The sequence below is a fragment of the Centrocercus urophasianus genome, unplaced genomic scaffold, assembly GCF_019232065.1.
Source record: "Centrocercus urophasianus isolate 14NV4802_14NV808 unplaced genomic scaffold, USGS_Curo_1.0 seq_15, whole genome shotgun sequence".
NCBI lineage: Eukaryota > Metazoa > Chordata > Aves > Galliformes > Phasianidae > Centrocercus > Centrocercus urophasianus.
In genome coordinates, this window is record NW_024884697.1 from 33542287 (window position 1) to 33613970 (window position 71684).

The 71684-nt window shown below is 40.5% G+C and overlaps 2 protein-coding genes across 5 annotated transcripts in view; both read left to right on the plus strand.

Annotated features, from left to right (window-relative positions):
• The first annotated feature begins 28472 nt into the window (after positions 1 to 28472).
• Positions 28473 to 57619, plus strand: CPSF6 (cleavage and polyadenylation specific factor 6). 4 transcript variants are annotated; one of them, XM_042815655.1, is made up of 11 exons: positions 28473 to 28571; positions 35833 to 36042; positions 37696 to 37799; positions 38725 to 38870; positions 39447 to 39620; positions 40263 to 40767; positions 42006 to 42098; positions 43046 to 43161; positions 43451 to 43604; positions 44618 to 44812; positions 52359 to 57619. In XM_042815655.1, the coding sequence occupies exons 1-10, from the start codon at positions 28512 to 28514 to the stop codon at positions 44805 to 44807; spliced, it is 1752 nt and encodes a 583-aa protein (XP_042671589.1). In that variant the 5' UTR covers positions 28473 to 28511; the 3' UTR covers positions 44808 to 44812; positions 52359 to 57619. The 4 variants fall into 4 exon arrangements, with proteins under 4 accessions (XP_042671589.1, XP_042671591.1, XP_042671592.1 ...); XM_042815657.1 differs by having other exon boundaries at positions 44621 to 44812; XM_042815658.1 differs by lacking the exon at positions 42006 to 42098.
• A 9866-nt stretch (positions 57620 to 67485) lies between these two features.
• LYZ (lysozyme) overlaps positions 67486 to 71684 on the plus strand; it is a 4380-nt gene continuing 181 nt past the window's right edge. Inside the window, exons 1-3 of the mRNA XM_042815863.1 lie at positions 67486 to 68364; positions 69611 to 69772; positions 71637 to 71684. The exon at positions 71637 to 71684 is cut by the window's right edge and continues 31 nt beyond it. Coding sequence (XP_042671797.1) covers positions 68229 to 68364; positions 69611 to 69772; positions 71637 to 71684 — 346 coding nt within the window. The 5' untranslated portion in view covers positions 67486 to 68228. The remainder of the gene's footprint in view (positions 68365 to 69610; positions 69773 to 71636) is intronic.

Genomic DNA, 71684 nt, shown 5'->3' on the forward strand with positions numbered 1-71684 from the left:
CTGACCAACTTAGTAGCTGACTCGTTTAAAACATTATTGTATTTATCCTCTTTCATATTCAGAGTGAACTACAAACACAATTTCCTTTGCATGACACTGATGCATTTCCTTAAATTATTAACTTAATTTCAATAAGCCACTATTTTGACCACCAGAAAAAAAAAAAAAAAAAAAAAAAAAAAAAGATATTCTGAATTCTTGTAGGGAGACCAAATCAGTAGTTTTCTCAGGTTTTTGTTTTATTTATTTATTTGTGCTTTGGGTTTTGTTTTGTTTGCTTGTTTTTGGTGAGGGTTTATTTTGTGGGTTTTTGTTGTTGTCATGTTCATGAAAGTGGAATGTGAATAATACACCAGAATGAATATGGCTAATTTAACCACCTTATATTTGCCTTAAAAATAAGGAACATTCCACATCTGGCAAGTCTTATTTTACTAAGGCATATCACATAGCAGAGGCAGAGACATAATCCCATGAAACTCACCAGCATTAGCAACCTTAAACACATAACTGTGTTTTCTGTCTGCACTCTATGATCTCGTGTAATTCCTTCCAGCTTCAGCAGCAAATGAGAGTAGGACCCTTGGTTCAGCTATGTCTTTTATTTACAGCCTAAAGTCAAGTGTCATTTAACAAGTCCATGTGTGAAGGGACCAGGAAAAGGATTCATGGATGCTATTTTCTAACAATGCTCTTGTAGAAAAGAGGTTTCGTTATGTAACCTCCTGTGCAAAAAATAAAACAAAAAACAAGTGGAGACAACAAGCATTCAGTTCTACACCAAACCCTGTGTAGTTCATGAACAAGGTTGTATTTGTTTACTGCTAATTCAGTTACTGAAAGTTTATTATCCTCTGTGTCCGCAGGTTCATCAGGGACAGTGCCTGTGCCTTTCAAAGCACTTCGATGCCTGGAGAGGTTTGGGAACTTCAGGGATCTGCTCTCAGTATCTGTGCCCAGCTTGTCCTCTTGTCTCCTCTGCTCACCAACCCTCAATTTCCAGGCCGATTCACCATGCTACTTGACTTCTTCCAATTTTATTTTCTTACTTGACAAGACTCCCAAAATGCACCAAGGATATTCCTAGGTCCAGTTTGCTTCCATTTACTTAAAAAAAGTTATTACATTACTTTCTTCTATATTGAGTCAATTACATTACTCACTTCTATACTGAGTCAGTCACTACTACCTACACATTTTCAGCTATTTTCTGCACATAGAGAAAATGTGTACCACTGTGTGAAGCCATCATTAAAAAACTTGGATGCTAGATGTGCACATCTGCCTCAAAGATATCTTTGTGACTTCTGCATTGGCAAAAATATCTTCTCACTTTCAAGATCATCCGGCTTATCAAAGTTCTGCACTTACACTTCTATTCACAGCATTGTGTTCAGCTGAATACTTAAGAGATCCAAATAGGCTGAACTCCTGAACCTATAAAATGACTGTAATTCTTGTCTGTCATGTCAGGTAAATCTGTACAGTGCTAAATGCCTACATGGTGCTTTTTTGATGATCAGGGTGCACTGCATTAGTCAGTTCATTGTTCATTCCCTACCACTTCTGTGTACTTTATTTATATTAGCTCAAGTGAATTATTGCACAAGTATTTGGTAATTTGGTAATACTGACACCTGTCGTATTTGCTAAAAGCTTAAAAATTTGCAAGGATAGAAAACATAAAGAGAGTTGAACCATTTGCTGTAGAATGTTCAAAAGACTTTTTTTCCTTTTCAGCCTGATTATGAAGTATCACATGCATGGTACCCAGCAGGTTGTAAGGCCACTCTTAAGATTTTCTTAAGGGCTACAAACATTTTTTCCTTTCTCTCTGCTTAAACTCAGGAAGATCTGATGACCTTCTCAGAAGTATTTAGAAAGCAGCCAAGCATAGCAAGCCAAGGTCCTCACTGATCAGATTACTTTCTTCTCATATACATGTGCAGCAGTGGCTGCAGTCTCTCAAACATTTGGTGACCTTAGGCTCAGTTATTTCTATTTTTCCTAATATTGCCACACTAATAAATCTCTGGCAGTGCTGAGAGGCATTACAAATGCTTTCTTGGCTTCTTTATTACTCTGTACAACACATAGGAAATAAGGAAAATTGAGAATGTAATTTCCACTATATGTGAGATTTTCTATTTATGGAAATTAAAACTGGCAATGGAAAGTTGGATTTTCTGACCTAATAGATGACACTGATTTTCCATGACAAGTAAGCTACTAATGCTACTAATTTCAACATCTAAGTTGAAAGTAATTGCATGTTCTAATATACTGTAGTGTATGAATTCACACAAGTGTGGTATCTTCTCCTTGTTTATGTAACTCTCCCATTTTACTGAACTTTCTTCCTTTTAGCAAACAGAATATTTGCTCTTAAAATACAAAACTATAGCAGAATTGCACAGATTATGAAATAAGTGGATATGAGTGAATAGCTTGGGAAAGCATAAGAAATACCTGAATGAATTGGGGAGAATGGATAGTTTCATTTTAAAATGATACATTTTCAGCAAGAATGAGAGAAGAGGTACTGATAATAAAACAGCATTTTTAAGTATACTGTATGTATCTCTCAACAATTAAAAATCCAAATATTATCAGCTTTTTCATACTTCCACAATACAAAATTGTTACTAATGAGAGAACTATAAAGTCAGAGACAGCAATCAGGCTGGTAATTTGAGGTTTTCAGGTTCTGATTCGGTACCATCCATCCAGCAAACAAATCTGAGCACAGAGGAGTCTTATCAAGGAAACTCAAGAAGCTTGAGTTGCTGAGCAGTTAATTGACGTGAAGGCTTTGAAGTATCTATGTAATATAAGCAAAGGAATAGTTGCAATGAATTTGTACAATTAATGACTTGGTTCTTAACTAATGACCTAAGCTCCTTGTTCCTTATTCCTTATTTACAAAGAAAACTGCAGGTCAAAATTTGGTTTTCTGTAAATAAACACAAGTGCCTTCAAATGTGTGGGAGGTATGTCAAGTTCCTTAAGGGCTAAATTAATGTCTAAATATACACATAGTTAGATAACATAATTCTCATAAGGAACAAAATATTGAGAGTAGAAAGAAAGTCTTCATATTAAATACTACAATCTAAAGAATGACAAGACATATGCAGCGAAATGACACCAAAAGGACGGTAAAATAAATATACCCAAATATTAATGAAACAGAAATATTAGAATATTAAAACCCAAGGTGAAAACACTGAATTTTTGTCCAGACCTTAAGGCTAAACCCAGCCTTGGATAAATCCAGAATTGACTATTCCAACTCATTCTTTTTTTCTGTAAACAGACAAACCCATCACTTCATACTTTGAAAAGACACAAAGCTCAGGACCTTGGCTTCATCACCAGTTACAACTCTCAGTCAAACCATTAAAAGAAATGGACAGATACATGCATTCAATATGACAATACTTTAAGAATAGTACAGGCAGAACAAAAGAGCCCTTCACTAAAATTTCCTGTAACAAACTCTCATGTTGTTGAAAATACTGTCACTCATCACAATCAGGAAAGACTTTAAATTGAAAGGTCAAATAAAATCCTTATCATTCTAGTGTAAGATTCCTCCAAGGCACAGAAGGGAGTTTGCAGCAGCCCTGTTACACCTTTAACTCTTTCAGTTTGTGTATGTAAGCAAAGACTGAACTTCAGCTTGGTGCCCTGTTTGCTTAAGAGAGATGTTTTACAGAAATTTCACAAGGGTCTGCCCAATACTTTGGGAAAAAAAAAAAAAAAAAAAAAAAAAAGCCATAACAATTATATAGTGAATCTGTTGTTTATAGGCAAACCAAAATAGGACCTGTATAGCCCTTTCCAGAGTGCTGGATATAATACTATTTTGCCTAAAGCATAGTATAATCAGTTTGGTCTCATCTTGCAGGAGCTCTCTGCACTTTATCATATGTTAAGTGCTCTACCTCTACAAATGGTAAATGAAAGAAAAGTACATGCTGGTAGGAGATTTAACACGTCTGGAGATCTTTATTTGGGAGAGTTTATCTGTTTATGCTTTGTTACAACTTTGTGAGAAGACTATTTGCACTGCAGTGCAGGATCAGGCCCTGACATGGAGGTTGGGGTGGCCTTTTGCTGCTACTGGAAGGCGGACTGTTGGATCCTCTGTTACATGACTCTAAGAATGCTGAGGCTAATTTAAGGATACCAGGCTCTTGCAATCTATAGTGTGAAAAATTCCATGTAATAAATGCGTTGAGTGAAGAGCTGCACAACAGTTGTCCTGTGTCAATGAATGTCATCTCTCTCTGTGGTGGCTTATGGGGCTGCCACAAACCAGTGTTAGGTATTGCATATTTTTGTAATGATGAGGACTCTGTAGATAGTTTTTTGAACAGGTTTCCTGTGAAGGATCACAAGCCAGTCTTCCTTATCATAAAATTATCCTCTACTAGCAGTCTGTGTAAAGCCTGCTTTGCAGGGAGATTTTCGTATGTTTTGGAAGATTTAATATTGTCCTTAAGCCACTAACACAGCATGTTGCCTTCTGGTACGGACTGTTACTGTGTTAGTTCTCTGTATTCGTACAAATAAGCTACAGTGGGGCTGTTGTCCTGCCTTTCTGGGATGCATATCACTGCGCCAATCTTGTCCTTTCGCTGACGGTATCTGGCCTGTTCTGACATCTAGGACACTGCAGTTTTGTTTCCATTTCTCTGACTATATGCTTTGTAATGCCATTTCCTACCAGCATGCCCTTCCCATTCTAGCAGACAGGAATTTGGCTTCAGAATCTCTTTGTTGTGTTGAAAGCAAATTTTTACAGAATATGTCCTCATGTATCAAAAGAGATGCAGATCTTCTGACCTGTAAATGCAGGTCTTCACAGCTGTTTTGCACAGGCTGATCTGCAATTTGAGCTAGCAATATCTGGCCAATAAAACTCTCCAGAAAGCTTACTCCTGCTCTCATCCATCTTCACAGACAGATAGCAGGGTTAAAAAAGTACACGTTTTGGATTATAATACCTGAGCAAGCAGGTGAACATGAGATTTTATGACAGCAGTAGCAATATGTTAAGTGTAAAACACCATTGTACATTTCTCAAATTACCTGGTTGGCTCTTTTAATTAAAAAAAGGAAAAAAGGAAAAAAAATCCAAATGCCTCTTTTTATTAAATTGGAGTGTACAAATAACGTAAATTTTTGAATATTACTGTCCGCAAGTGACAAACCTCTGGTTTTAGCCATGTGATATTTCCTTTTGATCAATTACTACTCATCAACATTAAAAAATATACTCAATGTAACTCTGTACAGTGTTGCTTTTTCCTAATCCCACTGCTGTAGAATGATGTAAGATATTCCAAAATTTTAAGGAACTTTGTAATGTAATAATCATTTCTATTCTTAACTGATGTGCCTCCTCTTTTTTAAAGTGCTCAATGTTTTACTCCTCTGCCTGTATGTACTTTGCTACATATACAGACATTTCACCTATATATTAGTGAGCTGCTAGCCATGATTCTTATTAATAACAGACATCCATTTATCCCTACTGAGAGAAATGCTTTAATGTGTTTGGAGATGGCATGGTTAATATGGGATCTATTTGTAAACCTCATTCTGTTTGTATTTTTTTTTAGGTTCAGTTAGAGAAATCAATCTGATCATATCACATCTTTTCTCTTCTGTTTGCACATATGTGATGATGAAAATAGAACAAAAAACATTTAAACAAATCTAAGCTACTGTTGGAGTTTCTTCTGATCTGTGTATCAGTCCTCATGTTATGTACATTACCCACTATTTCCATTTCTTTTCTATAACAAGACAGAAACAGCTTAACTTAAATCAACAGTCCCTCCTTAAATAAACAGCGAAATTGACTGTAACATCGGTGGTCAGAAACACACAACTACAGCTGAGCTCCATCTTCCAAAGCCAAATGTATCCCTGCTCAATGAGAAGATAATTCATTCTCTCCATCTCAAATCTTCAAATGCATATCCTTAACCCACATTTCTTTCAACTCTTACCCAATTTGGTACTCACAGAACATATTCATTTCAATCTTCTTTTTTTTCCCTATCAACTGTGCAGCTGATGTACGGACTGCTGCAGGATCTTATTTAAGCACGTAATCACACAAATGGTTTGCAACTGAAAACACACTGATTTTCATAACGCTGCCATCATTAAACGTGATCTATTAATTTTTATGCTGCTACCTCTTAGATTTGCTTATCTTGAATCTCCCATTTCAGATGCTTTAGATTTGTTAACAAGTGGGAACATTCTTGCATACTGCACTCTCTCTTCCAGAAGATTTTAGAAGCCATGTTACAGATTCCACAAATGCAAAAAAATAGAAATAAAATTTAATAAAAAACATCAAATGAAAAGATAACAACAAAAGCGGGAAGAAAAGCAAATGGTTCTCTTTTTCATTCTGCCTCTTTTTTTTTTTTTTCAACACAGCAAGTATATTTTCCCCAGGTTTCTTCATTTCTTTTACTCAGTCACCTTTCTCCAAATTCATAATGCCTTTCTTATTCTTATTGCTAGTTTCTCACGTGATTTATCTCTTGTGATTTTTAGTCTGGGAATAGGGAATAGAAGATTTATTTCCATCTTTTGGAAGTGCTGTCTGTTTAGTAGGAACAGAAACATGGTCAGCACAGAAACAAACCTGATCTTTCATATGAGATAATTAGCAATTTACTGATCACTAGCTGAAGGCCACTTAGCTGTTACCTTCAAAGTTAGTTTGTTGTTTATTCCAATGTCATCATCTAGGGGACCAAACAGGCAAAACAACTTTCTAAAGCTCACAGCCTCCAGAAATTATACCAAACATCTATTTTAATAGATAATTGGAACATCTAAGGGTTTCTGTTTTGTTTTGTTTTTATATTGGGATGTACTTTTATTTGAATATCTGCAAAAACAACAACAACAAAACAAAACAAAATTAACAAACCTTTTGAAGCTTTAAAAGCTAACACTATTCCTATTCAGCTAGGAGACTTTATTATTCACTGTCTCCCTCTCAAACTTTTAAATACTCATACACATTTATTACAATGCCAGAAGTTTATTGGCTTGGTATGGAATAAGCTTTTAGCCTCAGAGCTACAGACCGCCTCTGTTCTCCGCACAGCATCTGGCAACATTCTCCTGATAAATCTTCCTCTTCCATCTTGTTGTCAGAAGGCACGCAATTTGCAGCGACGAAGAACATATGGCATGATTTGTGTTGATAATTCTGTGTTTGAAAAGTTCTGACAGCAGGCTTAGACGGCACTGTTCCTTGTGTCTCACTGGAAATAAAGTACAATTGATAAATAAAGATTTCTAGTTTTACTGGAAAGCTGAGTAGGATTTCCATGAAATAAGGACGTGGAATTTGGAATCAGTTTTAAAAAGCAAAAAACAAAAGGACTATTTCTGTTTAGGTAACAGTTCCAGGTCCGGATTAAGGCAATTCCACATGTTGATATTGAGGTTATGGGAAGACCTGCCCATGCAACATTATCCAGGTTATTTATTCTTTCAAATTAGTTACAGATAAAATGCAACCTCAGACAAACTAAGCTGATGAAGAAGACATAAATAATTGAAAAAATTCTAACCTGATGATTCTAGTTTTATTTGGAAATATGCCATGACCTTCGTTTCTATGATTACATACCTTTTTGGTTTCCAGCATCACAGAGGTAAATCTAACACCTAAAGACTGGAAACGTGGAGATGTGGCACTGAGAAATGTGGTTAGTAGACATGGTGGTGATGGATTGATGGTGGGACTAGATTACCTTAATGGTCTTTTCCGATCTTGATGGTTCTATGTTTCTGTAAAACAAAACTCCCTCTAACTAACCACTTTTTCAAAATTTTATACTCATAATAAAATTCGACCTTAAGCTACCACTACATTAAGCAGAAGAAGAAAAACAGAGTCAAATTCTGCCGGTTTTGTAGTACACTTGGGGAGTGCAGCTAGGGTAAGAGCCCCATGGCACAGAGGGACATGCTGTGCCAAGACCACATGTATCTGGATATCCATTTACCTCCAGAGCTTCCAACCCAATCCTCCAGAACAAAACAGCAGATGCATTCAAACTGTTCTAAATACCATCAAGAAAGTATTTGGCAAAAGAAGATTAATGACAGTTGAGAAGAACACATTCATCCTCTCCAACATGATGGCTGCCAGCAAGGGCACTGAGGCTCAGCTGAAAAAAATTATTGTAGTCACTTTGGAAATTAAAATCACAGTGTCAACAATACTGTTAGTTGCTACTTCAATCAGTTCTTCTTGGCAGTACTACTGGGACAGATGAATATATCTCAAGGGGGATATTTGTGGTAGAAGATGAAGTACAAGAGATCCCTGTCCAGATCCAGAAAAGTCTTAAAGACAGATACGTCCTATGTGCAACTGGACTAGCCAAATCCTGCAGCCCTTGAGGAAATACAAACCTTTAAAATTTGTCTTCCCATTCCTTATGAAAATGCTTGGATGTCTGGTGGATGGTACATTTAGTTTAGCAAAAAGTCTGGAACTGACTCCAGTTACAAACATAATATACTGATATTTACACATCTCAAATCAATTAGGAGAAGGCAAAAATGCAACTCAGTGAAAAGAATTCTTTTAGGGATGCCACATTAGACATGAATCATTTCCCACGGTTTAGCAAAATATATTACTGGACAGCAACCACCCCCTCAGAAAGTAGGAAACCTGCCAGGTGGCAATGACTTGAACATTTTAATGAAGTTTCCAGCTCAGCTCTATTTTCAGATCTGTGAGGTGCCACATGTCTTCCAAAAGCTACTGTTTTCTAGTCTTTAACTTTCAATAGTTCAGTTCCTGCACACCAGAAACAAGAGATACTTCTATTCTCAGAAGGACATCATGGAAAAATGCCAAGTGGTATCTGCAGTATCAAACAAGTGGAAGAAGAGATTAGCACAGGATGATTCACACCATTCGTATGATCATCCATCAGCCAGTTCCCATTCTTCAGCTGTCTGTACCCTCTCCCATCCCCTCTCCACGCCTCCAGTCTTTCTTGGCCACTTGTTCTTCACTCCCATGGTTTTCTTTTCCCCACCCTCCCTTTGATTTAATCCCTCATTCTCTATGCCTCTGTACTCAGCTTCACACACTGCATGAATCCAGACCTTCCATGCATGAACCTGGAATGAAATGCTTATAACAAAGAGTCAGACTTGCTTGTGCTTTTTGCTGAAAAAGTTTACAGTTTGTCCCTGCAGTGGGTTTTTTCCCACAATAATTGAATGTTTGCTTTGCATGGAGGAAAGAAGGAGGCTGCTTGCTCATGAAGATTGGGAAAGACGAACTCCACTGAACCCTCCCACTCCCCCAGCACATAACAACTCGCTGAGAACACAAGGCTGTTGATTAGGGTTTTCAGTCTGGCAAACAATAAATCACAGAGCCAGCATAATGGGCAGACACATCTCAGTTAAGGAACATGCCTGCAGAGTGTGAATCTGGTGCACAGCGTGCTCACTGTTCAAGCGCTTACCTCCTTAATGCTGCGGGCAAAGTTCACGGAGCAAAAATGCCAGCAAAAGGGTGATGGCTGCCCAGGTGACAAGGCAGTCAGCTCAACTCCAACATCTGCTCTCAGAAGAGAAATTTTTTATTTATTTAGTGTCATGTTGATTGGCTTTCACTGATGCTGTCTCTGATGTCTTTCCACTGGCCATGCTGCTGTCTGCGTCAGGGGAGGCTGCAAGGGGCAGGGAATGGGGAAGAAGATGAGCGTGCTCAGTCCTCCGATATGCCTTCTTTGTCATTATAGCCATTTTAAGTTACTTCCTGTTGCTGTTGGTGGCCCCTCCCCAGCGTTCTCCTTCCCAGCTTCTCCCAGCTTCCTCTATCTGTCCTGCTGCTCCCAGTGGCAAGTCTCAGACACTGTCTGGAGCAACAGCAGCTCGTGGGAATCAGTCTCTGTTCCAGTATCATAGGAACAGCCTCTAGGGCAGGTTCTCTTCCCATGCTGACCTTATTATGGCTTCTGTATTGCTCATCGGTAGCCAAGAGACCAGCAGCATCCTGCCTTACCAGAGTGAGGCTGCAATCAGAGCCAGGCTCTCTCTGGATATTCCCTCTGGCCAAAGAAATTACTAATTCTTTTCTTCATAGGGGCACAGATTCATGTGGAAGGTGGAGTAACTCACAGATCAGTGGTTAAGTTAGCCTTCAAAAAAGACAGGAGATATGGAAAGGGAGCCATTAATGCTCCCAGGCAAAGTAGTGGGCCAAGGATTGCGACTCTGGGGCATTTCTGTTAAAAGAGGGTAATGGTACCACAGCAACTGCAACACGACTCAAGTGGAATTAGCAGCCTCCATGGTTGTCCCATTGGTGTACCAGAGGGATACTTCCTGGAACAGACCACCAAAGACAGTTTGACAGAAAAAATCTGTTTCTGGTGAGGTACAGAGTAGTTTGCATGAAATAGAAAACAATATGGAACCCTCAGAGATATAACAATGCCTTGCCTGTATCCTATCCCAGTCTTATAAAAGAGCACAGACCCTTCTTCCATGCCGTAAGGACCTCCTGCTGTTGTACAGGCCCTACCTGAAGCTCACAGTTGCAGGTACGGCTGTTCAGCTTATGCACTGGGGTTGTGCCCTATCTTGTCATTGTTTTTCTCCCATATGGGATAGCCTCTACAGCATCAACTTTCCTCTCTCTGTATGCTTTCTCCTGCAGCTGCCTCCAGCCTAACAGACTGTTATGTGTCTATGTGACATGGGTCTACCTTGCAACTCTGCTTCTGGAAAGAGTTGCAGAACTGCTTAACACTCTTGGACATTCTTTGAAGTATATGGCATTCAGCAACACACATCAGCTGCAAACATTCTTGGTTTTGTCCCTTAAATCATTAATGAATTAAAAATTAGCAATACCAACAGTGGCAATTGCATGTCTGGGGTGGATGTAGCATTCAGTTATTGGCAGAGGGGGTTGTACATGTCAGTGAGAAATTTAGCACCATGATGTAAATATCTACTTAATATATTAATACACAGTTTATTCTACAAGCCTATAATTAGCTTGGGTTTCATATTTGTAGCTCACCTGGACAAAGATAAGGTTGGTCCTGAATAAATCTGCGTATTTCTCACTGACCTGACATTTTCTGGCTTCACCCAGTTCCAAAATTACATCTATGACTGTCTGGTCATTGTGTGATCCTCGGAAGTTCTGAAATTCATTACAGCTTCTGTCCTTTTGTAGTTTTTATTTTTATAATGAAAGCAATTAATAATTTAGTTTTTTGATATCCTCACATCCATATCCTTTGTGGAATGTTCATGAAATCTGTTGAAAGACACATTCAGCATTCCCAGCATTCATTCAGTTTTGTAAGGATGATCTGCTGCAATCTCTCAATCTGTATGCCTACCAGAGGCCTTCTGAAAGTAAGAAGTTTTTCTTCATTTCTGCATCCACAGCTGCTGCATTTGGACTTGTTCTCATTTGCTGTAGGCTAACATTGTGCCACTCTGCTATTATTGCTGTCCTTTCCATCACCTTATAGCATTACAGCATTACAGAGTCATAGAAAAGTTATCTTAAATATATCTGCTTGACAGTTTGGATTCTATTATACCAGTGTGTTTAGTAATATTTTTAGACACTAGCAAGGCTTAATATTGTCCAGAAGTTTAGTATATTGAGAGGAAGACTTGAGTTAGATTTACCTGGGCTCTATTTTTAGGATTAATGTATTTGCAAGTAAATGGGACTTTCTGACTTCTCTCATAGAATCATTACAAGCACAATTAATAATAGATGCATAAGTAAAAATAATACCAGACATAACCATTTATTTCTAGTACAATTAATTATTAAAAAATTGAGTGTTTGGGTGTATTAATTCTCAGGAATGATTGCTATTTTCCACATCTATGCAGCATAATCGTAAATATTTTTGGAGTTTACAAAATCGAAGACCTATGTTACATTTTTTAAGCCCTGTTTTCTACACAGGCAGACAAAATTGCCACAGATTCCAAGATTTAAATGCAGCATGCATACTCTTAAAACATCTGTAATAGTCTTTGAAAACCAGTTAACCAAATCATTTCATTTGGTTCTGAAAACATGATCAGAAAGTGAAGAGATCTGGAGGTTGATCACTGTATGTCCAGTGAGAGGATGCAGGTTAAGGAGCTTGAAAATGAGAGGCAAATGATCCAAATAATGCAGTGCACTTGGAGTTCAGTAAGATTTTTCCAGTGACTTTCCTTAGCCTTTAGCTTCCTGTAGGAAGTCACACTTTCTAAACTGTTTGGACTGGTGCCAGCAGAGATGTACCTTTAGGCACAAAGTCCTTGATTCTCATTTACTTCTTTTTCATGGGGATTGTATAGCTGAAAAATGCTCTGAACTTCTGCTCTGCTCAGGAAAAAAACAAGGATGGATGGATGGATGGATGGATGGATGGATGGATGGATGGATGGAAGGAAGGAAGGATGGATAGTTGAGCTAAACATTTCACCCTGTACTTGAAAGCTAATGGAAAACACATTCTGTGGTTGTAACAAATTAACAGAATAGAGCAACCTAGTTTTATATATCACAATCTTACTACTTCCTGTTTTTCTGGTGAGTTTTTACTTGGCAAGCAAGCAGACCTGTGCACAGATGAGGAATGTGTTTAGCTTAGATTTGGCCAGAAAAGAAAATCTTGGAAGATCTTTTTGCTTGGATGGAAATTATGCATGCTACTCTGATGTTACTCTTTGGGATTCAGTTCTGTCGTTATTTTTATAGCTGACTGCAATGTGCTAATATGATAGGGCCAAATCTCAGAAGAGTTAGTGAAGTCAGTGGGAGTTTTGATTGAGTAAAATTTAAACAGTATCTGAGTGAGGACATTAAGTTTGGTTTATCATAGAATTGTAAAATCATAGAATGGCTTGGGTTGGAAGGGACCTTTTATCACAAGATTCTCATCAGCACTCTAAAACCTTTATGCTCCGGGGGACGGGGATAGAATAGAAAAAGAAATTGAAATTGTGGAAGAGTCCTAAGCACTCTGTAATTGAGATGGCTTCTGGAGTGCAGGCAGGCATCATGGGAAGCGGCTGTAAGGATGTCTCCTAATAACACCACCAAGTCACAGTGCAAAGGGCAATTCAGGGACAGAGCAGAGGATGGCATGTTAGAAATGCCACTGCAGTACACAGCTCTGCAGTCAGGGAGCAGCAAGGGCTAGCAGGGCAACATGCAGAAGGCAGCCGACATCTGCCCCAGCTGGCCTCTCTCTGTTATTTAGGTAAGAGGGGTGATCTGTAGAACAGGAGTTCAGAATGGTGGCTTAAAATGGCTCCAGCTCAAGCTTTCTTCTATCTTGAGTCAGATTTGTTAATTTAGTATGTTAGCTTTTAATTAACATCCTGCTGTAGAAAGTATTGGTCTGGTTTGACTCTCTTGGACCTGACTCTTGCTTGCACTTTTGCAGCATAACAGCTCCTTTCAGCAGTACAAATTCAGGGTCCTAGTGCCACTGCATTATGCAATGGTCTCAGTTGCTATCTCTGTTACTTTTTAAATAGTTGTACTTTTCAATGGATTTCAGGCCTTTGTAGCCAGCAAGTGTGACCTAAATGGACTGAAAACCAGCATACCAACTAAAGGAACATTTACTATTTTTAAAATCTCTATTTTTAAACTAATCTCATGAAACATTAAGTTCTGTCTCTGGGGTTTTGAAGGGTTGTGATTCACATCGCTTCCCAGCTCCGAAGGTTGAGAACCATTCAGTGTTCCCCTCTCCTTGAAATCTCCATGAACTGCATAGATTAGTGTATATTACTATGACAGCTTTGTAATCCGGACTTCCTTTCCTTAGAAGGTGAAGCCACAGATGTTTCTTGCATGACATTTCATAAAATAGACAGCTAAAAGTATAAATTCTATGCTTTTTTATACCCTAATATTAATCTGGGTTGGCTGTCAGCCAGCCGGGTATTTGTGTGGCTCTCTGTTTAATCAGCTGTCTTCTGAACTCTCTTCAGCCACACACACACACATTTGCACTCCTACATCATGGTTAAAGAAAGTAATTCAGGAATCTGAATGTGAAATTTTGAATATTAAAATGGTGCTTGTTTGTACTTCCGACTGATAAACCTTCCTTAAGAGCAACGTGGATACTGGCTTACACCAATACATATACATATTTTTCACGATGACAACACTCAAACGCTGGAACAGGTTGCCCAAAGATGCCTCCATCTTCAGAGGTCTTCAGGACCCAACTGGATTAAACCCTGAGTTACACAGTCTGATCTTGTGACTGACTCTCTTTTGAGCAGAAGACTGGGCTTTGGGCTTCTTGGCATCCATTCCAACCTTAATTATCATTATCCTGAAAGTCTAGGACTTTACATTGGATATAGGAACCTTTACAGTGGGGTTTCGGGACTTCTGCTGTCAAATAAACAGACTCCATACTGACACATTGTAAGTCCTGCCAATGAAACAAATATAATGCACTGCTTTTCTTTGAAATTAGAGTGTTCAGGATAAGCTTAACTAACAATGCACAGAGTGTAAATACTTTACAACACACATATCAAGATATACATTCAGCTTATTTTGTCCCCCTGAAATTCATGGGGGGCAATATCTTCGTCTTTCTAGTTACTAGAACTGAAAATTCTGCTCTCTGTATGGCTGTGAATTCTTTCTGTGTAGAATGCATCTGTCCACACATAGAAGGATAAAAGCAGAAGACACAGACCTCCAGAAGGGAGAGAGAGAGATCAGAATAGACAAAAGAACGAGGAGTGCAAAAGAAAAGAAACAACATCTGGAGATATTTTTCCTTGATTTAACAGCGTTCATTGCTATCCTGAGAGTCTCCGTGGCCAGCTTTACACACTGATTGCATGCAGCTCCCATTGATTCCCTTACAGAAGGTTCACGCAGCTTGTGACATTTTTGCTACACTCTCTGTTCTCTGGTTCATCTTCCTTCCTTCTTTTGTTTTTTTTTTTTTTTTGCTTTTTGCTTTTCCACAAGGGAACAGCCCCACAAGGACAGGATTTTCTTCTTTTCTCAGTTTACAACCTCTCAGAGTTCACACCCTTTTCATCCTCTCTCAAGAGCTCTAGCAGCGACCTTTCCAGAAAAAATAAACTTTCAGATTGCATAGTGATTAGAAAGATTACCCACGTTAAGCATTCCCCTTGTGAGCATGAATGTAACAAAAGCTCATTTAAGAAACTCGAGCACTTTGCTGTAGCTGGGAGGTATCGGCTACCTCCTGCAAAAGCGGCCCTTTTATTCCTCTGCTGGATTTAATCAGCTGCTGGTGTCTGCCATCTCAACAAGAAGCCCTTTTACTTCCTGATGGTTGTATGGGTTAGAAATACTGCTGCTAAATCACTTGTTCCTTGTTTTTCATGGGACAGTTGAAGGAAGAGCACTGTCTGGGCTTTTGCCTTCCTACCTGCTCCCTCTGTGGTTGGCATATTTTGAGATCTCACTCGTAATTAAGTTCATACTTATAAGAATAGAAATGCATTAACGAAATGTCTGAAAGCAAACAGAACTGCAGAACTGCCCACTATTTCCTCACAATATTTCTTCCCTTCTCCATACACCATAGGCATTGATATGACACGGCATGAGGCAGAACCAGAGGAAAAGTTTGCTTATGGGAATACCACAGTCCAGCACAGAGAACAGCACAAGCCATAAATCTTTTTACATAATCATCCCCTTTTTCTAACCAATTATCCTGTTGTCCTAACAAATTATCTTCAGGCCACCACTTTTCCAATAATTTGTCTCTAAGATAAATATTTTGACATCGTCTCGCTTTGTAGAAAACACAGGCATGAGGTGTTTTCAATTAAAGCTGAAGACTTTGCTCAGGGTTTGGGAAGCTCTTTTGAAGTCAGAAAAAAGATCGGTTGACAGCCCTGATCATTTTGGCATGGCACCAAGAATGACAAATGCAAGAAACCATGTGATTGCCTGTTACTACTGTCTCCAAAGGCAAGTGTCACCCTGGAGATTTTGCTCTGTTCCTGTTTGGTTCTTAAGCTTTTCTTTGCACTGTTAAATGCATGTGCTTTGTTCAGCTTATGTCTGTTAAATTCAACATACCCACAAGAGAACAGGCATCTGAATTAAATGCTGATTTTCTCTTTAAAAGTAAAGAAAAACAAACAAAAAATGCCAGTAATTCTCCTGCCAGTGGCGGTCAGTTTGGTCATACATGAGGTAATACCTGGAATCAAATAATTATTATAAACTTGATGCTTTGGAAAGTGTACTAAATGCAATGAGAAATACTTATATTTACTTTTTTCTTTTAAAAAGCAGTTATTGGCACAGAAACACTTATGCTTGTATGAGACAATATTGGCCTTCCATGATATAAATATAATCATTTTCATTTTGAACTACGAACTACGTCTATAATCATATGGGCAGAAAAGTCTACTTATTTGGATTAAAACTAGATCAGAACTCATGCCAATTCATTACTCCATTTCAGTGTTTTAGCCAAAATTTTAGCTCATAAGGCCTCCGTTCAGTACCGGTTTTGTGTAGGTGTTACACTCCCACCAAATAAGCACAAAATAGTATTTTTTCCAGACACAGATGATGAAAAGGCCGAAGAACTGGAAAAGAAGCTATTTCAAAAACGTCTTTTCAAGATTATTCTTTCACATGTAGATAATTGGTTTAAGCCATAGATTTTCCAGAGACACATTTCTTAAAGCAGTACCCTCAGCCTAAGGATTCTGAGTCTTCTCTTGTATGTGTCGCTTAATGATGTAGCAGTAACATCTAATATCCAAGTTATTTGAATAGTATGTCATTTTCCAACAAAATGCAGTATGAAATAAGAGTACCCTGAGAAGGACAGTCATGCTGTTTGAACTAAGACATTCATTTCTGAAGCCTCTTCTTAATGGAGTGAGTGAGGCTCCTCTCCTGGTTAACTCAGGGAACCTAACTGAGAAATTTATTTCCAGTGCCTGTATAAAGACCTTAAGCACAAGGTATATGAAAACCCTCACTGTGTTTGTTTTTAAGACAGGTTGTATAGAAAGAAGACACCTATGATACTGAAGATGAGCAAACTGTACTGTATTTCGTAGTGGATATAATTTCCTTCAAAATTTGCACTGTAAGATTTTATTCATAAAATAGTTGTTAGCAGCTGATCTTTTTGGAATAAGAAAATGTGCCTGCAGTTTGCATTTATTCACTAAGATTCACTACTTCACTGTTTCAATTATTTGTCTCGCCGACAGCTATTTGCTCACTGATTCAAGTTATGTCCTCAATTACTGTTCATTTGAGAATTCCCACACGATTGCTAATGTAAGAAAAAAAAACAATCTTCAGAAACACGTGCACTTCAAATAACAGTTCTCATTTTACGGAACAGTTTTTTGTTTATATAAAAATGTTCTATCTCCCTTCAGTCTGGCAGTCTAGCGTACTCTAATGTAAACCTGAATCACACAAGATTTAGCTTTTGGAAAGGCTTTGTGACAACCTCTTTACTAAATTAATAATATTCCTAAGGCAGCAGTTCCTTGTTCTCTATGACTTTCCAGATTCAGCTCTTGTTTTTTCTAAGTCGCATTTATTTATACTAGAAAAACATGTCCATGCATTGTAGAAAAAACTAGCTCTGACAAACATAGTAATATATATGCCAAGAAATATAATAAAAAATACCATGTCCTTTCTGCACTGCTTCTCCATTGAAGTCAATGTCGTAATAAAGGAGCAGATACCTCTAGTCTAGGTAGATCAACTGAGAAAATACCAATTTTTTTGGTAGTGTAAAATGAAATTATTTAGGCTGTTTCCTTCATTTTTCTTTTGAATGTGACGTTCTCCAATTAAGATGATGTAAATCATACCAAGCATTCTTCCTGAACACAATCCAAAATCTTTGCACCTCAAAATCTATTTTGGCTGTGTATTACTGAAGAAACAAGAGTCCATACATATCCAAAATTATCCTGAGGAAAGTTATGACCCTGTTGGAATGCAGTAGCTGCCACAGCTGAATTTCAGTACACACTGAACAATAAAACGATGCACATGGGAATTGTTTACATCTCTTATGCTTTCATGAGTAATAATTTCTTTCTCTTCTCCTTCGAGTTATTAGATTTGTGTTTTAAACACATTATGAAGGGAAAGAGTTGTTTAAAGCTCTGTGCTGTCCTCTTTTTTTTTTTTTTTTAATATACTGGAAACATGTACAAATGCTCTTGCCTAACGCAAACATTTTTATTTCAAATCTTTGGTATCCTTATGGCTCTTTCCAAAGTATATAGGACTTACAATTAAGACTCTTTTCAGATCAAGTCTTAGCGCTTCAAAACACAACAAGAGCCTAAACAACACAATAGAAGAATGTGCACTATTTTGCTTAAAAGGGGTGCAAACAAAAATGCGCTCTATGTACATCTGAAATGCAGAAATATTCCATATAAAATTCAAGTACTCATTGTAACACAGTGTCTACAAGAATGAAGTGAAGCTATTTGGCCTTCTTGTTTGTTGGCTTTTTACTTGAAAACACTTCCATCTTACCTCCTGAGATTTTACAACAGAGGAAACAGTAAATCATTTTAGGGTGCTCCAATATTACAGGTCAAAAAGTCAGGTATACATTCTAGCTCAGGTATACAAAGTATAGACTATGTGTGGTATCATTCTAGGATGTGATTTTCACAAATTACAGCAAGGGATGATTGGTTTTGTTATGATAGCAAGATTAGATCATGATGTTATATGCTATCAATAAAAACTGGGTTTTCACAGAATTTAATAAAGAAAACAAGATATATGCTTGTTTGGTTGGTTTTTGTTTTTTTTTCAGGTGAAATATTGTAAGGAACAGAGAAAAAAATCTAAACTGAAGAAATGCAAGCAGATGGAAAGAACTATTAGGCATGATTCAGAGTTTTCCTAAGGAAATAATTTGACCTGAAAACCTAAAATTGGAATTTGGTCCCAGCACAGATGCATGCCAAAGGCCTGATCTTTACTTTGTTTGTTGGAATGTTCTTTAAAATTGCACAAAGAGTCCTATTGTGCAGAGGGATGTAAGATCCCAGCTCAGCTGACTTGCTTGTTTGACTTAAGTTGTAGTGCCACCTACTGTAGTAACAGCCACAGTCTTGAGCATATTTTTCAATCCTTTCCACTGCACTTGAAATCAAATCAAGTTACGAGCTTAGGAGCATACAAAATACTATCAGCTATGAGTGTTAAAAGAAGGGACATCCAGAGATAAAAACATGGTTAGAGTGCGATATTAGGAAACTAGACAAACATCAGGACTACAAAAATGACTTCTTGAGTGGCTATAACTATTACTTTGCGGTTCAGAATGGCTGAAAAAAGTCAGTTTTAAAATACTGAATTAGAAGCTGTTAAATTTTCCTGTACCTGCCATGTTTGGAGCTTTCACAGCTTCTTTTGTAACTTACAAGAGTGCTGCTGTTGAAGAGGCTCCTACTCCAGATGAATGTTCCTCTGAACCACTGCAGCAGCGTTTTTTTCTGTACTACTAAATGCACTATTTGCCAAAATTAACCTCCTACCTCCCCCAGAAGAAGCCACAGAGTTGAAGTTTGTGCCCTACAGCAGGATTGCGAAGTTGTACATTTACAGATACATTCTCCCCCAGTGCCCTAGTGCAATGAATACCAGTAAATACTAGAGGACGCTGACAGAACATAGTGCCTGCAGTGAGACTGCAAAAGCGGAACCGAGGGTGAAACCCTTGTCGTTGTGTAGACACTTGCAGCACATTGGAGAGATGGAAGGTAGTCAGAGACAGTTTCCCCAGTTCAAGCAGATGTGGAGGAACCATCTGAGAGCCTTCTGAATTGTTGTTATCATGACTGGACACAAACAGTTCTCAGGAATGGGGATAGCCAACACAGTTTTGCAGCCTAGATGTTTATCATGATGCTGTAGTCAGGACAGCCCTGGGAGTAGTTAGTGATATCCAAGCATCTCATTTTCTATACATTCATTAGAGCAGAATTATGTTCCAGAGACCCTCCACACTGATGTAAGTCTGTAATTACATCACATACCACTATGAATAAACAGGCATAGCACCATTTCTTGTCCGTATTTGGTTTTCTAAGTGCAAAGAAAGAAATCTTCATACTGGAGAGTGAGACGGCTTTTGCATGCTCTGATTACTGTCCACACTCCAGACAAGATCCACTAATTTACTTAACCTGCAGCCATGTATCACTTCATTTCTTCCTAAAAATGTGTGCATTAGCTTACAGGTTAGGTGGATTCACAGCTGCAGGTCACAACTTGTTGCATCACTGAACATGAAATCTGACATAAGCCCCTACTGCTTTGTGCCTCGGGCTAGTGCATCTGAATCTCTCTGTTCTTTTTGATACCTACTTCTTTAAAGCAGTCTCTTTGCTGCTTTCTCAGGCTGCTTAGCAGCTGACAGTTGCACTGCAAAGACAGGAGATTTACAGCCAGCTAATTACCTCTTTCCAGAGAATTGCACTGTATGTTCTTCTCCTTCTTACTGGTATTGCGAATGATTCTTCTGTTGGAAGTTTTATTCAGCAATGGAAAAAAAAGCCTTAAAGAAACACATTATATTACAGTTCACTGAGAGGTCATCTAACATAAAGCATGCTGCAAGTCAATTGTGACCCAGATCAGACTTTCTAAGAATTTAATTTCACTTCAGCTTGCTGTGTTTGATGCTGATATTTTCACAGAATGACTGAATCACAGACCGCTTAGGTTGGAAGAGACCTTAAATATTGTTTAGTTCTGACAGCCCAGTCATGGACAGGGCTGCTACCCACCAGCTCAGGCTGCCCAGGGCCCCGTTCAACCTGGCCTTGAGTACCTCTAGGAATGGGGCATCCACAGCTTCTCTAGGCAGCCTGTGCCAGCTTCTGCCAGTGCCTCCCCATCCTCTGAGTAAAGAATTAGTTCCTAAATTTCAGTATGCCTATGTGAAAACACATAACCAAAGGCACTCTTCTCTGAAAGCCTTTGTTCAATACATTTATAATATACAGAGCTGAAAAAAAAATGGCCATTTTCCATGAAGTAAGGTGCCAGAACTTCTGGAAAAGACCTTTAACAAACCAAATAACAAACTGAGGTGCTAAGCCGTAGTTTCACAGGTGTTTGAAAGCAGATAAAGCAGAACTGCCAATGAAAGAGGTCATGCTACCCTTCCCAGACCCAGCAGCCCATCCCCAGGTGTGCTCGACCCCTTAACTCCCACCTGCTCACACAAAGGCTCACGTGGCCTCATGCAGTCTTATTCTTTTTGCCAAGGTCATTTAGAGCCGGACCACTGTTCTGACCTGGTTCACCATGGTCTGCCAAGCTATGGCTTTGTTGCTGTTGGGGTGTCAGGTGGTGCAGCAAGGCCTGCAGCCACTCTGTGGCCTGGTCAAAGCTCTGCCAGGGGTCCATCCTCGTCCGTGACAGTTGGTGCTGGTCATTGCTGTAAAACAACCTTCACCTGTACAAGTCTGGAGCCAAGCCTGTCATCTGGACAGTGTGACAACAGACAGCAATGTTAACGTCCTGCTGAGGAAAAAAACTGAATTTATCTTCGGAGCCATTCATTTTTAGTTGCCATAGAAACAGCCATTAGAGCCATTTTATATCTTGCTGACAAACCTCACATTTCCTGATCCTGCTTTTCTGATTTCTCTTGATTTCCTTTCTTTCTTTTCATGTTTGATTTCCATTTCAATGCAAAATGACTCACAGATGCATACTTACCTAAAGCCCAAATATACATTTATTATATCATCTCTGAAACTTCCCATCACTCCTCATATATTTCTGCTCAATCTACAATAATTGTCTATTTCTAGCTACACTGGGCAAACAAAAGGAATAAAGATACACATAAGAAACAAAATTAGTCGTCGGCGCTGTTCCTTTGCTTTTCTGTTTTAATGGAGTATTAGATTAACATTGGGATGATATCATCCTTTATAAGAATCTAATATATATTCTCATCTCTTCTCGCAGTTTTCTCATCTTCAATCATTCAGATGGATTTCAAATACAAAAGTGGAGTTTGTATTCACTTACTTGCATTAAAAATTCATCAAACTATACAATTTTTGTTATTATTTTCATTCTTTGAATTGCTCTTCCAGTATTTCTGAAATTTGATGCTTCTTTTTCTTATATGCTTTGGTTATATGTTACGACCTCACACTTGCAGGAAGGAAAAATCAATGTTTCTTAAAATGTCTACTCATTCTGAGTAGCTCAAATAGGTGAAGGTGATAAATTCTATCAGCATTTATCAATGTTGATTTATCAACATGCCAGCTGTAGTGGCTGGCACTCTGGATAAGAGATCCTCACAAATTCAGTAGGTATATTTGGAAATGTGAACTCAAATATTTCTTCCTTATTAAAATAAATATCATTATATACTTAGCTCACTTACAAGGAAGAGTGTTAACGAATGTACACTAAAATTTGTAAAGCATGTAGTAAACTCAGATGTAAAATGTTGGAAAAATGCAAAATTATGATGAGTATTTGTGTATCTTCTGTAACATGAAATGAAGTTGAGCTATCAGAATCCCTTACAGACCAGGAGTTAATTATTGCATACAAAAATTACTTATTCCTAATATATCTGTTAGACTCCTAAAGAAACAATCCTGGTCAGAATAAGGAATACTTTTCTGCCACTAAGCTGTTAACAGCAGAAGTACATTCTATTTAGAGAACTGAAATCAACATCAAAACACTCCTTGAGAATGGCCTTGAAAAATATGAATTTGTTATATAACAGTATTCTGATAGTAAGTCTAATGGTGCCAGGTCACCGGGGCACATGTATTAATATTTTAAATTCTGCTTAGAGACTTCCTTTTGCTTCCTTTTCAAGACAAACCTTAGTCCTGCAATGGGTGCACGTATCATTATGGAGCTGGCAGGGCTTCTCTAGGGCAAGCCCCCTCCACTCTGACAAGCAGGGTAGCGAGAAGCCGCCAGGAGTGTTACTGCCATGATTCACTTTGCAGCACCCTGACACCAAATCCCCCTGTGAGTCCATCAGCCTTGACCCAGGGAACTCAAGGGAGGCGTAGTGATGGGATGTTTGAAGGAAAACCTCTGAACCACCGTCCTCCCTGCAGGCAGCTGCCAGGGTGCTGCCTGTTCCCCATGGCATTCACATGAAGATGTAGGTTTCTCCCAGCCATGACACCTCCGTGCCCTGCTGTCCACCTCTGTTCACATGGGTGCATCTTCTGCAGCTTTGGCCCCTAGCTTCATATTCTCTCTCCTTCACCATTTTTCTGTGGCTGGAGACGTGTCCCACAGCAAGAGGTGAAAGTTGCTGTGGTGCTGGTGCACTGCTGTGGGGAAGTGGGGTACCTGCTCCCAGCCAGATGGGTAGAGCAGCGTGCCACATGTGCAGAGTGTGCCATAATGGATGGCACGATGTTAACTGGGAATTCATTGTACCACTGCATCTACATAGTCCCCTTCCTCTAGCTCACAATTTCAGGCAAGCCTTAACTACTTCCCCAAAATTTTCTTTCGAGATACACTCCTCCAAACCTTGATGTGGCTTTTACCTGTCCAACCTCTTCTCCTCTCCTCTTTTCCCATTTCTTTTACTATAGTACTGTCGCAGAAAATGGCCCCAGTCACCCACAAGATCTGTATATATATGTATATATTTAATTCAGATGAACTCCTTAAGAAAAATAAATTAGAAAATGAACAAAAAACAATGGAATTAACTTATTCCTGATCTTAAATTTTTTTGAAAAATGACAAACATCTGAAAGTGACTTGTACTGGGATGTTTCATTTGCATATTTGTGTAGCCCATTCAGAGGCAAAGGTGTTTAATGTACTGAACGAGTTTAAAAACTTTCAGTTGATTTAGAAGTGGAAATTTGCTGCAATAAGGTATTGCATAAAATATTCTAGTGGATTCTATGGATCCAAGTTGAAGGAGGGAAGATTTAGGTTGGATGTTAGGGGGAAGTTCTATACAAGGAGAGTGGTTAGGCCCTGGAACGGGCTGCCCAGGGAGGTTGTGGATGCCCCGTCCTTGGATGTGTTCAAGGCCAGGTTGGACAGGGTCCTGGGCAACCTGATCTGAATGTGTGTGTTTGGTGGCCCTGCTAGGCAGGGGGGTTGGAACTACATGATCCTTGAGGTCCCTTCCAACCCGGGTGATTCTGTGATTCTGTGATTCTAGTGCTTTTCTTAAGGATAAAATTATGAGAAATTTTTTTAAACAAAGCTAATTTTAAAAAATAGTGTGTGATTTAAAGCTGAAAATTCTATATCATACTCCTTCTGAAGCTAACTGAGCCTTCTAACTTATTATATCAGGGTAGATTCAAATGGGGTAACAAAATTTATTATCATCACTCATCCTGTAATTGCTGTTCTTAATACGCCTCCCTGCCTTGTGGGTTGGGAAATCCACGCCATTTGTGAATCATCTCCTGATTCCCCATAATTTGCAACCTGGCTCTGAACTACAGGGGATGTAGCTGAACCAAGAGAGCGAGCAGACTGATAGGCAGGTGCAGTGTGAATAAACTATGAAACTCCGAGCACAGAACTGAATACCTATAAAAAGGCAAATCTGGGCAAGACACCATAGAATCTACTGAACTACACAGAACTACTGAATTGCTTGGGTAAGATGGGATCTTAACGATCAGCAAGTTCTAATACCCTGCTGAGGGCAGGGTTGCCACCTGCTTCTTTCTTACAGCAGCTTTGTCAGCAGAGGGTCTTGTGGATGCCCTTTTGCTGTACTTTCATGTTAGACTTACTCCACCTACCTGTGAGGAGGAAATACTCTCTCTTTTCTTGCACAGGCTGTTGCTACCTTTGCTTGGGCATGAGCATGACTGCCCCTTTCCTTGTCAGCCTGTATTATCTTACCATCAAAAAATCCAAAAATTTCAGCCCTTGAAAGCAAGTATACGAACAAGGATTTGTGCCCATTTGCATTTTATTTGTGGTTGTGTTGTTTTTTGTTTGTTTGTTTGTTTGTTTTGTTTTGTTTTCTCCTCAGTTGCTCTCTGTGTGGTTTTATAAACTGAGGAATTTCAGTGGAAAAGACAATTTCTTACCATTGGAGATGTACGGATTTCTACCATTTGGATTATTTTACTGGGAGAAAATAAAACAAAACAAAACACAACACAACAATAAAAGTGCTTGTACAATGGCTCCAGGCAGCTTTGGAAAGATCAAAAGCTTCAGGACTACAGCTGAGCAAACAAAACATATATTCAGTACCATTGGACTAACATAGCTTGGACATAAGTTTATATAACAAAGCATGCATTGTCCATCTCAAGGAGGCTGAGGCCTCTTCTGATTTTGAGCACCACGTTGATTTATGCAGCATTTTACTGAATTGTTTAACTTCTCACTTAGTTGTCCTTAGCACTACTACAGGAGTAGCCTGTTTGAAAATTCATGTGCCATTCTCAGTCTTGATTCCTCGGGGAAATTTCTCACTTCTTTTTTTTTTTAATATAAAAAGACATTTTTCCTGTGTTGATGTTAGCAAAAATAGATCACTTTTAAAATTTCTGTACTACTGAAACTGGTTCTGCTGCTCTTCGCAAAAGTAGTACATATACATGTAGTTTGAAATATTCACATGCAATAAAAATGGGTGGAAAAGCCTTCTTCTCCCTATTGTCTTGCAGCAGTTTACATCCTCATAGAGAAGCCATGAAGGGCTCTGGGAGGAGAGCACAAAGGTCTGTGGGCAGGTGAGGCATGTATAGCGAGACTCTCAACAGCACCAGCTGCTGCTTTTAGGTTTAAAATCAGGATTAGGCTTGAATTTGCATCATTACAGCACCAGAGACTAAGGGAGCAATATACAAGTAAATAGGCTCCTGGGGATCCATGAGAAACACAGACTTAAGGTATGGGCTGCTTTCTTATGCATAGCTGTCAGGGCCCCCTTTCCTTCCTGCTTTTGATAGGAAGAAAGCTCCAGCTGTTTTATCAGTTGGAAATCAGTGTGACAGAAGAACTGAGGGAAGACACCAGCTCATCTGTGTGCTCTCTTGCTCAGAGATGGGTCTGGAAGGCTTGCAGTCACTTGATCACTTGCTGTCTCCAACAAAGTTCAGAAGCACACATCTCCAAGACCAGGCCGTGCCACCAAGATCTCTTTCACAACCACATTTCTGCTTCAGCCCCCACACTAGCTCAGCCTGCTGAATTTCACTGGGAGAAGGCAACATATGGTGTAAATGACTTTCATGTGCACAAAATACGAAGCATTAACATTTTCACTAGAGTGGATCTATCTTAAGTTGTTCCATGGAGAGGGAATTATTCATAAAGAAGATGTTGCTGACTACAAGAAACTTGAAGACGTATTTATTGAGTCTACTCACAAAAAGAATGAAAACATAGCACAGCGTAAATAGAACAGCTTGCATGACATTTAGTCTCCTACATTGTTTACAGAATTTGCTTAATGGTATGTACACAAGAACAAAAATAATCATACTAAATTTTGTACGTGTCTGTGTGCAATAAATTGCTGAATCTATTTACAAAGGCTCCAAAGCTGAGAAGCTTCCTGAGAACAGAAAACAGCATGGGGCCGGGAGTCCAAGCTTATCACTCTCTGCTCTCTCACAGAGCAAAGAAGAGGCAATGCCTTTTCCTGTCTCTTCAAAGACCCCTGGAGGGTCCTTGAAATGCTAGTGGTGATCCCTGAGGTGGTTTCTGAGGTGAGCATAATGATTTATCATTCATTCTTTAATCTCTTTGCCCTTTGAAACATAATTACAATCTACGTGCAATTTTCATAAGGTATCCAGATGCGCATAAAAGATTTAGGTGCACACAACCTAACATAGAATCATATAATTACAGAACCGTAGAATATCCAATGTTGGAAGGGATGCACACAGATCACTGAGTGCATCTCCTGGCTCCACACAGCACCATCCAACATTCAAAGTACACTTCCGAGAGCATTGTCCAAATACCTCTTGAACTCCATCAGCTTGGATGTCAGGGGGAAGTTCTTTACAGAGAGAGTGGTGAGGTGCTGGAGCAGGCTGCCCAGAGAGGTTGTCCCTGAAGGTGTTCAAGGCCAGGTTGGATGGGGCCCTGGGTAGCCTGGTCTGGTGCTAAATGTGGAGGTTGGTGGCCTTGCATGTGGCAGGGGAGTTGGAGATTCATGATCCTTGAGGTTCCTTCCAACCCTGGCCATTCTGTGATTCTGTGATTGAGACTATGGCCTCTTTCTGTGACAGCCTGTCCCAGTGCCCAGATAGCCACCCAGAAGAGAGCTTTCTGCTGTCTCCATGAATTCTTGTCAGGATAGGAAGGGTTAATTTTTCTTCAGTAATTTTGTCCAATTTGGACAGAGGGACAGAAGTATTGCACCAAAGTGCTTCATGTTGTTACAAGTAACAAGATCATCATCAAGCAGTCATGATCGGTTTAAATCTCCATACTAAATGCCTAGATACACCTTAGCAAATGTTTCTTCAGGTGGTATTCTGAACCTTTCCAAAGAGCTCTTTCGAAGGAGGGTTTAGTTCCTCCATCAGGAAAGCCCATACACCCGAGAACAAACCCAGCTGTAGATTTTCTGTCTGTTAACACCTAGAACAACACAAGAGGTCTGCACACGTTACAATTTTTTTTTGTGTGCCACAAATTGGATGAGAACTCCAGGGACAACCTGAGCATCTATGCCCAAGGTACAGCAGGACCATCAGACTGCATACTCCACAGCATATCCATTGCTGTAGCTCTCTGATTTTTCACCTCTTTTCTGTCAGGAAAACACAAATCTTTCCTTTCAAATAAAACTATACTGTGAGAGCACCAAGGCACGCATGCGAGTGCTGCACCCAATATGAAGCAGGGCTGCTCTGGGACATGGATGCTGATCCAGGAGCTGGGACGCACTCCCACTCACGGAAAAAAAGAATTTTGAATCCACCTGTAGTCTTTAAAGCTCTTTCCATTCGGTCTGCGAAAGAGAAACTTTTCGTTGTCAGAAGGCAGCTTTATTTTCGGATGAGCAACACCACATACAACGGACAACACGACGCATCGCGCAGAGCGTTAGGCGCATTGTGCTCCGCGTTCCAGGATCCGAGGGCGGGCCTCGCACCTCGCGCCGCGGCCCGGCAAGGGCGCGCAGGGGGAACGGCGGGGCCCTGGGGCGCAAGCCCAAGCAGCACCCGGGGTAGAGGCGTGCGCGGTCCGCTTTCCCTCTGCCCCAGGGCGGCCCCGAGGGGGCGGGTGGGGCGGGGCGGCCCCCCGAGAAGCGGCGGCCGCCGGAAGTTCCCCCTCCTAGCTCGGAAGTGACGCCGCGTGCACCTTCCCCCCACCCGGCAGCGGCGGCGGAGCCGGGCGCGGCTGGCGGCAGCCCGAGGCGCGGCCGGGCGGGATCATGGCGGACGGCGTGGACCACATCGACATCTACGCCGACGTGGGCGAGGAGTTCAACCAGGTACGGGCCGGCGCGGCCCGGCCCCTCCTCCCCTCGCTTTCCTTTTTCCTTCCTCGCCCGCCTTACGCCGCCGCGCCGCCTGCAGGGCCCTCCGCGCGGGGCCTGGCCGCGCCGCGCCGCCATTGTTCGGCCGCCCCGCCGCAGGGCTTTCCCGCCGCGCCACAGGGCGCTCCGCGGGGCGGGACGGGACGGCGCGAGGCCGCGCCTCAGGCCCGGCCCGCGGGGGCTCGGGGCTGGACCGGGAGGGGAGCGCCGGCGCTCGGGGGCGGAACGAGGGAGTGAGGGAGAGAATGGGCCGCGGGCGGGCGCCTTTCCTCCCGCTCTCCTCTCCCTGCTGCGGCCGTCCCGCCAGGGAGAGCGGTCCGTTCCCGGTGGCGGCGGGGATTGCTGCCATTGTTCGCGGCGCGGGAGGAGCGGCGGTGGCTCCTCGGGGAGGCGGGAGGAGCGCGGCCTTGTACCGCTGGGGGGACCGCAGCCCGCCCGCGCTGCCCGGGCGCTTCGTGAGCGGAGGGGATTGATTTGCGCGAGGAAGTGGCGGTGAAACGCGCAGAACTTCCTGGATTGCTGAGTGACTGACCGACTGATTTCTTCGGTTCCTTTTTCACTTGCCTTTCCCCCGTGAGCCGCGTTCATCCCCTCCCACCAAAGGCGACGTTTCTATCGGCTTTGTGGACCGTCCGTCCCGCGTGCGGGTGCCTCGCTTCTCGGGGCGGCGCTGCCCCAGAACGAAGCTGCCGCGAGAGCCCCGCGCTTACGGGCTGCCTGGAGAACACAGTGGGGTTCGGACCCGCGAACAACTTGTAGCTGCCCCTGCAAACTTTGAGGTCTCTTTCAGCCTAAGCTGTTCTTTGATTCTATCTCAGCAGCTTCTGTACCAGCTTTGGTTTTGTGTTATTCGCTTCCGCATAAAAAACTGAAACGAATCAAGTTCTTCAGAAAAAATAATTTGAATCTAGTAGTGCTAGATTCTCATAGGGGGGAGACCTCCAGGTGCTGCAGTTTGTGGCTGTAACCTCCGTGCAGACAGAGATTGTTTAATTTTTGCAAAATGTTTCTGTTAATTCTTTTCCAAGCTTGAGTTCTGGGACTTTCGTATTGTCTCAACCCCTGAGCTGAACTATATTACATTAAAATAGAAAGTTAGACTGGCAAAGATTGACACCTCTGCACTTTCCATTTCCTTCTGCAGAGCATGAACAAAAGCCAATTGTTACCACCTACAGTGCTGCTACCTCTAATTCTGATGCCATTGTGATGAGTCCTCTTGAAACCTCTATTCAGGGCTTCTGATTTGAAGCTGACAGCTTGAATTAATAAGAGAGGACTTACAGTTCAGCATGTCTGTGCAAGGGTGCACAGATGATGACAATTGTCAAATGCTGTAGGGAGAAAATGATGGCAATTTGATGGTAATTTATGTAACAGACATTTTATGCAATGCTGTATTTCTAACGAAAATTTGTTTTATGTGTAAAACAACATACTTCTCTCGAATTGCATGGTGCTGTGTTCAGTTGCCAATATTAGTTGGACTGCAGGAACCCTTCCCATTAGTTTTGTCAGTAGCAGGGACCGAAAACATACCGTGTAGCTTCTTCATTCTTCCAAGTACAATATAACTGTATTTATAGCAGAGCTGGGACAGAATGTTTTTACTTGCAGGAAATAAATCTTTTAGGTTTCGTGGCTGAGAGAGCCCTTCGTTGCTCTGTCCTGCTCTCGGCCTCAATGTGCTTATCATTGGAGCTCTTTGGGGATTTGTTTTATGCCTGCTTCCATGAGGTGGGAGGATGTTCTGCCTGATTAGCACTAAATGAAGTATGTGTTACAAGGCTGAAGTAGACTCCAGACCCCAGGTATACAGGCTGGCTAAACTGAATGAAAACTGCAGGTTGCAAGGAGCTGGCTCACTGGACTTGAAGTCACATCTTTGCAGTGAAAACACAACTTTCCATCTGGCGCTCATCAAAACTGTATGTGCCTGTGTTGCCTCTTTCATTAATCTATTGACCATCATAATTGTGTCCTTTGTCCTTGTGTTTAATGCTTTACTCAATTTGTCTCCCATCAGTTGTATTTAAATTGGTTTTAATTGCATTTCCATTTCATTTCCTCCCCCCCCTTTTCTTGATAATTTGCTCAATTCATTTTTTTATTCTAAGCTGGCTTCCCCATCCAGAGGTCTTTCATAATTATGTAGTGTCTTGTTCTGAACTGAGAGTCCCATAACCACAGTATTTTTGCATACATCACTTGTAACCTGTATGAAATACGTGTGGCATGGCGTGTTCTGGTTTGACCATTTCCACAGACATTTATGTCTGTGCTGTGCACAAGAGTGCATTATCCGCATACAAATGGCTGAAGCTGGCATCCTGTTGGTGTCAGAAGACCATGGTAAGATTAGAGGTGCTTTTAGAAAGTGTTAGAATTTGTTTTTGTACTCCATAATACTGAGTGTTACTACATGATATCAAGATAGTGAGGAGCCTGAGCGTGAGGCTGGTGTGGTTCTGCCTCAAGGTTTCCTGTACCTTTGGCCAGTGAACTGAGTTACTTTCCTGCACCGAAGATATGACCACCACACTGTAAAGCTCTCTTGTGGTCTGATTGGCTTTCTTTCCCCCAAGTTTTTTCTATGTATGAATGCATGCACATGCTCATAAATAAACTTTTTAAATAAAATTAAAAAACACACTACGCATTATTTACCACCATCTTAAATAGTAACATATTTTTTTTATCTGTGTGTGTGTATATGGTTTTTTTGTTGCTTTACATCCTCTGCTTGATCAGAAATACCTTTTTATTTTAATGCTGTGGGGAAGAAAAAAAATTGCTTGTGCTGTTTATACTCTGATAAGTGTACTTGCGTACTTGCATGCTGGGTTTCTGTAAACATACCTTGAAGAGTTCTTGTTCAATAATTAAATACTAACAAATTAGAAATAAAAGAGCTTTGACTTTGTATTTTGTAGCTTGGTAATGAAAGTGCTTTAGGTGGAGAAAGCAGCTGAGAGACTTATTACGTAGGAACCACTGTGGCTGTGGATTCTGTTACTCTCTCAACTTTTTGTCTAGAACACAAAGAAAAATACTTTTTGTTCAATAAATAATAAATGCTGCCATTTATTGGTTGTGTAAAAACTGACTACTGAACATAACCAGTATGTCAAGAAGGCAATTGCTGTCTTGGAGGGGATGGGTATGTTGTGACATGATACCTTTTTACTCAGAAGAGCAGTACTGTCTTGGTCATGAGTAAGCCAGCAGACCTTGTGTTTGTGTTAAAAAGTGTGTGTGATGCCTTACTTCTCTCTCTGTATGGCTGGTTTTCCTTGATTGTCTTGGTCTACTGGCCAAGAGATCTACTGAAAGGGCACTGGGCAGGAGGTAACCTTTGTTGTTTGCAAATATCACTCTACAAAGAAAACCTGAGATCGTCTCAGCTGGGGCCTGTTAGCTTTGTTGCAATGCAAACAGTGATACTACCTGCACTTCCTTTATGCTTTTGACCGTGTGCGAGTTTGTTCTTCTCACATTGGCCGACAGATTGGATTGCTCAAATGTTGCCCTTGTGCTGCTGGTGGAGCTGCAGTGTCTGGGCCTCTAAAATTAATGGGAGTCTTGTGGCTTAACAAACTTGTCCACCACGGGCTGTGTGCTATTTTGGAAACAAGGGCTTTTGTTTTTTTCCAGTTTGTTTGTGCATTCAGATAGCTAATCAAAACCAGAAAGACTTCTGCCTGTTCCTTCAACTTGTGATTTTCCAGGACCCGCGGATGTTTTTTGAAGTGAGATTGTTAACATCCATTTAAAGTCTTTGACTGCATGTACTGTAATTTTGAATTGAGAAGGTGATATAGGAGAAGGTGAATAATTTGCTTTTTAATAATTAAGTGATTTTTCTCAGAAATCATAGAAAATTTTAAATGGAATTTCATCTTTTTAAAAATATCTTTAGGGCGTGCAGCATTTGACTCTCAAACAGCACGGAGAGAGGAAACAAATCTCAGATATCTCAGATGAATGTACAGTTTAAAGAACTTTTACTCCCTCACCCTCCCATCTTCCCCCCCCCCCCCCCCCCACCAAAAAAAAAAAAAAAAAAGGAAAAAACTGTTTTCCTTTGTAAGGGGAGTGGGAGAGACCAGGAATTTCTGGGATGCCCAAGAGTAGGGCTGCTGAATTTCAAAACAAAGTAACACTTTCAATTTATCCCTTCTGGACAAGATGGCAATGCTCCCTGGGTTTGCCTTTCTCACTTGAATGTTGCAAAATGCTGCAAGCAGTGATTGAAATACAAAATACATGAGAAGGGCTGAGTAACTGGAAGCGTAACAGCTAGTCTGGGATGAGTTTTTGACAGTGTATCTTTTCATTACCCTTTTTATTCACCAAAGCCCATTGAGTAACGCCGAGTGTGAAATTTCAGTCTTGATTTTCCAGAGCAAACGATGTTTGATTTCAGACAGAGATCTTGTTAAAGCGTGATCTGTGGAAACACTGCTACTCTGATTTGGGTATAGGAGTGACAGTGATGGTGCTGACTTTTCTGTAGGATGTTCATCTGCAAGAGTGTGAATGACAATAAGCAGAAATCCTTTCATGCTCGATGGCTTTCTCTTATAACTAAGGAAGTTGGAAGATGTCAAAAGCAATTTGTGATCTGGGTGGAATGTTTGTTGAAATAGCTAGGAGTAGAGAAGTGAGGCTGCTTGGGTTCTTTTTCTTCTACCTCTAGGGAAGGAGGGTGTGTTTGGGTGAGTTTCCATGGTATGCATGTGAAAGAGGAAAGGAAGGATCGTGTGTAACAGCCATTGAGCCATTGCATTCCAGGCTTGCTGCAAAACCAGCACGATGTAGGTAGAAATTTTAGCGAGCAGTGTCAATTTTTTTCTTCATTGATTTAAATTAAGGCCCCAGAAAAGTTAGGTGCAACCTGCACTGTCCTGCTCACAGATTCTCTGTGCTGTGATGGTGGTCTGAAAGCCTACAGAACAGAAACTCAAACCAGTTCAGAGGAGTTTCTTGCCAGTAAAGAAACACAGCATAGCTGCAGACTCTTACTGTTCCTTTTGGTATTTTGGCAGTGCTGACCTCCACCTTCTCATAGATGGAGGTTTGTGTACATCTGCTGTAAAACTGGTGCCTGCTTGTTTGAATCTGTCCTCCAAGACTGCATTCTTCTTTCCTAAAGTCTTCATCTACACACATAAATGGCAAGAATTGCTGCACGTTTAGTAGAGGATTTCCTTAATTGCCTTGTGACATCACTCTTAATCTTACCATCAGATGGCATGTTTCAGCCTGTCCCAGGCAGTTCTTTGACCTTAGTTTCGTTAATTACAACGATATGAGAAATCAAATGTAGGTGGAGAGCTGAACAGAATGAGTGAAAATGCAAAACTTTATTAATTTAGTGATGATAAACTTCCTTTGGAAAACATTACTTTTCTGTTGAAGTTTGGTGTTGTCTTGCAGTAATGCAGCTTACTGAGAATCAAATCTACTTGACTGACAAAGCCAAAACTTGCATATCTGATTTTATTTATTCTAGTGATACCCTTCTAAGAACAGCAGTGAATAATGAATGTTTTCATATTTTCAGAAGAGCTGATATCTGACGATGACCATGGATATATTTGGTTTTCAACCAAGACTGCTGGCTTTGCAGCTTGTTTGCTGTGGAATCCACGCTGATCCTGTCTAGTCACCGTATCTGTTATTCTGAGTTACTCTGTTGAGGACACTTGTGTGGGTTTCTAGATACAAAATCACAAGATAACAGCCACTGAAATATCTCTGATATCAAAACCTGATGAGGCAGTTTGTGTTCTGAGTCATTCTGGATGGGTCCAGGAATGTTTTACGAACTTTGGAAGTTGCAGCCTTTGCGTATGGCAAAGCAACTTTCGCAAGTTAATATAAGGGCTCTCTTAAGTTTTTTCTGTAACTTCTCAGGGAGCAACAGTGGTCTGGCTTCCTGTCAGTAGAAATTGAGATGGTGCCTCTTTTTCAGCAACATCCCAGCATAGGAATTGATCACTGTAGAATATCACAGAATCACGGAATGGTTTGAGTTACAGAGGACCTTCAAATTATACCAGTTCCAAGCCCCTGCAGTATTCAGGGCTGCCACTCACCAGCTCAGGCTGCCCAGGGCCCATCCAGCTTGGCCTTGAGCCAGTTCCTCTGAGCAGGGCATGCCGGTTCCTTACCACATTAATTGTGAAGAATTTCTTTTTTATATCTAGTCTAAACCTACCTTCTTGTAGTTTAAAGCCATTACCCCTTGTCTTATCCCTACTCTCCTTGCTAAGGTGTCCTTCCCCAGCTTTCCTGTAGGCCCACTTCAGGTACTGGAAGCCTGCTCTTCTCCAAGCTAAACAGCCCAGGTGCCTCAGACTTCCTTCGTAGGAGAGGTGTTCCAGCCCTCTGATCGCCCTCATGGCCTCTTCTGGACCTGGTCCAATGTATGATGAATGGAAGTGTATGAAATTAAATGCACTGTGGGAAGTGTTGGGGTTATTCTTTGTTATTATTATTACTTTTTTTTTTTTTCCCCTAATGCATTGCTTACATGGTCTGCCTCAGGCTAAATTTCCTCTGGTCTTTTGGATCAAATACTTCATCCTGTCTTACAATTCAAAGGTATCTGAAGGGCCACGGGTTGATTTTGACTCATCTGTTCCCATTTAACAGGTAGTATGCAGTTGTCAAGTGCATGAAGCAGAGCTTTTGTAAATAAACTCATGATTCTGTTCCCTCTGAAAGAGATCTAGTTCACTTGGACAAAACTGTGCTGTAAACTGTACCAACCTGGGGGACGAGGTGATTCACTCTGAAATCCCATGATACTCTTCTCAACCAGAGTGTTCCAGAGGCAGCCTTGATATTGTAGAATAGTTCCTTTGTAGCCCAGGAATAAATGAATGTGCAACGCACGCAAACCCAATGGTTTGTTAAATTTAATGACATAAAATAGAATTCCTTTCTTTCACTCTGTGAATGAGGAGATAAAAATAAAATTAGGAATGCAGTAGAAATCTGAATTTTTGTTTTTATCAGTTTGGAATACGGTAGAAGACATAAGAATTTTATATATTTAAATGTGGTTGAAGTCGGGGCTTAGCTTTTCGTTACGGATGTTGTGTAGGTGTCGGGTCAAACTGTCTATGGAAAGTGGCAGTTGTCAGACTATTTTGTTTCTGAGAAGTGTTTAATGTTAAATATAACCCAGGTGCTTTGTGTATTTTAGGAAGCTGAATATGGTGGACATGATCAGATTGATCTGTACGATGATGTAATCTCTCCGTCTGCGAATAATGGAGATGCCCCAGAAGACCGTGACTATATGGATTCTCTCCCACCTTCAGTTGGAGACGATGTAGGTAAAGGAGCTGCACCAAATGTTGTCTACACATATACTGGAAAGAGAATTGCCTTGTACATTGGAAACCTTACTTGGGTGAGTATCTTATTCCTATCCAGGAGTGGCCAGTGATTTGAAAATTGCAAACGTGATTTGTTGTGAAATATTTTTTATTTGAAGAGCTGTCTTTTCAAAGAATAAAATGAAGGAGGAGAATAAGCTTAAGATATTAAATATCTTGGAGATAGTTTAAAACTGTCAAACAAATCCAGTTTTCAGTGAGCCCTTCCTGAAGTTTTTAGACGAAGAAGAAAACAAGGTTATCTGGGATTTTCTTACTTTTTGTCTTTTTCCTGTTTCCTTTTTGATTCTTGGAACAAAGCTGTTTTCATTTGCCTCTAGGCTTCTTTTTGCATTCCTGGGAGTAACATCTCTAGGGTAACTCACTGAACTACCATTTCCCTTCAGACAATTCCTTTAGTCAGCAATAAAGTATTTGAAAATCATTTGTAGTTAAACAACAAAAGTGCAAGTAGCTCTTGAACAGCTAAATTAACTGCAATTGGTCTCTCTTTACCTGAAATCCATTTCATTGAGTCCATGCAAGCAAAATCTCTTTCATGTTTTTTTTCCCTTCTTGAAGAAATTTTTGTTAGGTGGAAGCTTGAAAAAGAATGATTTAGGCATTCTTAAGTGTTTTTCACTAATTAGTACAGTAACCTAATTTCAGGAACTAATGTGTCTAAGGGAGTTAATTGACTTAACAGTTGTACCTCTCTAAAATGCAGGAATGCAATCAGCTGGGCTCATCCAAGTCAAATGTGGCAATTTCTAAAGTAGGCAGGCCAGTGTGCAGTAATTTGTATCTGCTGCTCATTGTTAGGCTTCACAAATGAAGTTATCCACTAAAAGTAGACTTAACTTGTTTGAGCATTACTATTGTATTTGGTTTTTTTTTGTGTTTAGATCTCAGCAAAGTAATTTATTAATTTTTTAAACGAAGCCTTGATTTGAGGAAGGTCAGATAAGTAATTCAGGATCTTGAAAGCCTGCTTTGTACTTCCCAGATAGGATTTAAAGAGGTGATGGAGTTACAGGAAGAGGAAGAAAACTCTGAGTATAAATGTCTTGTATCCCTTTGAGTGTATGTGTAATTGTTGAATGTTAGATAGTAACTAATGGAAAGTTACGGCAAGGAGATTTGGTCAAGATTAAATAATTGTTGCTATGTTTTCTGTGCTCGTTTCCTGTTTTTGTCTGTAAATATTGCTGTTTTTGTGCAAAATAATATGTGGTTCAGTAGGCCCTCACTAGTTAAAGCTCTTGGAGTGAGCAAATATGTTAATATGGTCTTAAAAATTGATTTTTGGGTTTGGAAGTAGAGTCAGTGGGAGAAAAAAAAAATGGATTGGATGTCAAAAAAACGTGGCAGTTATTTAAGTGATTCAGTTTAGGCTTAATATTCTTGGAAAAAGTGCTTTCAGAAAGTTATTCAGGAATTTTTTTGGTACCCGTGAGCTGGTTTGCTGTGTGAAGGGGTTTGGACAGCATGGTGTGTGAGGAAGTGCATACTTCAAAAATGAATTTTCTGGGCACAGTAAAGTATAAATGATGGTCCTCTGGGAGTCAGAAAATATTGACAACTTGTGTAAAGTATTCCTCTTCACCACTTATATTACAAAATAAGAGCGTGGAAAAGTGTCAAAGTGTTTTTGGTAAGATTTCATAGTTGAATATTATATTTTTCAGTGGACAACAGATGAAGACTTAACTGAAGCGGTTCATTCATTGGGGGTGAATGATATTTTGGAGATAAAGTTTTTTGAAAACCGTGCTAATGGCCAATCTAAAGGGTAAGACCTTCTTGTCTGCTTTTTCTGTACATCGGCTGAAGTTTAGGAGGGTCTAAGTGAGGAAAGAGTTGTAATTTTTCTGTCAGTATGTGAACTTATGGCCCTTGTGTATTGATATCCAACAATGATTGGGTGTATTATTTCGGACTAATTAAATTCCAGGCATAAATTTTATGGGGATATTAACTTCCTACTATTTAATGAGTTAAATTATATTGGCATTTGCACTGGAACAGGTTGCCCAAGGAGGCTGTGGATGCCCCATCCCTGGAGGCATTCAATGCCAGGCTGGATGTGGCTCTGGGCAGCCTGGTCCGGTGGTTGGCAACCCTGCACACAGCAGGGGGTTGAAACTATGTGATCATTGTGGTCCTTTTCAACCCAGGCCATTCTATGATTCTATGGTTTTCATGAAGACTATTCCTAAGTTTCAGTTAGTGTAGTGGTGATGTATGTTGTTCTTCATAACATAAGTGCTATTTTTACCTATCCCATCCCTGTTATTGAATGATTTTTAAATGCTTGTTTTTCCATTAACTGTTGAAAGCAAGCGCTTGACTTGATTCCTCACTGGCAATCTAATCTTCGTTACTTGACTTTGCTCTCACTATTACTAATGAGAGTAGCAATGAGAATACAGTGAATTGTTAATGACAACTTGGTTATAATAATCCCTGGATGGTATATCGATACTGTGTGAGAAAGCTACCTTCGTTGTGTTGCTGCATCTTGGACTTACATTGTGGTTCTTCATCTGTGTCCTAGAATGAATTGCTTTGTCTATCTCTAAAACTGGAAGAAGACTTGTGAAAGTTTCTGTATTTCAAATATTCTTCTGCTAACTGTGTTAAATGTTACTCGTGAGGTATCAGGATATCCAGGGAACAAAAAAACTGCAGTGTGACTGTTCTTTCCTTCTTTTCAGGTTTGCCCTTGTGGGTGTGGGATCAGAAGCATCCTCCAAAAAGTTGATGGATTTGTTGCCTAAAAGAGAATTGCATGGGCAGAATCCTGTTGTGACTCCATGCAATAAACAATTTCTGAGTCAGTTTGAAATGCAGTCAAGGAAAAGTAAGTCTCTCTCATGTGCCGTTGTGGAAAGAATTGGAAGTTTATTCCAAAAGTTGTCCTGCAATTTTTCTCTCAGTATCTGATAACTTCTGCACAGTTTAAAATTTCTGTAAAATACTTAAGTGGATGAAGTTGCAACTTTGTTTTAAAAAAATAAAATAGAAGATCCTCTTAAAAACTGAAAATAAAAGAAATCATTCAATATAATGAATGTCTGTGATTTTACTAGGAGATGGGACTTGTTGGAAGCACTTATCATGCAGCAATGTAAAACTCTTCTTAAGGTTGGAGAAGCTTTCTCAATTCCTTCTTGTGGATTTAATGTTAAGAAAGCATGAGAATATTTAAAGGTACAGCATTTATAGGCAGATTAGACTAACTTCATGGACTGACAGTTTCTCAAGTTCCTTTAGTGTGGTGTGGGGATACTGAAATGCTGTTGAATCTTAGTGAAGCATTTGCTCCTTTTTGGTACTGAGGATCATAGTGGTGCTTTAGTGCTACATAAAACTTTAGATCAAGAATTGAAGAGCTTTAAACTGTTTTGATTTACATAATTAATTTTTTCCACTGCAGCCACACAGTCTGGCCAGATGTCTGGGGAAGGTAAAGCTGGTCCACCAGGAGGAAGCTCAAGAGCAGCGTTTCCACCTAGTAATAGAGGGCGAGGCCGTTTCCCCGGTGCTATTCCAGGTGGAGACAGATTCCCTGGACCAGCAGGGCCAGGAGGGCCACCGCCACCATTCCCAGGTAAATTATTTAGTGTATGGGGTTTCAGTTTAATGTTTATTTTCTTCTGTTAATGCAGTATGCTTATTTGGGAATTACAGAAGTCAAGGTCAGTTAGCAGGCACTTAGAATGCTAAAAACTTGAAGTGGAGGTGTTCATATATAGTCAGGTATTTGACATGGGACAAATCTCTGTTTAAATGTCAGGTTTGTATTGCAGTGAAGTTCTCATTTCAGCTTCAATATTCTTAATAAATGTCATTCTGTGTATTTTCTACTAGCAGTCAAAGGAACACGGTCAAATAAAATAAAACAAACAAATAATTAAAAAAAAAAGCAGCAAACCCCTAACAAGGACATGAAATTCGTTTTGAGTGCTGCATTTGCTGTACTTTCTCCAATATAGCTTTTCATGCATTTTTAATATACATTGCACCTGTTTTCAGGTTACTGTTCTCTTTCAGTATAGATCACCAATTATGAATTTATCTAAGCTACTGGACCCAAAAGTGGGACTATGCATGTCTTGTGCAAGTTGTGAATTGTTCAGTAAGGGATTTTTGTCTGAGAAGGAAAAAGAAAAAAAAAAAAGTACAAGAATCTTAATTATTTCTGTGACTGTTTTATTTCTTTATTAACTTTTTTTCTATTTTTTTTTTGTAGCTGGACAAACTCCCCCACGTCCACCTTTAGGCCCTCCCGGTCCTCCGGGCCCACCAGGCCCCCCACCTCCTGGTCAGGTCCTCCCACCTCCTTTAGCTGGACCTCCTAATCGTGGTGACCGTCCACCACCACCAGTTCTGTTTCCAGGACAGCCTTTTGGTCAGCCTCCACTTGGGCCACTTCCTCCAGGCCCTCCACCACCAGTTCCAGGCTATGGGCCGCCACCGGGTCCGCCACCACCTCAGCAGGGTCCACCTCCACCTCCGGGTCCATTTCCCCCTCGTCCACCTGGCCCTCTCGGGCCACCCCTGACTCTTGCTCCTCCTCCACATCTCCCTGGGCCACCTCCAGGTGCTCCACCACCCGCACCGCATGTGAATCCAGCTTTCTTCCCCCCACCTGCCAATAGTGGCATACCTACTTCAGACAGCCGTGGCCCACCTCCAACAGATCCGTATGGCCGACCTCCACCGTATGACAGAGGTGACTATGGGCCACCTGGAAGGTGAGTGTTTTTGGTGTAACGTGCTTTATATATAACTTTATTCCTTGTAGGAGACACATAATTTTTTTTGTTTTGTTTTGTTTTTAATGCGAATGTTAGAAAAAGTAAAGAAGGGGGGGAAAAAAAAAAACAAAAAAATCTGGAGGGGATCCCTGCAATCATGAGATTTGCCTATTTACTTCTTAGTATATGAACTGGTAAATGTGCTTGTAGCAGTAAGAAAATCCTAAAATGCAATGCTAGTAATCTTACTTTCCATTTTCAGCTTTTAACTGTTTGTGTACATTGTTCACAGTACCATTATTCTGTGTGTTCTACATGCTAGCTTATTATATCACTTCCTGCCGGTAGCTTCTGGTTGTGCTTCTGTCATAACTTGAAATTCTCACTTGTCCCTTCACCATCTTGCCTTGCAAGCTGTCACTGTAAAATGCTCTGGAGTTCTTCTCTTTGAATATGTGCATGTGTTGAGGATGGTGCCGCACCAAGCTCATGTCATTTTCATCTTCTGGCAGTCCTGCTTGTTCCTTTTTTCTTAAGGATTCAATTAAAAGTTAGCTTTTGTCTCAAAAGCTGGGTGGGAATTTGTTGCAAGACTTCTGTTTTCCTTTCCTGTCAAGCTACTTGTAATTTTGTACAGTCTTTCTGTGTTTGTAGCAGTGGCCTTTTCTGTAGTTGATCCAATCTGGGTCAGGGTTTTTTCCCTCTGACTTGACTAGTCAAGTGTTTCACATCTTGTTTGAAACATCTTTTTCATCTGTGCTTTCAAGCATCTCTGTCTTGCCACTGTTTTCTTAATTTTCACCATACTTGTATTCCATAGAACTTTTGGGGTCTGATTTTAAGAGAGATATTTTCTACATAGTTACATGTGGAATTTTCACTTGTGATTTTACTGATATAGTTGAGAGAGTCATCTCTTGCCTAAAGTGTTTTCTGCAAAGGCACTTTGATTCTTCCTTTTACATATGAGCACAAAGTTCAAAAAAACAGAACAATTGTACATACTGTGTTCCTGTAGAAATTGTAGAAATTTGAGCATTTGGCTTAATTGCCTGGAACTAATAAGGTGCTTTGTATTTTTTGATGGACAAAATCTAAGTTGTCTGCAGTTTATAGAATGGCTGGGGAGGGAATGAGTGGGGATAGGACAGAAGAACTTCTGTCCACTATTTTCATTAAAAATGTTAAGACTATCATCCATAACTATTTAAATTGTCATTAATTATATATCATAGGCGTTTCACTGGAAATAACATGTCCATAAGAGAAAAATTACATATTCCATTCTATGGGAGGCACACGAAAAATAATACTCAAAACTCAGGGAGGTATGAATTTTTAGACATTTCCTCTTATGCTAAACTGGCTATAGGATCTTGTTCCACTTCTTGCACTTAAGAGGATAGTATTGCTTGTTATTCTGCATTTTCTTTCTACCAGAGGAACTAACACTGTTTTAGAAATATCAAGCAGTGGATCAATTTGACAGTCTCAACTTTTGTCTCTAACACATTTCTTCAGGTTTTCTATATGATTCAGAGACTGGCTAATAGAGCACTGCAAAACTTGTGGGAAACTTTTTTGTATGAGTAAATTTTGTTACTTTAGAATCTGCGTATAGGTAGCTAATAGAGTTTAAAAGTATAATGAGTGTAAGCATTCACTTTAATTGCTTTCTCCTTTCTATGATTGGGAGATAAAATTGGAGCACATTGAACTTGACCAGAAACAAAAGCTAGAATTAGCTGTAAAATGTTGGTGTCATTCAGAAAATTGAGCGTTTTAAAGATGACGAACTTTATTTGCTTCTTATAAGTTACAGCCCTCTGGTCTTAGTTAAGAATCTGGGAAACAGGATCATATAGTTGTAATTCCAAGATTGTCATAAAAAGATTTCTAATTTTGCTGAAAGTTGCATTACCCATGTATGTATTTTTTGCATCCACTCAGCTGGTGTAATGTCTGCTTAGATACCTTGAAGGATTTTATGAAAACGTTAAATATTTGTAAAGCACGGTTTAAGTGCTGCTGAATCTTCAAACTAGATTGGTAGAACAAGAATAACTCTACTCATTTAGCAGATGTGATAATTGTTTTTTGTTTTTTTTTTTTTAACTTATTTATTTTCAAGCTTTCAGGATTTTATACTGTAACATGGTCCTTAACACAAACCCAGATCCTGCTTTCTTTTCTATTTGTCATTTTGCTTAAAGTTGCAGTGATGTTTCGTTAATGTTTTCTTAACTTTTTAAATACTAATTTTTATTGCTTGCAGAGAGATGGATGCTGCAAGGACACCTCTGAGTGAAGCAGAATTTGAAGAAATCATGAACAGAAATAGGGCAATCTCAAGCAGTGCCATTTCAAGAGCTGTATCAGATGCCAGTGCTGGTTAGTAAGACTTGCTTTCTATTCTGCCCAAGCAAAAGGAGTTTACAGTTTTTTTTCCTGTTAGGAAGCCTGCAGCCTTGAAGCCACTTCCTTTCACTAGGAGGTTGAATTTGGGTACAACCTATGATTCTTTTTGTACTGATGTTTGAGAGTGTCTTCTGAGTACTGATCTGGACAGTGTTGTAATGTTTAGTCCTATAGTAAATGATTTGGAAGGCTATTGAAGGAAAATATTCCAAACTGTATTATTACTACAAATAAAAATCTCATGATTTTATATCGTTTTCAGGGGACTATGGAAGTGCTATAGAGACCCTGGTAACTGCAATTTCCTTAATTAAACAGTCCAAAGTATCTGCTGATGATCGTTGTAAAGTACTTATTAGCTCTCTTCAAGACTGCCTTCATGGAATCGAGTCCAAGTCCTATGGTTCTGGATCCAGGTAAAGCTTTCCTTTTCCATCCACCCTTCTGAAGGGAAAGGTGTAGGACAAGACTAGTTCACAGAGGAGGATCTGAGTCATGTGAGAAGCTCAGTGATTTGCTCAGCTGCACAAGAAATTTGTGAAAGAGCCAAATACAACTTTTGAATGTAAATAGTCTGTTAACTGACTCTTGTTTTTAAGGTGGATCTGGCTAGCTTTTTAACTTATTATAGTTTGTGTCCTTTTCTATATGGTAGTATTGCAAAAAGTAAACTTCAGAATTGAATTACTTTCATCAATTCAGATGTAATATATTGCATATAATATATATCACATATATAATTTCTATCATTATTTTCTATTGAAAATTAAGTTGGAGGGTATTTGTTACCAGTTTTATTTTGCATAGTAGTAACTTTCTCTTCACCTGTCACATTTGGCAAGGGAAGGAGGTTGGCCGGAATGATTTTTCCTCTTATTCCTCCTCATGCAGTCAAAAAATTGAGAATAGGTTTAAAACTCACAGCCTGCTACACACTGCTTATTTGCAACCTTTTCAGAGTTGCAGCAACCACTGAGCCTCTAACTTCTTTGGATTTATTTGGATATTGTAGGAGTAGAGTAGCTGACGTTGAGTAATAAAAACATGGGCAGCTGATCTTGGCCTGCACTTTCAGAATGCCAGTGAGCAGCCGTGATGTAGGAATCGTTTGAGGCACATCACATTCTCCAGCTGGTGTTTGCTGTCTTGTCCTTCATTCTGAATGTGTAATTTCTGACTTTTCCTTTGTTTGGAAGTGGATGACATCTTACTATCCGTTAGCTGTTCTTAGCCGCCACCCCAGCCATCTTCCCTGTTACATAAAAAATATCTGCAGAGACATTTCTTTCATGGCTGAGAAGATATTTCTCTCATGCCTTTATTTGATCCAAGTTGCACCGATCAACAGAATACAAAACAGGAGTGCGGGTGGCTTGTGTTCTGGGGGGGGGGGGGGCAAAAAAAAAAGTAATGAAGTAATTTTTTTTAGAAGACGTGAACGATCCAGGGAGAGGGACCACAGTAGGTCACGAGAAAAAAGTAGACGCCATAAATCACGTAGCAGAGATCGTCACGATGACTATTATCGGGAAAGAAGCCGAGAAAGAGAGAGACATCGTGATCGTGATAGAGATCGTGACAGAGAACGGGACAGAGAGAGAGAATATCGCCATCGCTAAAGAAGGTGAGCGTTTGTTTTGTGTTGAAGTTTACTGTTACTGAGTAACTGAAGTTACTGCTCTAGATTTGGGATTGTTTACTCAGTGAATGCTTGCATTTCAATGGTCCTGCAGTATATAATGAATTACTTTCTTCTTTTAGCATCTGAAATGAACTTAGGTAAGTAATGACAGGTAACTCTGGCCTTGGGAGGGAGAACTGGTGTGATTCCTTCTGCAGCTGGCATGCTGCCTTTTTAATTTGAGATGGTAGTAATGTTTGCAGTTTTTATGACGTGCAGTTGAACCAACTCTTAACAAGCAGTAAGCCAGACTGGTAATTCTGCTCTGTCGTAATCTGAAAAGGTGATAGTAAATGTATGTTTGTATTTTTCATTTGTATCTTATAAAAGCAAAGGAAATCTACTGCAGCAATTAGCTCCTCGTATGACATGTGAGTATTGTTTCGATGTAGGGAACACAAATACATGCAGGTCCTTGCACTGGTAGAAATTTTTTGTTTCAGTAAGTATTTATTCAAGTTCAGGAAATGCAGCTGGATTTCGGACCTTATTGTAAAAAATGTGGCCTCTCACTTTTTTCTGTCTCCTAGCTAAATTTAGGTGTTATTGCCGGTAAAATTTGTGGTCAATTTTTCTTCACCATCCTGCTTTGTCATTCTCTTCCTCCTCTGAACAGTAGGCTCATTTTCTGAAGACTTGTAAATGAGTGTATGACGCAAAGATTGGTTCTTTTCTGATTATTCACATACTAAAATGTTCTTTCATTTCATGTATCTGCAGTCTTGCATGCATCAAATATGTGGGTAGCTACCAAGTAGCAGGTTAATTACGCTTTCTTTAGTGTGCTGCTAAAAGCTTTAAGATATGTGTGAGCATTCCCCTTTATCACGCTGGTTCGAGGACTGGTAATCCAAGCTGCTCACGATTCCTTATATTTGGAACTAGGAGGAAAAAGGAACCCTACATATTGTTTTTGCTGCAATAGTCTTTTTCCTTTTTGGAATTTCCCAGTACACATACACTCAAATTGAAACCCAGCAGACTTTGCTGGTCTGCCCAGCTTCCATTTCTTATGCCTACTCTCAGGTTTAGTTTCCAGATTTTCTTGTGACGTTCATTCATGTAAGCTAATTTGCAGAAGTCAAACAGAACAAAACTCATTAGAAATCATGTAAACTGTAATTTACTCCAAAGTGAAAACATTCCTATAGTTTTACAGTATTTGAATGTCATGTATTGCATGCTAGGCTTTTCTGTCACTGAGAGAACAAATTAAATTCTGTAGTCTACTAAATACGAAGTGGCATGCTGGGTTATTTGTTTGGACTAGATGATCTTAGGGGTCTTTTCCAACTTTGATGATGCTATTGATGATGCTATATTCTAAAAAAGTAGTAACGTACCTTGAGCTGGGGAGTCAAAGGCTTAAATAGAGAAATGTGGCAACTGAAATAAAGTTGGCAGTAGTACATATCTGTTAATGCCACTTTTTGTCATGAAAAATGGATTGGTAGAAATCATTCTGGAGTTGCATAAAAATAGCAACTGTGGTTTTTAATTGTAAAATGTCAGAGCTTAAATATCAAGATTTAACAGAAGCAAATGCAGTTTCTTTTGTTGAACTGTATTTTTCCCTTTTATCATAAATTAATATTTGTGATATTTGCAAATAGTTCTTATTACTAGGAGGTAACCATTGAGCTTGAATGATGAATGTACTTCCAGAAATTTTATTTTTTTTAATTTTTTTTAACTTCTATTGGAGCTGAGCTAAAAATTGTTAATCTGGGGTTTGGCAGCTATTTTTTTTGTCCTTGACATACTTTGTTAATATAGTTCTAATTTTTGTATATTTAGACTATTGTGTATGCCTTGGTGGAGTTTCTGTGTCAAGTACAGTTTTCCTACCTGACCACCCCAACAAAACATGTCCAGTACCATTAGGTTGCACTTTATGTAATATCCAAAACACAATTTCAAAATTAGTTTCAATCTTATTGTGGGACTGGACTCAGTTTGGGTGGGATTTATATGTGCCACTTTGACTTTGTTGTGTGTTGGGAGCTTTCTTTTCAAAGGAGTTGCATAGATAAGATTCCCTTGCACAAAGAATATAGGTTCTAAGAACTTGATTTAAAGAGCAAATTAAATACTCCACATCTAAATGAAGACATTTGGTATTTTTTTAGAAGTTAAGTTGTAAACATTTTGTCTTGTTTCTGTCTAAATGAAGAGGGGTTTTTACTGTAGCTTTGTTTTTATATATATATATATATATATATATATTTATATATATATATACAGACAAAAAAAAAAAGTGCAGTGACTTTTGGTTTGTATGTTTCACTTTCACCAAGATGTATGTTGCCATACTTTTTTTTTGTTTTGCTATTTCCATTAGTTAATTTTCATAAACACATTTAACTCTCAGTCACTTAATAAACATCAGCAGTGCTGAAGTCACTCCCCACATTACTGTTACTGTTTGACCAAGTAACGTGAAGTTGCCTGTGTGCCCTCACCCTCTGGTTGGCACCTGTACTTTTCCTTATTTCTGTGTGTACCTATAGTCATAAATGTGATACTGTACTGGCATATTAAAAAAAAAAAAGAAAAAAGGGTGTTACACATCTAGTTTAGATGTGAATATTTTTGTATACAGTAAAATTCACTTTGTATTGTATTTACTTACACTTAGAGATGGATTAAATTGGAATAACTCAATGGATGTGTTCATTATAAAACTCTTCTTAAAAAGTTCAGATGTACCATTGCAGGTATTTACACTTCTGTTTGTACACTTAATGATTTAAAATTAAATTCTTGCAAGATTCTTGTGTGTCTTCTCTTGAGGAAGGCTTCACGTGCATCAGTAATCTGTTCTCCAGAGTCGCTGTAAACTAAACATTTTCTTAAACTATCTTTTGCACATAGAAAGTCTATAGATATAAAAGAATGATGGATTTAAAAGACAAATGTCTGACTTGTATTAGTCAAGAAAGCTGAGAGTCCAACAGAATGGTGTTTAGGATTAACAAACAAGCAAAATGTGTACAAACAGAATAGTATTGTAACTTCATCAGCATGAGTCCTGGTTCTTTTTTTAGACAGATTTTTTTCTTTTTTAGTTTATCTGATACTCAGTGATGTATTTCTAGCTGATACATTGTCCCAATCTTAATCTGTCTGAATTTCTATAACTACTGAATGTTAAGTTTCTCATTTTATGTTTTTGTTACTGGGTCATCTGAGATTTCCTATTTAAACTGGATTTGGACTGAATTACAAAGAAAGAATACACTAACATTGTAACAGCTGATGATGTATGTGGACTTTGTATTCCATTTTTCATGAATTTTCTCTGATTATTTTTTTTCTATTCTCAAACCACTGTAAGCAAAATCATTTGTACAGATGTACAAATGCATACTAATGCACTGCTGGGGCTGGTCTTCTTCAGTAACTCATCTCAGGTATCTGAAATAGTTTCAGCTTTGGAGTGGTTTAAGAACTAATATGGTTGTATTTTTTTTTTTTAACATCAGTAGAAGGGGAAATGGTACTTGATAGTTTTAAAAAGATGCATTATATTTTTGCCTGCGTAAGCAGCAACTCTTCTGTAAGAGTGTATTAGCAAATGCTTAAGCACCAAATGAAGTATGATGTTAGCCTTTTAAGAAAATTAAAAGGAGGATGCTTATTTTTGTAAATTAATTTAATAATAAGCTTTTAATAATAAGGAATTCCAAATGAATTGTGTAGGAGCATTGTCCAAGACCCTAGATATGCATGTTCATGTCTAGAACGGTTCCAGATCTTACTGGTATTGAGCTGTAACGAACATTATTTACCTGCTTTTTTTTATGTGTGTTTTTGAGGAAGAGTGTATGTGGGGTTGGCATTTTTTATGTTTCTAGCATTTACCACAGAAATCATGTATTGTGCATCTGTTTCAATAGCTGAAATCCACCATAAGAGTGTAAAAGACAAACGGTGCCGTTGTTCTGTTTGCCTCCTCGAGGCTGTTTGATAGCTATTCTGGTGCTTTACAGAAGCATATGTTTTGTTTCTGAATGTTTAGTAATTTCATTTTCTTAAGGGTGATAAGATGGTTTGAAAACCAAATGAACTGAAAATCTTATTACTTCTTTTCATGAATGTGCTGTAATTTTGCTGCCTTTTCGAGTGTCTTAAGACACACACATTTTTCTGTTCCTCGTGGCCTCTGCTTTTTCCCCTTGCTTTGCGAAATCAGTAGTTCTGGCAAATTTAAGCAGTGTGGAAGTTCCATAAGAAATTTGTCTATAAAGAATGACAGCATTTGAAACAAAGAAATTACTTGCACTGAAAACATGGGTTTTGTACAATGTTCTTCAGAGAACAAACAAACTTTTTTTTTTTGTTTTGTTTTGCTCATTGTGGTTTGAGAAGTAAGATTTCTTTTTTCAAAAAATAAGAGAGAGAGAACTATTTTCATTTTATGTTTTCCTGTGGCAGCCTGATCTACCTTTTGTGTCTTCCTCGTATATTAATGTGAAAGGTGCTTTCCAACCTCATAGTATTTGAATTTGTAAACTAAAAAGCTGGTTTTCTGAACACACCTCTGCTCATCATCTGTCTCTGGCGAATAGACAGGCTGGGATAGTAGGAGAAGCGTGCAATGAAACAAACTGTAGTTTGGGAGTGTTCTTTTTCTGTTCATATGAAGTTGTTTATAACATCAGGAAATTGTTCAGCCTTAGTGTTTCATTTAAGAGCAACATTAAGTCAAAGATATCAGGTAAGTACACTAATAAAAGGGGGGAAAAAATGCAACAAATGGAACAGCTGCTAGTGATGGTAGGGTAGGTAATTGGTACGTGTATGAAGGGCAAAGACTGAAGCATATCTCAATTGAGATGCAGAATGGCAAATACAGTGTCAAGCTTGAAATTCTTTAATTCTTGTTGTGCTGTTATAGCTGAACAACAATATTTGAAGGTTTCTGACAATCTGGAACCTAGTTTAAGTTAAAACAAACTTTTTTTTGAATGGGATTTTTGCTTTTGTGTATTTTTTTCCCCTATGTATAGAATAAAATAAATGAGACCTACATTCATTCATAGGAGCTATCAGAATATGATGACAAATATGTATCATGTGTTTTACTCAAATGTCAACATTTTGTGAGATTGAAATTCAGTCTCTGAAACTATCTGATAAATCACTATTATAAACTGACAGATGTATGCACATAAGGCTTTAAATTACTGTAGAATTTTCACACTTCTAAAAGCTGTTTAAAACTTTCATATGCTTGCTTGATTATTGGAATTAAAGGCAAAAATAGTTGTTACTGTGAGATACTTACATATATATAAGAAATCTCTTGGGTTTTGGTGTAAGAGTGTCTTTGGGTGTGAAAAACAATGCTTAAGTTGCATTTTGCATAAATATAAAAATGTTGGATCCCTTAAGCTCTGGGATTTCATTTGTGAAATGCTCCTTAGCTTCTAAACCACAACAAACTATTCAACAGATAAGTCTGCTCTTTGGGTATCATCAGTGGAAATGCTGAAAAACTGATTGCTGTATGATGTTAAATTGTACAAACCTGGCACATGCTTGGGACAGATAGCTCGTATAAACTTGAGGCAGGTGGAAAACTGCATTACAACAAAGGGTTGGCTAGAGATTTCATCTTTATTTTCTCCCCAAAGCGTTTCTTGCTTCGATATTCTACTTGCTCGTAGAATACTGAAAAGGGCTGAGAGTGAAGGTATAATCCATACATATGTTTCTTCCTTTTGGAACTGCAAAGGTTTCTGATTTTTGCCAGGATATACTGGCAGAATATTTGCAATCAAAATTAGCACCCCTTTGGATTTTAGTTGGCAGTGTGGTTTTAAAATTAAAAATATTAAAAGTTTTAGAGTGGTGTTGACCATCTTAGGATCCCTGTTGGAAAGCATTAATTGTAAATACTGTTTATTGTGCTTTCTTGAAAGTTTCTGTAGTTGCATAAGTAGCTTACCAAATCTAGCAAATTATTCTCAGGAACAGAAGCTTTCTCATGCTAGTATTATGGATCCTATGTGGTGCTTTGGATCTGTTAACTGTTGCCGTAGAAGTGCTCAAGATCCATGACTTGCAGCAGCAATTGTATCAGAGAGCAGCAAATTCTGACATGCAGTCTCACAGCTGTCATGCCTTTTGTCCACTAAAACCCCAAATTCTCCCATCGGTTTGTGCTGATGTAGCCCACACCTCGGAATGTGTCCGAGTCGCTAAGCCTCTGAAAAGGTCACTTGAAAAATGCGTAACATCTACAGAAACTTTGGCCTCTGGGGAGGGAACTTTCTCCAGAGTAGTTACTAGTTGACGACTTGAGAACAAAGGTTGCAAATAAAAGAAATTCCAGCTGCTGCTTCAGCCTTGCCCGCGTACTTTATCAGTTATGACCCAGTTACTGGAGGGTATACAGCCTAAGCTGCTTGGGTTTTACATTCTTCTTTTTAACATTGCCATTAATGATCGTGTTGAGGAAGGGAAGAAGAAATGTGTCAATCGCTTATACAAACGTGGAATGTTTTGTTTTTCCAACTGCTTTGCAATTATAATAGCAAAAGAATATTTGACAGCTGTGTACTGGTATACGTTCATGAAATTGCTCCTCTAAATGTCTGTTTTTCAAATGAACAATCGAATGTGTTTGGTTTTTACAGAACTTGATTTAAATTACTTTGAAGTTACTGAATGTTGAAATTGTGAATTATTAATGAAATGAAGATAGTCAATTGTTTTGTAATGGAATTCAACTGAAAGCCAGTGTATGGAATTATACCGTCCCAAGTATTCTGTGAACCCTTACAGTAATTCACTTTGAATGGCGTGGTTCCTCATTGCCTAAGTAGATGGGAGTAGGAAGTAGGGGCCTGGGTTTTTTCCTAGGGCAGGAGGAGACCTGCAGGTCTGTATTGTATTACTCAAAGAGTGGGTTTGTGCGATCAAACTGTGAGTGTGTATGTTTAGATGTCAAGTCCATCCTGCTTGCCACTAGGCTGGGAATTTGGAAGTGCTATAAATTCTGTGCGCTCTTAAATGTTACTGGGCTGTGAGCCTCCCACTTCGTGATACAATCAGTGCATTACTTAAATGTCAAATTTAAATCAGTTCAAAACTTCTGTAAGTGAGCAGGTAAAAATGTAAAAATCTAGCTGCGGGCAAAATTACCTTACATGCTTGTTGGTTTATTCTTTCAGAATCCATACTTTAGAAAATGCTCTTTATAAATGTTTCCATCAGTCACAGGAACAGTAGCTATTTCTACTTTATCACTGGATACTTCCGAATGTGGGATCCACATTCTTTCAATTTTGTTGCACAATTGGTTTTAACTACCGTATCCTAAAGCAATTGCACAAACAAGTAGCTACTGCTCCTGCTAGCTTGTGTTAGTTTGCATACGGTGAAGTAGATGCACGACTTGTGTATGTATAGATAAGGCAACAATTTTCTGTGTATTATGGGGACTAGCAAAATCTACATCACAAATTTTGACACATTACAGCTGAAGGAAGAGGAGCAGCGTACAAGACAAGATACGTTCTTCAAGGAAAGATGCTTGTCCGGCAGTTTGCTTCATGTGATTGAACTGAGCCTGTAAGGATTCATGGATAAAATGAACAGGAATAGATCTGAATAAAGCAAATCTGCATACATGGTAACCAGTAGCTCTTTTACTTTTTTTATGTTGCTTAACTGTTTTATTTGAGGGAAACCTGTGTGATTTAAACCTTATAGCTTTTGCAACTTCATTACTGGTTATATACATTTGGCAATTATAATGTGCGAGCAATTGGAAAAAGTCAAGTAAATGCTTGTTTTTATAGTAGTTTGTTCATGTTAAAATGTTCATATGATAATGTCTGTATACAGCACCACTTTGATTACAGTAGATGTAGTGTTGTAATAAACTGTTTAATGGGGCTGATGTGTAAAGCTGTTCAAGTTATTTGATGTTTACACCTCAGGGAAAGTCTTGTGTTCAGCAATATTTAAAGATAATGTTACAATGAAAACATTGATGCTGTCTTTAAAAACATCGCAATAGTTCTTGCATATGCCTCAACCTAATCTTGCATTCAGTGAGTTGAACTTACTAATGTTGCTCTCACACGCTCAATTTTGATACGAAGGCAGGTGGTTACAAAAACCTCTAATGCTATTTTGCTTTCTAGCAGTGTTTACCTGGGTGGCTTGTGAACTTGCTCACTGACATATAAAACTGTAAAAACTGCAGTTCTTTGTGTTCTCTTGCTTTGAGGAAGGTGCTCCCACATCACTGATGGGGAGCACGCTGAAAATGTGTCTTTCACACGGTCTTGATCCTGGTCGACGCTGCCGTTCATATTAAACTGTTTGCATGGTCTTAAACCCGTTCACATTGAGGGGTGCAAAGGTTAGCTGTTTAAAAAACAAAACAATAATCCTGCAGTTGTTTACAGTTTTATAGAGCTAGTGCTTATGTGTTTCTCCCTTCCCTCCGCCCCCGAGGCCGCAGGTCTGTACATAGCTGTATATTAGATGTGACAGGAGGAAGCAGATGTTTCCATTTTTCAGACTTTATGGGTTTGATACTTTTTTAATGCTTTGGGGTTTATCCGAACGTGCATATAGAAGAGAAGGTACGCCTGTATGTCCGTGTTCCACTGTGGGCAATACTGAAGTATCTTTGCAAAAAGCGGCGCTAATTAAATCCGTCAAATGAGGTTTTGTACATTTCCTTAAAAACAGTTTGCTGGAGCTTAGCGTGGAAGCTGAATTCCAGTTACAAGAAATTGTTTTAAATTTCAGTAAGCACAAATGAATGGAAAGATTCATTTAATTTGGAAAAACTCCGTTTCTGGAGGCCTTGCACAGAGGCTCATTCTTTGTCTGTTGCGAATCATTGTGTAATGGATTTATTCTTAGTTTTCACTGATTCACATAGCTGCACTCTGTGCTTTAAGTTCTGTTTCAAGACCTCAGATGGCTTTAAGAGGCAACTCTTAGACAGCTCTTTGTTTCTTTTTTTACCGATTTTTCTTTCTCGGAAGGTTTTGCAGCAGACCTAAAATCTGTTCTCCTGTTCAGGAAAGCACTTCAATCCACTTGGTTTTCCAGAGCATTTGCTTACATTCTGCCAATTTCCAGGAATGTAAACATATGCTCTAAGTTAATCTGTGCAGAGTGAGTGATTTTGATGCTTTGCTGAGTCGGGACCAGTAGCGTGTACTACTGCAGAGGCTTTGCTTAAGTCTGAAATGCTCTCATATTTTTATCACCGACCCTTGGCCGGATTTTCTGCAGCCAGGTTGATGCTGTTGGACTGGGCTGCAAGCTTCAGACCCCCTCCCCTTTTTTTCCTTAAATTGTGTACCTCAAATCCTCATGGTGGGATCGCTGGTGTTAATCAAACTATTTGCTACTGAGAAGATATTTGCAATGTTTGTTTAAACCTGTTTCCAAATGAAAGCTGCCTTTTAAAATTTTGTAAACTGAAAGTTGTATCTAATGAGTCACGACTCATTTCCTGCTTTTTATGAATAGGTGTTGGTTACAAACAATACTGTTGTAATTTTATTTTTTACTTCAAAACATTGTTTACTGCTGTGTGTAATAAGTTTAAGGAAGGAATAACCTGTCTGTAGCTGTACCTCATGCTGGAGAGGCAGCAGGTAAGTAACGTTCCATTGCAGAGCTATATTATAACTCGAAATAAAAAATCAAAAGCATCTTATGCAGGAATTGATATTTTACTCCTCACTGAAATAGATATAAGGATACCTTTGCTCTTCTACAGAGCGTAGCTTCTTGTGCAGATTTCTGTTGCTGGCAATGGAAATAGCAGGGGGGAAAAAAAAAGCAGGAAGAAAACAACACAGGTTAAACTGAGTGTGTTGTGGCTTAGAAGAAGAGGTCCCCGCATGAAGCCCCTTATTTCTGCGTGTTCTCTGAGTACTTAGTTTGAACTGACAGGCACAACGTATCACTATTTAGATGGAACTCTTGCTACTGTGAGTTTTGTTAATTTTTTTTTTTAAATGAAACAAGAAATCTGTACAGAAAAAGATCCAAAGACCCTGATAGACACCAAAAAGGAATATGTCTGATGCACATCATGTGTAAGTGAATCCGTACTGCAGTTGTACCAGGTGTTGGTCTATTCCATGTGGCTGGCGGCTTCCTGTGTGTGCTCGGGAAGCGGCAGTTGGGCGCTGCGCTGCCTGCTGATGGTGCCATGGTGGCTCCTGCTGCCTTCTTTGATATTCGCTCTGTTGTATTTCATCTTCCTCTCGATCTGATAAGAGGATAAAGCAGTCTGTGAGGAAACACTTGATATTTCTTCTGAACGGTGTTTTTATAAGCAATGTTGAGAATGGGATACGCTGTGTGTCCTTTGTTCTGGGAGACAAAGCCCACAGCAGGAGGTGGTTGGGGTGGTGGCATCTCAGTGACAGAAGAGTTTTTTTGCCTGTTTTTTCTGTTTGCTTTTTGTTTTTGTAAGTAAGGTTTCCTTTTTTCTTAGTAAAATTTCTACTAGACTGTGTGTTTCGACAGGTCAGAAACATTTCTTCAAAAGAAGAACGTACGATTTTGGAAATTGTACAGCCCTTTTCTTTCATTCCCTTTTTGCTTTCTGTGCCAATGCCTTTGGTTCTGATTGCATTATGAAAAATGTTTGCCAGAACTTGAGGTTTTTATTTATAGTGTGGTTAAAAGCTTGGATAGTTGTTCTTACACAAGATACCTTATTAAGTTTAGGCCAGCTTGATGCTTTAGTGCTTTATTTTTTCCCTTCTAAGTAGTGAGCAATCTGTTTTTTTCCTTTTGAAACTGGTGAGGCTTAGATTTTTCTAATGGGACTTTTTTACCTGATGATCTAGTTGCATACCCAAATGCTTGTAAATGTTTTCCTAGTTAACATGTTGATAACTTCAGATTTACATGTTGTATATACTTGTCATCTGTGTTTCTAGTAAAAATATATGGCATTTATAGAAATATGTAATTCCCGATTTCCTTTTTTTATCTATATGCTCTGTGTGTACAGGTCTAACAGACTTCACTCCTATTTTTATTTATAGAATTTTATATGCAGTCTGTCATTGGTTTTTGTGTTGTAAGGATACAGCCTTAAATTTTGTAGGGCAGTGCTCAGTGAGGTGGGTTGTCAGTGGGTTCAAATGTAAAACGTGCACGTTTGGCTGCTGCCTTCCCAAGATCCAGGACACTAAACTGCTTCTGCACTGAGGTATAAATCACTCAAGATCCCAGGGAAGTACAGATCCACGTGATATCCTTAAAAAAGAATGAATACTTTCTAAAATATTTTGGCGTAGGAAACAAGCTGCATGGGTTTGGGATTTAAATTATTGTGGTAATGGAGTGCATAGGTTTTAAACACAGTTGCAGCGTGCTGATGAGTCACAGTGTTTATGCAGAAGTGATGCTGGTTGCAGCTGTTCACTGCACTGCCCTGCAGTGAGTGTTGCAGACAGGAGTGGGGTGCTCTGTGTCCCCACGCTGCCACGCAGCCACCTCCTGGAACACATCTCACCTGCTGGGTACTTCTCAAACCATCTTAGCTGTAGCAGATGAGTTGCTAACAGAGAAGTTCCTCAGTTGGATGTTCTCGTGGGAATTTTTTTTTTCCATGTTGGACGAAGTATGATAAAGCATCTCTATTTGTAAATTACGCACTTGTTAGTTCCGGAATCCTTTCTGTAGCCCCGGTTATTGCAGCAGATGTAGGCTCTGGTGTGGCCCATATCTGTGCTTAGATCTTTTAAAGCTTCTGACTTGATTGAAGTCTCTTGAAGATGGTAGACAGTGCTCACCTTTGATCCCAATGGAATTGAGCATTTCAGTTGTTAAAAAATATAAAAATAAACAAATTCCGTCTATTCGTACCATGTGATGTAATTTTACACCCCCAGTGCTGACATTTTGGAATATACTCAATAGACTTTGGCCTCACCTCTTGTATACTGTATTTTGTAATAGAAAATATTTTAAACTGTGCATATTATTATTACATTACGAAAGAGACGTTCTGTTGATCTTCAAATGTAAGAAAATGAGGAATGCGTGTGCTTTTATAAACGCAAGTGATTGCAAATCAGTGCAGGTGTCCTTAAAAAAAAAAAGATATAAAAAAGGACCAGGTGTTTTACAAGTGAAATACATTCCTATTTGGTAAACAGTTAAATTTTTATGAAGATTACCAGCACTGCTGACTTTCTAAACATAAGGCTGTATTGTCTTCCTGTATCACTGCATTTCCTCATTCCCATTTTGCACAAGGATGTCTGGGTAAACTATTCAAGAAATGGCTTTGAAATACAGCATGGGAGCTTGTCTGAGTTGGAATGCAGAGTTGCACTGCAAAATGTAAGGAAATGGATGTCTCTTGGAATGCCCAACTCCAAAGGATTTTATACGTGTATATAGTGAGCAGTTTCCAGATTTCAGCAGGCCAGAGTCTGCTGGATATTGCGTTGCCGGAGACCTGTATTTCTCAGCAAGGTAAGATGGTATCCTAGCAACTGCAGGTTTTAATACGTTTTCAGCAGAAGTACTTAGTTAATCTCTACCTTTAGGGATCGTTTCATCATTTTTAGATGTTATACTTGAAATATTGCATAACTTTTAGCTTTCATGGGTTCCTTTTTTTCAGCCTTTAGGAGACTGTTAAGCAATTTGCTGTCCAACTTTTGTGTTGGTCTTAAACTGCAATAGTAGTTTACCTTGTATTGAAGAAATAAAGACCATTTTTATATTAAAAAATACTTTTGCTTGTCTTCATTTCGACTTGCAGTGCTCATTATGTCAGTTCTGTCAGATATTCAGACATCAAAACTTAATGTGAGCTCAGTGGAGTTACAGCTGTAGGTTCAATGCAGTTATTATTTCTCAAACTAGAAATGATTTTGTTCACGCTAGCTGTGGTTTTCATCTGCTTGTCAGACGCTTTCTGCAGAGTTTAAGGTTAGTGAGAAGTGCATGCATTTACTGATAAGTCAACTTCTTATTTTTTTTAATTATTATTTGTAAATATATTGTTTTCCAGACTTCATAGCTTCTGAATCTGAAATACAGTCCAATTGGCATGAAAAAGCACAGCACTCTTCTTTTTGTTTAAACTTCATTTTGAATGAATGAAGTTAAGCAAGGGCCATGGGTCCATGAAATAGGGGCAACACATTCAGGAGAAGGTGAACCTGGATTTCTTTGGCTAGTGTTCTGAATCTTTAGTGAGGAAAGTAACCCCCACTTCCTTGAAAGGGCTTCAGCTTTAATGCTTTCAAACTGAAGGTGGCAGGTAACTTGGCCACTGGTTATTTACTGCATTGTGCCTCAGTTTCACAGTGAACCTGGCGTCTCCACTATTGAGCATGGACTGTAGCCTGGCTGCAGAGGCCAGAGGGTGAAGGTTGGGATGGGTGGAAGGAGTGCTGGGCTGTGGCTGGGGGGACTGTGAGGACTCCAAGCTGAGCTTGGGGTGGGGAGCACAGGGAAAAGTGGCGGTTACTATTTTGAAGTACCGTGTTGCAAACATCCACGAATATGTAGGGTGTGTAATCTTGAAAATTAACAGTGTGGGTTTGGTAATATGTGGATGAATTCACAGTGGAAGCATTCAAGGATTGGTCGTCTGACAACACCAGATCATGGAGCTCTGATCGGAAGCGGTACCAGAAGAATGAGGAAGGTGAGCAGTCTTAATATGTTTTCCCTCCACGTACAGCAGCCGGGGAAAGTAGCACCCGTTGAGCAGAGACAAGGAAATAAATAATTCAGCAGCATGTGCTAGAACTTCCTTCCTGAATTCTACCTGCAAGAACCTTGCTGATTGGCTTTTGGTGTCTTCTGCAGCTTCTGCTGCAGATGGCAAGGACCAAAGCCTGTGGTGAGCTGCAGGAAAAGATTCTGCTCGAGTCCAGGCTTCAGCAGGTCATTTTCCTTGCTTCTTCCCCCATTGCTATGCAGCAGAGTGGAACTGATGCTGCCTGTTGTTGCAGGCGGACTGGCCTCATAAAAAAAGAGCTAACTGTGTATACGCCATAGTCTGAAGGTGAAATGGGTTTTAAAAAACAAGCAAACACAAAGGCAAAACCACGTGGCCTATGAGAATAAAGCAGTTTTTGAACACGGTTTGTACTGACTGAGCCAAAAACATTGGTAGGATTTCTTAGGAGAGGGAGCAGAGAGGTACTTGTATGGGTTAGCAGGGAAATGTAGAGCAGTCACTTCCATGGGCTCTTGAGCTACAGTCAAAAGGACTCTTCTGGACTGCAGGAATTGGTGTGGTTGCAGTTGAGCTCTTGTGCAGATGCTTTGCTGCAGACTTTGCAGCATAGACAGTGGAACAGTAGAAGTCCCCATGGTGTCTGTGCAAACTGAACTAGTTTCACCCAGAGCCACTGAGCGCTCCACTAGGCTTCATTTCTTTGCCAACAGAGGAATGTTAGTGATCTGGGAAAGGTTTTTTAATATTCATCTCCACGTGAAATTGAAAGCAATGTAAGAACTATCTGGGAGAGCAGTACTCGAGTAGGTAATGGAAAGTGAACTTCTTGGCTCCTGTTCTATTTAGGGAAGGGAGAAGCACTCAATTTGAAAGTGGTTTCATAGAGACGCAGTCTGCACGCATAGCACTTCCAACAGAGGGTTGGCATAGCTGAAAGCAGTTAAAACATGATACGCTCCTCATGACTTTCTGAATGCATTTGGGCTAACAATGCATTGCTCCAACCACAGTGAAAAAAATCAGAGTTGGTGCTTGTTTGTGTCATATGTGAGAGCTGCTGCTGTTCAGGAGTTTGCCAAGCAAGAGTTGAGGTGACTGACCGAAACATGTGAGAGGAGGCAAGTTTAGCAGTGGCATTGATCTACCCACTGGTTTTTCCTCTTAGGAGATCCGAAAGCGTTACTTTCAGAGCAGTGCTGACACTTTGAAGGAAGGAGAGCCCCTGGGTGCTCAGCCCCACAGAACACGGTAGAAAAGGTGCAGAGGCTCCCAGGCAGTGTGGCAGGCCCCTCCTGCCATCTAGGGGCGTGAACTAGCTTCTCTGCTTACAGCTCGGTTTGCCCCTGGAGAAGTGCATGTTTCTTCTTCGGTGGCTTTTGTTTGGCGTTTGGTTTTGAGATTTAGAGACAAGGGAAGCCTGAAAGAGGAGGAGTTGGGCAGTTTTTTTGTTTGTAAAGCCTGTACTTCAGATATCTATTCTGTGAGGGAGTGTAGTGAATTGGTCGATTTAAAATAGAGTTGCGAGGGACTGAAAGCTGAGTAGTTGAGAGGGTAACACGCTTAATGAGATCTTCTAAAACTACTGCTTCTAAACACTTGCTTGACTGATGAGGCCTTGGATAGATGAGCACTGTTGTTAAATCTGATTCACTTGCTTCTTCTATTCCACATCTATGCATTTGTTGCTTATCCCATATCTGTCATACCTGACAGTTGGCAGTTGCTTCTTTCCCCTTTTCCTGCTAAGTAAGCTTAGCAGGCTTTCTCCTGGCTTTGACACCCATGAAGTAGTTTTCTTGCCTTATATTCTGTGCATTATTTCAAGTATCTTTTAATTGTGCTGTTCTCAAGTGTGTGTCCTCCTACTCTTAGCATGAACGCTCTTAGAGTGAAAGAACCCAGGAAGAGAAAATGTTGGTTGCAGTTCTCTGATGAACACACCTCTGAATAATGGCCGAAGGTGGGTGGGTTACTCTGAGTTGCGTTTGCCTCTGAAAGCGAGGAGCTCTGCAGAGTTGCAGTTATTTTGCAACTGATGCTGAAACTGGTGCTTAAAACAGACTCCTTAGATTCCCTGGTACTCCTTTTCCCTCTTGACAGTCAGTTGTATTTCTGACAGGCAGACGGCCACCCTCACTGAAGGCTGGGCTCTGCTTAGAAATTATGTGGCTCTGCCTGGGTGTGTTACAGCTCTGCCCCAGTGAAAGGGGATTAAAACAGGGACCATTCATCCCAAACAGGATCCTTATTCATGGATCAAGCTGTAAAGGACTTGGGCTCCAACCTCAAAACGTTAATTGGAGTATGAATGTAATTAAAACTGCATTCTTGCATTCTTAAGTCATTTATCCTGGACTCTTTGCAGCATGTAGGTCCACAGCTCCCAATTTCTCAAAGACCACTAGTGTAGGAATAGTGAAAATGGGGACCCATTCAGAACAACCAACGGAGTGTTGCAGAAGAACTGATGGAAATAATGCATAAACTGTGTGTGGTGGATATATTTTTAAAATACATAAACTACTTTGAATGGAAAGGGTGAGACAAGGTCAGTGTTTTATTAGCAGCCATAAAACCAGATGAGCGAGTACCACTTTTCTCTACAAGAAAAACTATTTTGAGCTCTGTGTAAGTATAAACTCTCCATAACAGCTGAAGCTCTTTGCTGGCTGCCTGCCATCTCAGTTGGAGTACAGTACCACTTTCTTAGTGTTTCTCTCACAGCAGTAACAGGACAACGTTGCAGAAAAATCTTTTCCCGTCATGTGGGATCCCTGCTGTGCCTTCCTGATTTTGTGTTACTCCAACCGTTCCATTCATGATTTGGAAAACAAAACAAAACAATCCTTTTACTCAAAATGAATTTGGAAATAAAACATGTCTACGTTATCACCTCTTCCAGCATTTTAGTTTTTAATTGTGTCAATAACTGGCTTAGATTTTGAACTGAGAGGGCTTGGAGGTATTACCAAGGAACAAAGGAAAGCTTATATAAACTCAAGTATTTTATTTAGAAAATAAAAACAAAAAGGCCTTACCACCAAATTAAATTAATAGCCTGCTATAGCCAGCAGAAAGGATGGTGGCACGACACAGCCAGGTTTGTGCAACCCCCAGGTGTGGTTAACACACAGTGTCAGCCACCTCTTCCCCACTCCATTTGGTCTTTTTGGGGCTGGAAGAAGCGTGAGAGGGGATTCTCCCACACGGCCCACGTGAGATCAGCTCCTGGGAGATTATAGGTAATCCCCTTAAGAACAACAAAAACGTTCCCATCTCTTTTTAACTTGAAAAATTTGGCAAATTTAAAACCACAATTCTCAAATGAATGCGTAGCAGTTTTTTGTTTCTTGCATACCCGCGCTTATTGCAGCACTTGCATCTCCTATCACTCCTGTCTCTGGATAAGAGCTGCCAGTCTCCAGGTAATCCATAGCCCTGTCCTCCACTGCAGCAGCAAGCCTGTGTAACACAGTCCAACAATCCCATCTGCTTCCAGCCCTTTCCCTGTCATCTCATGATGCAGACTATTTTCATTCTGCTTTTGTTCTTGCAGTGGTTTTCCTCCACTGCTGGCACTATGCCACAACCTGCTTGTGGCTCTGAAAGCAACTGCTTTGGAAATGACAGCACTTGGTGCAATTTCCTTTATTTCAGAATGTGTTGAGCATGTGTTTGGTGACGGTTTTTCTAGTTATGCTGCTGCTTTTTTCCTTTTCATTTTACTAAGAGCGTCTCCATGCTGGTAATCCCAGTCAAACCTGTGGATGTTCAAACAATGGATCTATTAATGTAGGATTCTCACGGTGATCAAATCTTTATGTGAGGCTTAAAAACAAATGGAAGCTTATTTATTTTTCATTCTTCCACATCAGTCTTGTCTATGACAAGTTGCATCCAACATGGCAAATTAAAGGTGAAAGAGGCTGGTGGAGGAGGGTCTTCTAGCCTTACATTCTTCTTTGTAAGGCCAGAGGAAAATGCTGAGAGCTGTAGAATACAGGCTGGGATAAGAAGTTCAGTCTCCTGCTGGGGCAGCTAACCGCATCTTATAGCCCTTTCTGAGACTCATCTTAAGATGAAATAGGGTCTATCTGGGGTTTTTGTTCCTACTGGAAGGCTATCTCACCATTTCACCGCTCCCTTGGTTACAAACCAAAGAGGCAGCCTAATTTTTTTCTAGTCCAGATTATATTAATTTGATCTTGTGCTGATATTGTTCTCTATGTAGTTGTCTCACTCCCCATTGTGTTTAACTCCTTAAGGCATTCAAAACAACTAGAATCAAATGATGGTTTGGATTGGAAAGGACCTTAAATATCATACATTTCCAACCCCCTACTGTGAACTGCTTGCCACCTACCAGTTCAGGCTGCCCAGGGCCCCATCCAACCTGGCCTTCAGTGCTTCCAGGGATGGGGCACCACAGCTTCTCAGGGCAGCCTGTGCCAGTGCTTCACCACTCTCTGAATAAAGAATTCTCATTTAACATCTAATCTCAATCTCCTCTATTTCAATTTAAAGCTACTCCTCTTTTTCCTATTGCTCTCTGTCCAAGAAATGTGTCCGTCTCCCTCCTGCTTATAAGCTCCCTTTAAGTACTGGAAGGCCACAGTGATGTCTCCCCGCAGCCTTCTCTTCTCCAGGCTGAAAAAGCCCAGCTCCCTCAACCTGTCTTTGTAGAGGAGGTGCTCCAAACCTCCAATCATCTTAGTGGCCCTCCTCTCGGCCCACTCCAACAGTTTCACAGCTTTCTTGTGGAGCCCCAGGTCTGGGTGCAGTACTCCAGATGGGGCCTTACAAAGGCAGAGCAGATGGGGACAATCACCTCCCCCTCCCTGCTGGCCGCCCCTGTTTTGATGCAGCCTAGGATACTGTTGGCCTTTCAGACTCCCAGAGCCCCTTGCTGATTTGTGTCAAGCTTTTCATCCGCCAGAGCCCACACAACCTGGTTAATACTTCTGCCCTCACTTCTGTAAGCTTGTTTCCATTCTTTAGGACAGGCTGTGCTACATCTACTTGCCCTATTCTTGCAGATTTAAATTTCAGTTCATGTTTCCTGTAACAGGACAGAATATGTATTCCTCTAACAAAAATACATGCAGAATTCCTAGTGCAATCTCAGTAGGGTTTTCACGGTGGTATTAGCACATAATCAATTTGCTGCAAGTACCTTCCAAGCTGCGGCCTCCCATAAATTCTGTATTTGGGATCAGATACAATAGATAAGCTTTTGTATCTGTGGAGATCCTCAGGGCTATAATGTGCTTAAGCTCTGTTCTGTTAAGTTCTGTTCTGACTACGCCATTTTCTACATCACCCAGTTGTTCTTGTACGACTTCCTTGTTGCCCTCTATTCTTTCCCAGCTTGTATCTTTGACAAATAGAGGCCTATTTTTGTGTTCACTTTGGCAGCCGTTTAATTCTTCACTGTTGTCTTCTTGTTCTGTTGATGCCACCCAAACAGGATTTTCAGCAGTCTTGCAAAGAATGTCTAGGTGAAAGCTTTCTGCCATTTGATATTCTTCCCAGCTCTTACTGTTTGAGGTGAGCCATAAATTGCTACTACTTTGTCACTGACAAATTTATGCGTTTTTCTACTTCTATTATGCAGCTATCTTTGACATAACACAGACACGGATATATTTTGCTGGGATTTCCACAGTGTCAGTGTCTCTGTGCTCTTTACAGATCGTTCAACTGTCATTCTTCTGTTACAATCTTGGCAATCTGTCCAGCTGCCCATAAGAAGAAGAGAGATTTCTTGCTTACTAATTCTCTTCAGCCAATAAACAAGATGTGAGAAACCCAAACAAGAACTTGGGGGGCAGGCTGACATCAAGAGAGAGACATCTGAAGGGTTGTGTAGCTCAATAGAATTAAGAAATAATAAAGCTGTCAGACAGTGTTGCCTGATTTATACAGGCACGCCCCAAGCCAAAGGTGCTGTTTGCCAAGGCCACCTTGCAGTCCTTGGTTTGTAAAATAAGTCACAGGTAACTTTTCTGATGAATTGCGTGGAGAATCACGATGGCAGTTCTTGCTATTTACTGCGGTAAGATGCTAAAATAGGAGATGGCAAAGTAACACTTGCTGCTCTAGGTGCTCTGCCATCCTGGCAGCGATGGCACTAGCACACCAAGATGAGGGATGCTCTCAGCTGATGGATGCTGGGGCAGTAACGGTGGGTCCCATGCTGCCTGCTCATTAGCATTAGCATCACCTTGACCTTCACCAGCCCATCAGAAGGATCATCCCAAGCTGAGGAAAACTGCTTATCTTCTGCACATCATCAAACCTCTGGCCTGACTGGTGCCTCTCGGATGCTTAAATGTGGTCTCTGACATCTTTGTTTTCCACGATTTTAGGTCAGAACTGCCAAACTGGGAGGGAACACATAGTGGGAATGTACCCCCAGCTCCAAGGCCAGATCTTCCTTTAATGATCATGCATGCTACTTAGGAGGGTGTGTGTATGCGAATGTAGAATTGCCTTTGTTATTTTTTCTTTTTCACGCTGTCAGGAACGTTTTGAATACCAGAGAAAAAGAAAAGTGCTCTTCTCGGCATGAGAGAAGTTGTCACACTTGCAAAATGAAGGATGCAGTCCCAAATGTTTGTAATCTCAGGGTCTGAAGGAGGATCAGAAACCGTGTATAGAATTTCAGACTTCTTTGAATGCAGCTTTTGAAAGCTGCTCCTGGCAGAGGCACTACTAGTCAGTATGCTCAGAAACAGGAACAATTGTCTTTAAGGTGCAGCAGGAGGAAACACCTTGCACATTATGAAAGTGAATAACCACAGTCCCTGAAGGAATCCAGCTCCTGTTGGAGCCAGTACTGCACACTCCTATGAAGTCTGTTGAAACAGCAGTGCGTTTTCATAGGACTTCCAGGAAGGATCTTCCCCTTAAGCTTCTTAATTATGGTACATCTGCAGTTGGCAGATGACTACTGGCAGGAGAATGAGGAACTGGCTGGGAATGTTTCTGTTTGACATCATGAAGTCACCCGTTTCTTTACTGGTATTTAGAAATAATAACTGTGAACTGGAAAGGAGTTTGCTAAGATTTTCATTTCTTCCCTGTTGGTGACAGCACAGTTCTGGCTATGAAAGTCTGCTTACAAGGAAGAGGGTAAAAATCATACGGATAATAAATCTGTTTGAAGACAATGAGGTTTTAGCTGCATTTATCATGAAGAAATTGAGACCTTTACTGGATAGCTAGGGTATTTATGTGTCTTTTTGCTTAGTTACTTATTGACCCCAACAGAGGTCAAATAAGAACTCAGGTCTCTCAGGCTACTGGCCTGGATTGATTGCATACAGCTGTAGTTTTAGCAGTGATTTAGGGTTTATTAATATTCCTTCAGTAAATCACAGGGTTAGTAATGTTACTCTCAGGAAAGAAAAAAAAAAAAAAAGCCAAACCTGACAGATATCCCAGCTCAGGTGGGAACTGAGGATCACAGCTCAGTGCAGTCCTAGAGAACAAAAGGGACTCTTAGGACCTTTTTTTATAGGGCCTCAAGACTTTGGTCAGAAAACTTTCCATTCTGGCTACAGTTTAGGTGAGGCAATCCTGGAATTTTCTCTCAGCTGTACAGTTCCAGTAATCCCAGTTTGTACAGTTCTGGCACTTTTTGGGTCAGGCTGTGATCCAAGGAACAGGAGTTCCAGGTATGGTCAGGGAGTGCCTGACCGTCCCAACTCACTGCTCTCAAACAAAGGTGAAACCACAAGAGTGGCTTTTGTTGAAATTGCAGCGTGGCCCAGATGGGCTGCACTCATCTGGGCCATGCTTATTGACCACGAGGCAACGCTAATCCTCAAAAAGTGCCATTTGTTGCCATTAAATTGAACTGATACTTCAATGCAATCAGTATCATCAAGTGGTTTGGCTTGGAATATGGAGTCTAGGAGCCCTATTGGAGCAGCTACTTTCTAATGGAGTTGTATTTTGAAGCAGGACACTGTAAAAAGCTGATCTCCTAAAGAGGCTCCTAAACATTAGGGTCAATTTTCCAGTGCACTTTCTGAAGCGTCTGCAGTTCCCCGTGCAAGGCTGCCTAAACATAGCACTTCCAATTGAATACAACTATATGCAGGCAGACTGCTTCTTGCCAGCACTGTCCTTCTGAAATGAACACAGCAAACAACAATTTCAAAGTCTGGTAGAAAGTAACATTAAAAAGTATACCTGCTTTCAGTAGTTCAGCTTAGTTATTCCCACTAGAAACATCTTGTACAGGCTGAACATCGGGGCTCCAGATTAGTGGTAAAACTGACTTCATAGGATCATAGAATCGTAGAATGGCCTTGGATTAGAAGAGACACCAAGGATCATTAAACTCCAACTCCCCTGCCACAGGCAAGGCCACCAACCTCCAGATCTGGTAGCAGACCAGGCTGCCCAGGGCTCCATCCAACCTGGCCTTGAACACCTCCAGGGATGGAGCATCCACAACTTCTTTGGGCAGCCTGTGCCAGCACCTCACCACTCTCTCTGTGAAGAACTTTCCCCTGACATCCAATCTAAGCCTTCCTGCCTTGAGGTCAAATCCATTCCCCCTCGTTCCATCACTGTTTACTCTTGTAAAAAGTTGATTCCCCTCGTTTTTATAATCCCCTTTAAAAAATGGAAGGCTGCAATGAGGTCTCCTCGCAGTCTTCTCTTCTCCAGGCTGAACAAGCCCAGCTCCCTCAGCCTGTCATTATAGGAGAGATGCTCCAGCCCCCTGATCACCTTTGTGGCCCTCCTCTGGACCCTCTCCAACATTTCTCCATCTTTCCTGTACTGGGGAACCCCAGGCCTGGATGCAGTACTCCAGATGGGGCTCAAAAGGGCAGAGTAAAGAAGGACAATCACCTTCCTCACCCTGCTGGCCACCTCTCTTCTGATGGAGCTCAGGATATCATTGGCTTTCTGAGCTGCAACTTCTCCTTATTAGTTCCACTATCAAAACAGGAACAATACAACAGGTGCCGATGGCTAGAGCAGAGAGTTTTTCACACTTCTTCATTTCAGTAGATCTCAGATTTCAGTAGATTTCAGTAGAAGAGGAATGTTGAAGTTGTGCCTTCTGCATGTGCTCCTTCCTCCCCAAATACTCCTGCCTGATGCCTTACCCCACCTGCTGCCGAATGGCTCCACGGCCCCCTGCACCCAGAGCCCTGATGAACCCAGCACTGCTTCAGACACTGTAATAGCACAGCATGACCAAGTTGCACAAATGATGTGTCGCATCCTTCAGCACTTGAGAAGAAAAGCCAGATTTGCATTGTCAGGGAATGGTTTAGTAATTCTGCCAATTAAAACCTGTTTATTTACTACGGCTACTTTTATTATGTTGTTAGTAGTGGTATGTTGATGATGAACAGTGGCTGTGCAGTAAAATCAAGACTGTAGATATTGCAACAGACAATAAAATTCCTCTGTTGCTTAGCTAACATGGTACTTCCCACATTGTATAAGAAATTTGGCAAGTTTAGAGTGATGTTTTAAGTGTTGGGAAATTTCTGTATACTCAAGAGGGTGTTTCTGACAACTGTAGAACAGAGAAATCAAAAGGGGGTGGGAGGAATTTAAAAGAAGAGACAGGTGCAAGAGAGCCTGCAGTCCCACTGTGTGTACGACACTGGCAACATGAGGTCTTTGCTAATCTTGGTGCTTTGCTTCCTGCCCCTGGCTGCTCTGGGGAAAGTCTATGGACGATGTGAGCTGGCAGCAGCTATGAAGCGTCTGGGACTTGATAACTATCGGGGATACAGCCTGGGAAACTGTAAGTCTGTACTCTTATGATTTCCAGGGAGCACACGGGGTGGGAATTTCCATTTAACAAGCTTCTTTAAAGTGAGCAGGTCTGCATGATGTTGGAATTTAGATATTAAGAAGCCATCGGTTTAGTCCATCTCTGCTTGCACAGACTGCAGGTATTTTCTACAGATTTTCCCTTTACGCTCCTTTCCCTATGATTCTTCCTCAGCTGAACAGAGATGCTGTCATCGGAAAGGTTTCCCAGAAGCAGCCTGCCCCGTTCTACCTCCTCAGATCCTAAGTGCTCTGGTTTTACTTGCTTCAGCTCCTTCCTCAGCTTCTTCCCAAGGCTGTGGAGCAAGCAGGAGCAGAGTGCAGAGCCATGCTGGGCAGAGACACTGGTGTCAGGCTGGCTTGGTGGGGATTGCTACAAGGAGTAGTGGGGGAGAAGGGATGCTGTGCATGCTGATGTGGGAAGGTCAGTCAGAAAGAAAGTGGGCTGAGAGGGGATCCTAGAGTCAAGGAGTGAGGGGCCACTTGAAAGCTTCTTTCCTCTGGTGGGCACTGACAACAGATTATTGTTAAACCAATTTCCTTTGAAGGGAAGCGTGCATGCATTCTGTTCCCAGATCTGGAGAGCAATCCATCATGTTCACAGCTGAAACGTGAATCGCTGTCCCCATCCCTCCTCCTTCCTGCTGCCCTGACACGGATGCAGCAGCACATAAATAGGACAAAATGAGGCCATCATAAGCCACGTAAAGTACAAGCAGCTGAAATAAGCCTCATTAAGGTGAGCAGGTATTGATGCAGAAAGAACATGGGGTGAGCCTGGCAGCAGGAGCAATGCGAGCAGCTTTGTTTGGATGCATCTGCACTGCTTGCCAAAAGCACCACCTGTGAGACGTGCTGGGGCTGCCCAAAGCTTCCAAGAGTGGTAGGAGCTGCGCTGCAGAGCACAGCCTGCCCGCCAGCATCCTGAGGCGTGATTTGTGTGTCTGTATATAGGGAGGAATGCACAAAAGCATGCTGGAATTTATTTTTAGGAGTAGAAATCCTGTGCCAGGTTTACTAAGAACATTTTGAAGTTCAGACATGTTGCATGTGTTTTTCACACCTGGTTGGATTGGAAAAACGGTGTGCTCTGGACACAGTCATCTTTCAATTAAGAGAAGAGATGGATTGTGTACCTTCATACATAAGTCAGATACAGGTTTAAAATAATAATCTCGGAGGGTGTTTTTTTTTTCTTTTGAATGGAACTTTGACAGGGGTGTGTGCTGCAAAATTCGAGAGTAACTTCAACACCCATGCTACAAACCGTAACACGGATGGGAGTACTGACTACGGAATCCTACAGATCAACAGCCGCTGGTGGTGCAACGACGGCAGGACCCCAGGCTCCAGGAACCTGTGCAATATCCCATGCTCAGGTGAGCTCAGTTTCTCAAGGCAACAAATGCCCTTCCATAATCCATGTGCTAGTAGATGAGCAAAGGTTGGGTACAACCCCATCTTTAGAACAAAGCAGAACAAAATTCAAACTCACTCTTCTCATTTTCAAAAAGGACATCTGCACTGTAGCCATGCACACATGAGAGGAAAAAGTTTCTTAATGGCAGGAACTGTGTTTCCCTGTCTACCCATCTGAATGTTTCTAGAGAAAAGAGGTTTCAGAGAAGCCATTTATTGATTAGCAGTGGCACTAACCTCTGGAAATTTTTGTTTGAAGGTAGTAAGAGCTTGACCCTTGCAAGATATTGTCCAAAATGCCACTTCCCCATCCCACTAGTGAAGGGGAGGAGAGGTGAATAGATTTGCAAATCCCCACTAGTTAGATAAAGGTGAAGTGACACTCGAGGTCTGTACATACAAAGGAAAAAGCATCATTTTTAATAGGAGACTCCTATGAAACAATCATCCTATACGCGTTGGCCCTCCCACAATTATTTCTAAGTACCATCCATGTGGGATGCATGTGCAACGGCAGGTGTAGGGAGGAAAACATTTTGATCGTGTACTGTGTTTTGTTCATCTGTACAGCCAAACAAATAATGCATCCCTGTAACGCCAACTCATTTTGACACGGACAAGGAATGCCTACACATGTAGCTAGGACCAACACATTCGAGGGAAAATAATCTGCAGGCAGAGTGAAAACGGGACAGCAGCAGAGGTCAGGGTAACCATACTGTAACTGCAAGCTTTCTCATCTGCCTGTGTCCAACACAGCACAGGGCTTATGCTGCCAGCTAATTTGTGATGCTTGTTCACCCCCAAAATGGCCATGTTCACACGGAAAGCAAAATAGAAAAGACTAAAATCTTTCTTTCTCACATCCTTTTAGTTAGGATTTCAGTTTTGTTTAAAGTATGGGTGTTTAGAACAGTGCAATAACCCTTTTGTCTTTCTAGAGCACAGCTGAATGGATGGTTATCTGCCAAGAAAGCCAACTAACAGTGCAGTTAGGTACCATAGGCAAAACAGTTTGGTTGCAGATTAACCATAAAATGATGGCAGAAAGTTGTTTGTTGTCACACTAGTAGCCGCATGCTATATTCTAACTCTATCTTCCAAAGACAAATGCATGAAATAGAGCTTCATCTTGCAGCCTGGATTATTCTGCATTGTTTGTGGCTTTGCTTCACTGGGTTTACTCTGCCTGCATTCTGATAGCTGGAAGCCGCTAGAGGAAAATTCTTTGGTTTTCTTTGGAACTTAGAAACAGAGAAACTGCCACACACCTGAAGGCCTTGCTATTTACCCAGAGAGCAGTGAGGTGCTGGCACAGGCTGCCCAGAGAGGTTGTGGATGCCCCTTCCCTGGAGGTGTTCAAGGCCAGGTTGGATGGGGTCCCTGGCAGCCTGGTCTGGTATTAAATGGGGAGGCTGGTGGCCCTGCCTGTGGCAGTGGGGCTGGATAACCGTGATCCTTGAGGTCTCTTCCAACCCAGGCACTGTCTGATTCCGTGATCCCTTACCAAAGACTGGACAGCAGACATCCCAGAGATGAGTAAGGATCTCTGTGCCTTAGAATGGGGATCTGGAAGCCCAGGGTGGCTGCACGCTGCTCGCAGGTTCCCTTTCCCCAGATCGTGGCGCATCTCTCTCTCTTCTCCCCCACGCCGTCTGTCCCTGCGTGCTGCACACACTGGCGCCGCTCTGCTGCCTGTTTCAGCAGACACCGTGCGGGCCCACGGGAGCGGGGAGCAAAGTGCTCAACGCCAACACGCCGGTCGCCTGAAGACGGTTAAAAATAAAATCATGAAATGACGCTTTTTACGCTTCCCTTCTTAAGCACTGCTGAGCTCGGACATAACGGCGAGCGTGAACTGCGCGAAGAAGA

Bases quoted from the DNA above. Each gene is read 5' to 3' on its own strand.
- CPSF6 (XM_042815655.1), top strand. From the start codon at position 28,512: ATGGCGGACGGCGTGGACCACATCGACATCTACGCCGACGTGGGCGAG. The intron at 39,621-40,262 runs GTAAATTATTTA...TTTTTTTTGTAG, and splicing joins GCCACCGCCACCATTCCCAG to CTGGACAAACTCCCCCACGT. The intron at 43,605-44,617 runs GTAAAGCTTTCC...AATTTTTTTTAG, and splicing joins TCCTATGGTTCTGGATCCAG to AAGACGTGAACGATCCAGGG.